The sequence below is a fragment of the Vipera ursinii genome (genome assembly GCF_947247035.1).
Source record: "Vipera ursinii genome assembly, chromosome: 1".
In the NCBI taxonomy this organism is placed as follows: Eukaryota; Metazoa; Chordata; class Lepidosauria; order Squamata; family Viperidae; genus Vipera; species Vipera ursinii.
The window spans coordinates 300,920,024-300,992,112 of NC_139512.1; the positions used below are offsets into that span (position 1 = coordinate 300,920,024).

At 39.7% G+C, this 72,089-nt stretch overlaps 1 protein-coding gene across 4 annotated transcripts; it reads left to right on the forward strand.

Moving 5' to 3' along the window:
• The first annotated feature begins 11,933 nt into the window (after positions 1-11,933).
• On the forward strand, positions 11,934-38,130 carry FOSL2 (FOS like 2, AP-1 transcription factor subunit). 4 transcript variants are annotated; one of them, XM_083352044.1, is made up of 4 exons: positions 11,934-12,441; positions 28,033-28,287; positions 31,616-31,723; positions 33,314-38,130. In XM_083352044.1, exons 1-4 carry the CDS (start codon positions 12,343-12,345, stop codon positions 33,821-33,823), a joined length of 972 nt encoding a protein of 323 aa, XP_083208170.1. In that variant the 5' UTR covers positions 11,934-12,342; the 3' UTR covers positions 33,824-38,130. The 4 variants fall into 4 exon arrangements, with proteins under 4 accessions (XP_083208170.1, XP_083208171.1, XP_083208173.1 ...); XM_083352047.1 differs by lacking the exon at positions 11,934-12,441 and adding an exon at positions 12,876-13,008; XM_083352046.1 differs by lacking the exon at positions 11,934-12,441 and adding an exon at positions 12,901-13,158.
• The last annotated feature ends 33,959 nt before the right edge of the window (positions 38,131-72,089 follow it).

The window sequence follows — 72,089 nt, forward strand, 5'->3', positions numbered from 1 at the left end:
AGAAGGAACAGGATGGATTAGGCTACCAAAGCAATTTCTTCCACAGGGCATTTTTTTTCTAAATGCTGATACATCCTCCACAGAAAAAATAAGGAGCTTATTTATGCACTGCCCAAAAGGAACCCAAAAGAAAGCATCTATAATGATGAACATCCTGTTGCCTGAGTTTTTATGTATCAAAGTTATTACAGCACCTTGTGCGCCTTGTACCCCTGGTGCTAAGAGTTGATAGGCAACTCCAAAGTGATGCTCTTCTTCCTTGCAAATCTTTTCCTTTAAACTGTCCCAGCAGAGGGCAACACTTCATTGACCATGGCTAATCCTTCTTCCAAAAACAGTTAAGCAATGCATTTATTTTAAAATTGACGAGGCATGCTGTAGTATCCAGATAGTCCCAGCCACCATTTTCATAATTATATTTTGAACCAGCTATACTAATTCTCTGGGACGCGGTGGCTCAGTGGGTTAGGACGCTGAGCTTGTCGATCAGAAGGTCGGCAGTTTGGCAGGTCAAATCCTGAGTGCTGCGTAACAGAGTGAGCACCTGTTACTCGTCCCAGCTTCTGCCAACCTAGCAGTTCAAAAGCACGTAAAAATGCAAGTAGAAAAATAGGGACCACTATGGTGGGAAGGTAACAGCGTTCTGTGCGCCTTTGGCATCTAGTCATGCCGGCCACATGACCACGGAGACGTCCTCGGACAAGCGCTGGCTCTTCGGCTTTGAAACGGACATGAGCACCGGCCCCTAGAGTCGGAAATGACTAGCACACATGTGCGGGGGAACCTTTACCTTTACTATAGTAATTCTCTAATAGGGGTGTCAGTAGGATAGGACCAAAAAAAGTCAAGATGGTGACTGCAATGGTGCATTTGAAGACCTGCTTTTGTTTTATGTGCATTGCATATAGAATCCATATAAAATGCAGGTGGACCATCAATCCCACCATTGCAGCTGCCATCTTGACTTTGTTGTCCCCATCTAGTAATGTGGATACTTAACTTTGCAAGTTTGCTTATGTATTTAAACAAAATAATGTTGCAAATTTTTAGCATTTGGAGATGCTGCAAAAACAGTCCTGGGTTGCATATGGCTCACAGGATATAAGATTGCCCTTACGGGATATAAGATTGCCCTTTCTCGTCTAAAGCAAGGGTAGTCAATATAAACTCTTTCATTTGGTTTGGATCTTAACTCCACAGCCCACTGCTATTACCTATGCTTATCAGACAGAAACTGGGATTGCAAAAACAGAAAATCCAGTACCCAAGCCACATATTACTTTTTAAAAATATAAAATGCCGAAGGTAGTTTTCTAAGCCTTCTTTAAAATGCCTATTAGATTCTGCATAGACTTTTAAAGCACTGTGGTATCAGCCTTTGTCAATGAGTAATTCAGAATTATTTCAACCATGGCAGTTTTTAAAATCTTGCTGATGCGTTGGCAGAGATGCTTTTGCACCAGGAATATTTCTGATGTATCCCCCAAGTGTGTGTCTACTCATTTTACATCTTAGACAATTTTTTCTTTTCGCTAGTACAAATCAACAGACACGGTTGAGTGCACGATATACTATATAAGCCAAAAGAAAAGCACAATGGTCTTATTGTGGTTCTTGCACCTTGCTGCCTAAATATAATGCAAAAAGACTGCAGCAAATAGTCTTATTTTTATAGAACTAAGCACACCTCCTCTAAAAATAGGCACCACATGAAACAAAACAGCTAATTTGGGACCAGATCGTTTTTAGACGCCAGAAAACAAAACATCTGCCAAGCAATGCACATCAAGAGGAATTTGGTTCATAAAGAGGTGCTTAATCATATGCTAAAAGGTTTCAGCCCAAAGTAGTTGCTGTTTCAAATCAACACTTCAAAGCAAAATGGAATATTTTCTTCAGCAATCTCCCCCAAAATAGAAAATAACAGGAAAATCACCTTTCTCTCAGTGCAAATTTATTGAAAATATATTATTCCATCTGGTGGGATCAGAGCCTAATGAGATCTGATTATGGAAATGTAGGTTTCTTTCAGTCAATAAAGGAATAGTCTAAGTACTCGGTGATCCTCTATTCTTCCTATTATTTTAATAGCCTTCAGAGAAGCAAAGCTACTGTATTTTTATTTCTATGTTCCAAATTATTTTCCCTCATAGTTTATTTGCATTTTATATCGTAAGTCTTCTTAAACATCATAGGAAATGGCTTTAACTCCTCTTGTCTGTTAAAAAAAAGTGAACTGTTTCCAACACATATATTAAATTAGACAACATCCCAATCCAAAGTTGACCTCCATATCCTTAGTTGAAAAAAACCTAGAAAAGTATATTCTCTCAGCCAGAGAATTTTTGAGCCTGGAAGCTGATACGTACATATCTTACATTATTTTCCATATGAACTGCCTTCAGTATGTTGATACCATCTCTATTCTTTATAGAAATGATGTCATCCTAGTTTTTCTAGTTATTTAGAGTCAGTCAACAAATATACATGATTGATGTTTAAGAAGAGGAATTGGTTTTCTTGGCTTATATCCCAGAGATTCCAAGGACAGCCCAAACAATTAACTGATACATTTAAAAATAACTTTAGATTAACAGAGGCCACACAGCCATTATGATAGAAAAATCCATTAAAATAGAAAAAACCACTTCATGGTCATATGATCGCAATTTGGAGACTTGGTAACTGGTGCACATTTATGATGACTGTAGCATTCCAGTCATATAATCACCATCTGGAAACTTCACAGCTGGCTTTTGATCAAGTCAAATCAATGGTAAAGCTGGTAGGAAGTTGTGAGTTGCACTGATGAGATATGCTTAATGACCCACAGTGAAGAACTGTGGGTCATTAACCAGCCAGAATTGACAAAACTGATGTCATAAAACAGTCACATGATGTTTCACTTTGTAACCACATCACTTAGCGATGTAGTTGCTGATCGCAATTATGATTGGTAAGTGAAGATGACCTGTATATCTATAATCCAGCCCAGTGATGCAGAACCTTTTAGAGACCGAGTGCCCAAACTGCAACCCAAAACCCACTTATCTATCACCAGGTGCCAGGTGGGACATGGCCCACTGGGTGGGTGTGGCTGTGGTGGTCATGGCAGACTGGGTGGGTGAGGCCAAAGTGGGCGTGGTCACCTCGATGTTGCTCGTGGGGAGAGACGCCTGTAAGGGCCGTACAGGGTTGGGGGAAATCATGGGGTCTCTGGCAAGTGGGGTGGTGGGCAGGAGGCTTGTCCTGCGGGGTGAGGCGAAGCAGGATGGGGGTGCCATTGCCAAGGGGCAAGGCAAGGCAAGGCAGGGGCCAGGGCAGCTGCTGCCTGACACCATTGGCCTCCGCACACAGAGGCCATGGGTCTGACGGTCTCTGTCAGCAGCCAGAGCCTGCCGGCTCCTTGACCGGTGCACTCTGGAGCTCTGCAGCCCACCGCCAGCAGTTCAGAGAAGCGGCCTCTGAGCTGGACAGCTGGCTGACAGCTGAGGAGGCAATGCAGTGGGTTGTGCCCAAGAAAAGGAGAGCATGCGAGGCCAGGAGGGACAGGATGGGAAGGAGGGAAACCAATCGTGCCGGGATGCATCTGGCCACGTGGGACCTCAGGCGGCTGATTGAAGAGGGATGGCTGCCATCTCCGGGGCATGTCATGTGTGCCCACAAAGAGGGCTCTGAGTGCCGCCTCTGGCACGTGTGTCATAGGTTCGCCACCATTGATCTAGCCAGAGAGAAGATATATATTGACAGTATTTGTTTTCACTATGCTTGTAGTTCATTCAATAGCCGAAGAAACAAGGGAATGTCTGTTCCTGTTCCAAGTTTTCTAAGACTGTTGCGTTTGGATGGCTAAACTGACTATTTTAGAAAACTGTGTATTTTTACAGAAACCTATGGACCCAATATTCATATGCAGGAAACTGTGGGATGCTGTTACATCTGGTGTTAATAGAGTCCCAACAGGTAATCTTATATTCACTATCTCAGCTGTGAAGGGAAATGCTGATTTCTTTCATATTCCTATTTGGGGAGAGCACATGCTGAAGAATGACCTGCACTTACAGTGCTGACAAATCATTGGTTTCTCTCTCTCAAAAGGAACCTACCAATTCTTGCAGCCAAAGAGAGTTGATTAAAATACTTAAGAGAGAGATGTGTAATTAACAACCAGCTTTGTGCTCTAATAGGCCCCTTTGCTCCAAGCCCTTTGAAAAATTAATTAAGTGGCACTCTACCTCTTTGTGGTAGAGACATTAATCTTCCAGAAGGGGAACCTCAGGCATAGAAGAGTGTGGGATTTGCCCAAGACAAGTTACATCTTTGAGTGAGTTCCCAACTCCTCTCTCTAATTTGCTCCTTGTAAATTTTGAACTAATTGGATTCAACAGACGCAAAACTTACAGAAATCCAGAAAAAGCAGTCTTTATTCTCTTGGTATGTAGATTGACATCCACGCTGGATGAGAAGACTTGCAGACTTTGAAAACAGTATACAAAACTGCAAGAAAACTGTTTATTCCTCTCTTTGAATAATACTGGCCAGATTAAAAAGAATTTGCACTGGCATCAGAAAGAGCTTCAGAAATTTCTGGGAGAAAAAGGAAATTCTGCAGCAGAGAAGTAATAAATAAAAACAATATTCTCTATCCCTGTTTTTATTAGACAGCTACTTTAAGAACATAGCAATGTGGCTTCCAGAATTGACTGTAATGCTTCCAATGTGATTGATTTTGAGCTCTATATTTTGCATGCTTCCTCCTTTTAAATGTCTACTTTGACAACTGTGGACGTTCTATTTTGATCCAATAGCTGGTTATCCAATTTTTGGAATTCTCTCTCAAGAGGTGTCTATGGACTCTAAGAACCATTTACCTATTTGTTCAATGGAATGGTTTTCAGCATCAAGTAATTTATTTATGTTTGGGTTTATATTTTTAAATTATCTTCTGTTGTTTTAACTGCTGTCATATTTATGTTTGTTTTGATTTTTTTTAGAATAACAGAATAACAGAGTTGGAAGGGACCTTGGTGGTCTTCTAGTCCAACCCCCCCCCTCCCGCTCAAGTAGGAAACCCTGTATCATTTCAGACAAATGGTTGTCCAATCTCTTCTTTAAAACTTTCCTTGTTGGAGCACCCACAACCTCTGGAAGCAAGTCATTTCACTGATTGTTGTCAGGAAATTTCTCCTTACTTTTAGATTGGTTCTTTCCTTGATTAGTTTAAATCTATTGCTTCTTGTTCTGCCTTCAAGTATTTTGGAGAATAGGTTGTCCCCCCCCCCCCCTTTGTGGCAGCCCCTGATATTGGAACACTGCTATCATGTCATCCTTGCTCCTTTTTTTCAATAAATCAGACGTACCCAATTCCTGCAACCATTTTTTGCATGTTTTAGCCTTCAGTCCCCAAATCATCTTTGTTGCTCTTTGCACTCTTTTTTCTAGAGTCTCAACATCTTTTTTATATTGTGGCAACCAAACTGGATGCGATATTCCAAGTGTAGGGTTACCAAGGCATTATAAAGTGGTATTAACACTTCACATGATCTTGATTCTATCCCTCTGTTAATGTAGCCTGGGATTGCATTAACCCACATTTTTCTATCTTATCAAGTAGTAGGTTGTGGTCTATTTTATCAAATGCCTTACTAAGTATTTCGCTGGTCCATAATTTTGTTACTTTGTGAAAGAATACAGTAAGATTTGTTTGGCATGATCTGTTTTTGATAAACACGTTGGCTTCTGGTTATGATTTTGTTTGCGTCTAGGTGTTCACAGATTCATTGTTTTATCTTTTCCAGAATCTTCCCAGATATCGATGTCAGACTGATGGATCAGTAGTTTCCTGGATTCATTTTTTCCCCTTTTAGAAGCTATTTAAATCAGCTATGTTAGGTAACTTGATCAAACAGGAGAAAGGGATAATACAAGCACTTTAAAAACCAAATGATTTATTTAACCAATTCAGCCTACAGCTGCCTCGCTCTAGGTGGCTTACAATATAAGAAAAATACAAACAGCAATAGCTTATAACAGACAGAAAATTAGCGAGGACCCACACTAGAAAGCAAGAAAACCAACAGAGAGACATAAAGGACATTACAAGCACTGTGACTTCATCTACGTTAGTCTTCCCCAGTTGAAGCCTTCTAGATACATGGGGACTACAACTCCCAAAATGCACAAGCAGAGAACTACCCATTCTTGTAAAGTCCTTAGTTCCGTGGTGGCGAACCTATGGCAGCCGTGCCACAGGTGGCACGTAGAGCCCTCTCTGTGGGCACATGCACCATCGTCCTAGGCCTTCAGCTGAGTTTTATAAAACCTTTTCGCTTTAGGCCTCCACCACCATGTGCAAAAAAAAAAAGTTCAATCAATTTCAACTTCTCGCAGGAAAAAAAAGATCTCGCAAAGTTGGAATTGATTGAACTTTTTAGTCCCACCCAGTCTGCTGTTAACACTGCAGTCATGCCCACCCAATGGGCCACGCCCATCTGGCACCCAACGATACATAAGTGGATTTTGGGTTGCAGTTTGGGCACTTGGTCTCTAAAAGGTTCGCCATCACTGCCTTAGTTTGAGAGACTCCCACTAACTTCTATCCAGTCACAAGTGCATTTATGAATGGCATCTATATTGTTCTCCTCGAAAAGTTCATAGTTTGAAGGTATCAAGTAATTCCTAATTCCATAACTGAACTGCACCCAAAACTATGGTGACTGAGCATAGTTCCTGTCCCTAAGCTTGTGCTTCTTGATCCTAGAGTTACTATTTTTGGAAGACCAAGTGACCTCTATGTCCAAGAGCAGTCTAGGTAAGTGCAGGTGAGAATTTTCTCTTCCTGGAGGTTAAGTAACCCTAACCCTATTTTAAATAAACCATTGTAAGGCTGGGCTAACCACAATGAACACATTTGAGACACGAGAAACCTGCAAATGATTGTAAGGCCCAAGAGATTCATGGGTAGCTGCTTTATTCTGAATCTAATTCAGAATTTAATGTGTTTTAATAATGAAAACACATTAAATATAATTCACAAGCCCCAGCTCTGCTTCACCTTACTATTCAGTGTCTAGTAACAGTTCTCTTGGGGTTTAACCAGGAGCTAATCATTAGAATGATACATCTCTGAGCAACTTAAGGTTTTTGTACTCCTAACTGTTTAAGAATAAAGTATCTCACCTGACCCCTATCAATGAAATGAAGAAAGCCAAGGTTACAAAATGAGGTCTACTGGATCAGACCAAATTCTATCTACCAGTAGTTCTGCATTCTGACTGCACATGGGCCAAAGCTCATTAGTTGGATATTTGCCAACCAACCCAACAATTTCTCTCCAGAGGCATTTTATTCCCCAAAATTGAAGTCAATCTTGATTAGTAGCCACTGAGCAAAATACGCCTTGTTTTCTGTGCAAAGTTTCTGGTAATCAGGAATGGACTTTTATGCTCAGTTATGGCAATTGAGACAAATCCTCAGGTTCATAAATCCAAAGGATACTGGATGATGTAAGGGTTTGGATTTTTAACAATGAAAACATATTATATTTAAGGTCAGCTCTGCTTGACCTTACTATTCAGTGTCTGGCAACAGTTCTCCTGGGGTTTAACCAGGAGCCTTTTCTAGATCTACAGGAATAAATCTTGGGAACTTCAGTATGTAAACAATGAATCATGGCCATATCAGGATCTACGGTAATTGATATGGCTTACAGATTTCTACACATTGCTTCGTTGAGTGGTGTTACCTTAACTGTTTTATCTCAGCTTTTTATACTGCAAAACACTGAGATGATTGATAAAACCTATCAGCCAAAAGCACAATGAAATGTAATTACAGTAAATTAGTCATGTAGATTTCACATTCTCTTGACTATAGTTTCCATAGTCTTGTTTTTAGGCCCCTCTTGCAATTGTATCACACAATAGTAAACATATACCAAGCTGTGCTTTATGATGCTGTCAGTGTAACCTCTCACCTACACTGGCCATACAACAGTATCCAGGAAATAGCTACTCGTGGAATCAAGATAAATTAACTACTATGAATATAACAGCCATAGTGTGTGCTTATAAATCTGCAATAGAACAGCTATTATTAGCCTTTGAATAATTGTTCCTTAGGGACGCGGTGGCTCAGTGGGTTAGGATGCTGAACTTGTCGATCGGAAGGTCGGCAGTTTGGCGGGTCGAATCCCGAGTGCCGCGTAGCAGAGTGAGCGCCTGTTACTCGTCCCAGCTTCTGCCAACCTAGCAGTTCGAAAACACGTAAAAATGCAAGTAGAAAAATAGGGACCACTACGGTGGGAAGGTAACAGCGTTCCGTGCGCCTTTGGCGTCTAGTCATGCCGGCCACATGACCACGGAGACGTCCTCGGACAAGCGCTGGCTCTTCGGCTTTGAAACGGAGATGAGCACCAGCCCCTAGAGTCGGAAACGACTAGCACGCATGTGCGGGGGAACCTTTACCTTTACCTTTACCTAATTGTTCCTTAGGTAAATTAGATCTTAATCCTAGATGTCAATGATTTGAGCAGGACTTGCAGGACTTAGGACTGAACATCAACCTTGAACGTCTACTCAGTAGTATAGCAAATTTGGAGGAAATCACCTAGATATTCTGGGAATTGTAGTCCCAACATCTCAAAAAGACACAAGTTTAGTGAATGATATTTTACACTGATTGCAGTAATGTTAACCACTGCAGCTTCATGTACTGATGTCATCATGTTCCTGACTCAAGAAGGAAGCTATTGACAATTTGGCACTGTAAAGCAAAAATGAAAGGAAGCGCTTGTCCCTTTGAAAACTCCAACATAGAACCCCATTTTGTGGAATTCATACTCACTTAAATCAAGAGTTCTTTACAAACAGTATTTTTTCTGGATATTTCCTGCTCTTTATGCAGTTTCCAAGATGTCCAGCTTTTGTTTTGAATCACGCAGCGACCTATCTAGCGTTAAGGGGCAGGGGGCCGAAATGCAGTTTAATGTGACTTATCAGCAGGAGCCACTCGTTTCCAAGCATATCATTTGCAGGGGTCTTCAAACTTGGCCCTTTTATGACTTGTGGACTTCAACTCCCAGAATTCCTCAGCCAGCTTTGCTGGCTGAGGAATTCTGGGAGTTGAAGTCCACAAGTCATAAAAGGGCCAAGTTTGAAGACCCCTGATTTACGGCATCTAAAAACCTAGTGGGGCAAATCAGCCTTCAAACCGAAAGAATAACGATGTATATTTTTTAAGGTGACCCGCGAGCCACTTTGGGGTTCCATTTCAGTTGCCAGTTACTTTGCCAGGATGGCAGCCTTTTTACACATAAAACAGACGGCCAATTGCTTTGCAGGCCCTTCATGGGATCCATCCCCGTCTTGTCCGAGACTCTCTCTTCCTCTCCTTTTTAATGTACTTTGAACCGCTGATGCGGAGGCAGAGGTTTGTTTTTTTTTTGTTTTTTTCCTTATGCAAACCATAGTTTCCATATAGGCAGGGGGGGAGCCGTGCGCACCTAATTTCCTGGAGAGCTGCTTTTTCGAAAAAAGAAAAAAAAAAAAAACAACCAAACGTCCGGGCAGACGTAATTCTCAGCGGGAAATTCCATCTTCCGCCGCCCCCTCCCTCCCTCCTTTCCCGCAACTCCGGTCTGGGTTGGGCCGATCTTTGCCCCCGAATACGTTTCCGTCCTCGCTGCCTCCCGTCCGGGCGGCGTCACCGCTTGGCTTTCTCCTTCGCGGCCTTGCAAGGTTGCATCAAGCAAGGGCCGCCCCAAATTCCACAGAAACTCCTTGATCTCTGGGGCTTAGCCCAGCAGCCACGTCACTTTACTGGAAGGCAACCGAGCCGAGTAACTCCGTCGCTGCGTGCAAAGCAGCACAATCAGCAGCAGCAGAGCCGCTCCGCCTACCACCTTACTGGAAGGGGCGTGGCTTTTGCAGCGAAGAAGGGGAGGCTTTTCTGGTCCGGCTCCAGACGAGGTTGCTCCGGGCCAAGCGTCCGGCCGGAGCCGAAGGGAACATAAAAGTCCCCCTCCCCCCCTCCTCCTCGCAACTTGTTTATAGTTTACGGTAGGCCGTCGGCCAGGATCATAGGAATACGGGTAGCCTTGAAGCTCCGGCCGGGCTTTCCTCCTCTCCTCCTTAAATAGCTTGCGCCGCTTGGCGGTGGCTCTGAAGAAATCCTGTAGTTCCGCGCCGAAGGATTGCAAGGAGGGCGCCGGTCATTTTGCCCGGTTCGGGACAAAGCGTTCCCGGATGCTTTTGTCTTGCTGATGCGAGGTTGTTCCTTTTGTGCAATTCTAAGCCGATCCCGCGCCTCTTTCTTACTTCGAAATAGGAGCAAGTTCGGGGCTTCCTGGAGTCCACGTGCTGCAGCCTAAAGAGTGCAATTCCCAAAGGAGTTGAGTTTTCCCCCCCGAGTTCAACAGGGGGGAAAAAACAAAGGCTTTGCCGTAACAATAACACGCACGAAACTATTCCGTGGAGTTTTTAAATCTGTCAGACGAATAAACGCCAGCGGCCGTCAGCCGTTTTCCCCATAATTTATGAAGAGAGAGAGAGAGAGTAGCAATACGTGTGTAGTACAGAAATGAATCAGGTCTGGACAAGGAGCTGCTCCAGACTGTAGAGTCCATATTCTAGGACTCCGGATTGTAAATAGAGCAGGCGAGCTCAGGAAATTAATTATGAGATCCGATGATGGCACCTCAGAAGCCTCGGATATTAAGATTATATGGCAAGAACAATAATAATGCCTAGGGAGACGGAGGTGTCAATGGGATCCTATGCGGTATGAAGCTCCAGCAACGCTACCTGGGATCTGCCCAGGTTTCTCGACTTCGCCGCCCTTCTCGGATACTCGCGTTGCTACCATGTTTATTGGTAGCACCTTTTAACATTCCATTTAAATTCAAATTTTCTTTTGAGTAAGCCTCGCAGCATCCAGAAGGCAACTTTCCCCTACTCTTCCCTACCCGGTCCTCCTTCCAAGTCGCCCTCGAGTTATGCCTTTCGCTCCCGCGCAAGTCGACCTGCCCTTAAATGAATCCGGGGGCAATCAAGAGACGCTTCTTGAAGCCGCCTTTTCTAACCCAAGATTCGCCCCTTAATTGAGGTTTGATCTGTGGCAGGCGAGCAGGGAATCCCTCTCGGAACGCGTCATTCTAACCAAGGAAACCCGCGCTCACGTAGTACAACGCAAATGACCATCTTTGGCAACCGCGACCTGCGACAATGGAACAGACTAAGCCAAGATGTGGTGGGGGGGGGAGAGAAGAGAGAAAAACCATTCCGGACCAGGCAACGGACCGTCCCGTCGAGCAGCGTGGCGAGTGGGCGTGAGAACGTCTTCCTGGATGGCCTGCCTTACCCGCCTTCTAATCGTCTGCGTTCAGTAAACTGGGTCGGGTTTAACGGGCCGACCGATTTCGCCCTCCTCTCTCTCCTCCTCCCCTTCAAGTGGGAGGCTCCGCGTCGCGAATGGGGCGTGGCCAAGTTGCAAGTTTGACGCTGGAAATCCACATGGTACAGATCTTAAGAAGAGGAGATGCAATGAGGCTCGGGATTTGAACTAATGCCATTGCACTGACTCATCCAGGGAGAGTAAAGGAGCTCAGAGAACAAGGATACTAAGCTAGAGAGGCGCTTGCTGAAGGAGAGAGAAGGGAGGGGGGGTGGTACGTGCAAGCAGGGGGACAGAAGAGCTCGCCTTCATGACCGAGAAGGGGAAAATCAAGAGCTAAGATCGATCATTCAGTTGATTTTTTTTTTCCAACGATAAGTAAATAAAAGAGCCTCAAATCCCGGGCTGAGTCATCTAGTCCAGTTCGAGCAGGAAGACGGCACTTTTCTGAAGGGCTTAATTATACAGGAGGCAACGATCCTCCTTAAAACTACAGAGAGATCAAGACTTTGATCACCAGTAGGCAGGCAAAGTGGAAGGAAGGGAAACAAGACACGTCTTAATTTTCTTTAGAAATAAAGACGCATTTGGAAAGAGAACTCTTTTTTTTTTAAAGCTTGTTCATAGTTATGCTGACCTTAAGAGACTCAATGATTTGGCTCTACAAGGAGTGAATTTTGCATTCTTATACGCGGGAGGTTTGGGGTGGTTTTTTTTTTTAATTCCACGGTTCTGTTTTGAGAGGCAAAAAAAAAAATCAGGACTTGCTTAAAATAGAATCAAAATCCAAACTGCCAGCTGCATCCGTCTCCACCTGGGCGCGCTTGAAATCTAAGGCATCAATTATACGATTGGAAACAAGACAGGAAGGGACTGAACAAGAGGGAACAACAGCTAAAAAGATTATATATATTTTTCATTATTATTTCTCTCCTGCTTGTACCTCGGACAATGTACCAGGACTTTCCGGCCAATTTTGATACCTCCTCTCGGGGCAGCAGCACTTCTCCAGGGCATCCGGAAACTTACTCGAGCATCACAACTCAACAGGTAGGGGCCAAGCCAAGCACCTTGGTCGCCAAGTTGCTAAAATCCGGTTCTGACATCGAGGCTCTCTCCCTTTACCAGGACGTGCACTTTTCTCCTCTCCTAAATTCATCCTCTCTCCCGTTCGTGATCGCGTAACAGCAATTTGTCTTGTGTGTGTGGGGGGGGGAAGGGAGGCGCTTTCTTTCATTTTATTATACTGTGGCTTTGCACGATTCGGGTCGCTGTTATCATGCTGATTATTATTTATTTGCTTTTCCTCCCCCTCCTCAGCGCCTCTCCGTCGCACGCTTCTTTCCCCCCCCCCGCCCCCCCGCGGCAGGCGATTTATGCCCCTTCCCACCTCCGCGGCTCGCAGCAACTCCTTAACCAAATAGTAAAGTTCGCTAACCACACCCAAGTCCACCTCCCGCGTGCGCGCCTGGAGCTCTCCCTCAGTCGGAGATTAGAGGGGAGCAGCGGGCGACGCGTCTCCTTTGGCCTCCAGTCCAATAGCCGCCTCTCGGCGCGCTCACACCTTAAAAGGAGGCGGAAACGGCCGCGGCTTTTCAAGAGTTGGGGCGGTTGCGGGTGAGCGCGAACGAGGCCTTGGAAGTGCAAGTCAGGAGAGAGAGAGAGAGATTGAGAGCCCTTGGAAGTTGGTAGGCAGGAGACACAGCCCGATCGGAGTGACAAGCCCAATGCGACCCCGAGCCACCGATTAGGCGGCGCGCCGGCTAAGTAAGCAGGTTTGGGGGGGGGGGGGCGGCGGGCGGTCCTCTTCCTTGCCTTGTTTTCCTTTTTCTTCCTAGGAAAGAGAGCTTCACGGTTCGTCCGTCAGTCCGCTCGCGATCCTCTCGCCGGGACTCTTGGGAGTTCAGCCCAACCGGAGCCCCTGTGCCCCTTGGGCGGTTTTGCTTTCCGCAGTTTGTCCTGGCCCTTCAGGTGGAGCCAAAGGCGCAGAGGCAGAGGCGGGCGGTGGTGTGTGTGTGTGTGTGTGGGGGGGTGTTGCTTTGCTTCTCTTGGCTTCAGGGTCTCTTCAGGGAAATGTATCTTGGGTCCATTTTCCTCAGAGGAGATCGGTGTCTCTTGAGGTCCTCCAAAGAGGGGTGTCGGAGGGAAGAGGAGCCTTTCTGGGCGAGAGTCTTAAAAATGCAGGGCGAAGAGAAAGTCCGAGCGGCCATCTCGATGTACATGGCCATATGCGCCCGAGCGAAGGGTTGGGTGGGTACGACGGTCGGCGGCATGTTTTTTTTTTCTCGGAATGAAATGTCTAATTGGGAGCAAAAGAGAGGAAATCAGGAGTAGCCTTCTGGAACTCTTAACACAGGTTTCCACTGGTGTGTAAACAGTATAAAAGGGGATGTGTGGGCCTCGCTCTTCAATCGTTGCCATTGGGAAAGAGTGCCAAAATGCCTGGTACCTCAGCTGAAGTAGGGCCGGAGAAAGAACTTGGGTTTTTTTTTTTTGTAGACTTTTTAGAGTGCAGAGGAGGAGATGAACCAAGTCCGTCTTCAGGTTTACTCAGTAGAACCGTCCCCCTCCCCATGAGCAGTTTGCAAACAGCAAGCCAAGTGTAGGCCTGGTCATCATGTATAATGTTTCCTTGGCTTGATTCTTATAGTGTTTCCAAAAGTTCAGATTTTGTGGTTATGGGGTGAGATTACAGAGTAGAAAATAATTGGCTCTGGGGATGGACCATAAGCCAGGAATCCCGGATCCTTTTAAGCATTGGGCATATTTTAAGAGTAATTTATATATGTTCTTAACAATTTGGAGAGGGCAGTAGGACTTGCACATTTATAACTGCCCACCAAGATAGTTAGGGCAAGTCACAAAACTCCTATTTTACAAAACAGAAAATGTAGGTTACCTATGAACTTTACCTATGAAGGCAAGAATGAATTCTGGACCTCTAAACACAAAATTTCTGCTTTGAGCTCATAGTCTTTTACTCCAGTGCCCATTTCACACAGGGCAAATTGAGGAGACTTAGGCTGAGAGATAAATAACTTTGCCAAATGAATACAATGCAGAGGTGTGGTCTGAATGTCAAGTGCCAAAACACGTATCTGCCTGCACAAAGCACAACAAAATACTTTTTTTTCCACATAATGCAAACAGGTTATGTTTAAAGAAACACAGAGATCATTATACTCCCACATAGAAGAAAATCTCAGACAAAAAGCACACCACACCAAAACATACAAATGAGCTAACATGCTTATACTGCATCACATGATTATTGTTGGAAACTGGTGCTTTGCTTTGCAGCAAACTATTTTCCAGCAGAAAACATTTGAATAAAAAAAGTAATAATGATTTTAAAATTAGGAGAAGCAGTGAGCCTTAATGTTTCTTACCTGTGAGCTCAGTGTTACCCACATTAAAGGCCAAATAATCCCAAGGTAGTGTGAGATTAACTCAATCAGGGTAAAAGGTCACTTAAATGACAGAAACGGAATGAAGTCACTTTAAATGCATGTGACTTTATGGACAGATATATTTTCTTTATATATCATTCCTCTATTTCTTATCGCTAAGTTTCTTATTTAATAAATACAAGTTTAAGGAGAGAAAGGAAATTATGAAAGGCACCATTTCTTGGAAACAGTCCAGGTCTTACATGTCTGTTCCCAGGAGAAGCCACAATGGGAATCTCTTTTGAACTGCTTCAGTTCCTAAATTCCTTCAAATGAAGTAATTGTTTTTAGGGTTTGGAAAAAATAAAACAAAAAAGAGAGATGTTTTCAGGGAATATATGGTGCCAGCTCACATAACTGTTAGGACAGAATTAAGGATTTGGAATGAGATGGTAATGTATTTGTAATACCATCATGCAAATCTAGAAAAATGGAATCTACAATGTCCTCTAGAAAATTATTTAAAAGTTCCAAAGAAAGATAGGTTATTTTCATTATAGTTGGCCTGAGCCCTGGCAAATTGCATGTGGGCAAAATTAGGCTATACTTTTTAATGTGCTGGTTTTAGTTTTCAAAATAGGGAATAATGCGTCTGAATTATTTTTGTTTTTTCAGTGTCTGAACTGATTTTGTAAATTAGGATGAAAAATATGAATCAAAAGTTGTCAAAAGGGGTGAAAGATTGGTTATTTAGTGGTGGTGGGTTTACAGAGATAATACTTCTACCTTGCTCTTTGGAAATGAGAAGTTTTCCCCTCCCTTTTCAAATACTAGTTTTCAATTTTCCAAGATAATCTTTCTAAAATGCAAAATGTTTCCTTAATATGTAATTTGTAATGGCTAGCATTTTTTACTATGACACCAGCCCCCATTTATCTGTGCTTTATTTGGTAAAAGTAGATTTGCAATGGACAGAATTTGTAGGGTTATGAAATATTTTCAGTCAAATTTCCAAAGAACCACATGTCTCTGAATCTGAAATCAAATTGGTTTCTGATTCTAGATTTCCTTTTTCTCCCATTGTACAACCAGAATGTCCATGTCATTTTAGCATTCTAAAGAGGCTGCAATACTTGGTATTTGAATAGGTAGAAATTACAACTCTTACCAAAATAATCTTGATTGAAATAATTACATTTACTTTCCAAAATGGGTTTAATGTTAGTATTATTAACTTGATTTATAATTTACCTTAACTCAGGTTGTCTAGATATTATATACACAAAGCAAAATGGCTTTTTCCATTCAAAATCCAATGTAGATTACATATTTGGGTTTTTTTAATTTCAGTATGTTAATGATGGCAGAGGTTTTGTATGTTTTTGTAAATGCAGTTCAGCACTTAATCCCATCTGATAAATAGACAACTACAAACCCAATTTACTGAAAAAAGGATTTTTGCAATGGATTGTAAATAATTTGTTATATTGAAAAAAGTAAAGCAAGAAGAAAGTGTTTTTTCTAGATTAGGCACAGCATATTACTGTCTTGCTGTATCTACTTTTTAAAATATGGATTTTCTTTCTCTCTTGTTTGCAGCTCTTCTCTTTTATTCTAGCTGGGATCATTTTTCCTTCCATAAATTCTAATGCTGTTTCGTGAAGCGTTTCAATCCACTGAAATGCTGTTTGAATGATACAGTCGTTTCCATAGGCAAAATACAACATACACCCCGAATATCTCTTATCCTTTCAAAGGAATCAATTCAGTTTGGTTTCTACATTTTTTAAAAGAGTTTTTCCCCAGAAAGAATTGGAATGTACTTTTTTTTATCTGCTTTATCTTCAGGCAAACAAGAAAGGGCAATTACTGTTTTCCTTTGGTATTCAGACATTCCTTGGCTTGTTGGTATTTATTGTTGATTGGATTTTGACTTTCAGAATGCAAGTTCTTACAGGGCCTGAGCAATCTGGCGACATTTTTGGGATATTTTTTTTTTGGTCAGTGTCTGGTCTTGAATGATGTCGGAACTTAAAGAATGAGGAATATTTCCTGTTGGGACTGAAGTCTGATGGCCAGTTTGTTCCCCGCCTTTTTTCTCTCAATTTGCATTTCTCTCTTTATTCCCCCCTCCTACCCCAGCTGCCTTTTCATTATAGGCAAAAATTATGGCTTCTGTGAAAGGCATTGCACAATCTCCTCAGTTACACAAACTTACGATATTTCATAACATGTTTACATCAGTTGTCTTTCTCTCTCCCCCCCCCATGGCTTTCTTATTACTTGTGCAGTAAAGCGGCGGCATGAAGAATAAAGCATTATTTTTACAATAAGCTACAGGCACTTTTTTTGCATAATTGCCCTGTGTTAAACTTTGCTAGTAATTCCTCAGGATTCCATACATCAAAGGGTTTTTTTTTCTTTTTTACCAGAAATGACTCTCTCTGTTCCTAGCTCCATAGCAAAGACACCTCTTTGGTGCCCTCTTTTGGCTAATCCAAATAGATTTCCAAAGATTATAGATAATGGAAAGGAGTAATTTACACTAAGTGTGTGGAACGGGTGAGTTACTTGCTTCAAATATACAGCATATTAAAAACACCCATGTGATTCAAATTATTGCTTTCTCAGTAGGTATGTACATTTTTGTTTCAAAGTTTTATCTCTTCTGAATTTTTCCCCCCATCTAGACCTATACCTAAACTCATCCTTACACACTGTTGTAAAATGTGGTCTCTGGGACTGGAACTCTTTCAGGTGCCTTTAGCTTGCTGATTTGTGAAGATTAGGATTGTGCTCTTCAGATGACTGATCAAGTAGCCATCCAATTCTGGCCTTCTCATTTGCCCACTATCTTTTAGTAATCTTTTCAATTTACTTGATGTGATGTAAGAAGCCCAATCTGCTTCATCCTTTTGTATCAGGTATATATGGCCATACTTCTACCAGTATTTCTTATAAAATTTCAGTTGCAGAGTCAACAGCTTTATTCACTACAACAGTACATGCTGCCCTTAATCTTAGCCAAAAGGCCAAAAAGTGATCCATTTGCTAAATCCTTCACACACAGTTAGAGGTCCTGAATCAACCTTGTTTTGTGCCTTCAGTGTTTGTTAACAGTTTGTGATAATTGTAGCTCCATTCTAAGAGTATTTTTTTTAAAGTGAGATGGAAATTTTATAAAGAAATAAAGAAGAGCTTGGTCCGAAAAGGGTGTGGTGTACACACCTGTTATGTTCCAGATTAAATAAAGACATGGCAGTCATGTCGGAATAGATGCATGTATGGTTTACGTCTGATAGTTCAAAGAGAATATGAGTTTCTGCAGCGTCTTTTGCTTTGATTCTTACTGATATTACAGATTAAGCATAAATCTGATTTCAACTCAGGAATTAATTTTTCATAAAGTTCTTTATGTCAGGTGACTGACAAGAGAAAAAAATGTATAGAATTCACTCTCATCATAATATGTATGTACATCTACATAGAGAGGTGCACATAACCAGTTTTAGATTAGCTAAGCAAAAAGAAAAACTTATAACAAGCAAACTCTGAATCAATCCTGTCTCAAAATCCTTCTGCTTGATTGAAGGCTCTCGTGTCACTACGGGTATTTCTGTTTGCAAGGGAATGATGTCTATAACTGAAAGGTCAATATACAAGGCCATAACCGTAGTTGCAAAGAATATTGTATCTAAGCCACTTTGCTGATTTTTTATCCCACAGTCATTTGGGAGATGTTTATTTCTGAGTCCTCATATAAGTAATTTAGACGACCTGTATGATAGATAGGAACTCCTCCCTTAACATTTGACATATAATAGTGTTTCTTTGATGGCTTTTAATCCCTCTTTTATTCTTGTCCAATTCAGTGCCATTAAGATGGGTTGAAATTAAGTAGGGTAAAAACACTCAAGTTCAGCTCTATCTCTGTTGACTTGGCATACCTATCCATGCTGTTTTCTTGACAATGGTATGGAGATGATTTGTTACTGATCTCTTCTAGGATATTGATAATTTCCAGCGATATTCTGTGGATGTAGTATACTTGGACTTCAGTAAGACATTTGATAAGGTAGATCACAACCTACTTCTTGGTAAGCTAGAAAAAGGTGGAATAGACAACATTACCACCAGATGGATCTGTAGCTGGCTGGCAAACTGTACTCAACGAGTAGTCCTCAATGACACTACATCCTCATGGAAAGAAATAAGCAGTGGGGTACCACAAGGTTCCGTCTTCGACCTAGTACTCTTCAATATCTTCATAAATGACTTAGATGAGGGAATTGAAGGGGAATGACACCAAACTGGCAGGAGTAGCCAACACCCCAGAAGACAAACTCAGGATTCAAAAAGATCTTGACAAACTTGAACAATGGGCCCTGTCCAACAAAATGAGTTTCAATGTGGAGAAAAGCAAAGTCTTACATTTAGGCAGGAAAACTCAAAGGAACAAGTACAGACTGGGTGAGACTAGCTTAAAAACTGAGAGGGACCTTGGTGTCCTAGTGGACAATCAGTTGACCATGAGCCAGCAGTGTGCAGCAGCAGCCAAAAAAGCTAATATAATCTTGGGTTATATAAACAGAGACATAGAATCAAGATCACGTGAAGTATTAATACTGCTTTATAAAACCCTAGTAAGACAACACCTGGAACACTGCAGCCAATTTTGGTCACCATGTCACAAAAAAGATGTTGAAAGTTTGGAAAAACAATTCAGAGAAGAGCAACTAAGATGATCAAAGGCCTGGAGACTCAAACATACGAAGAACGGCTGAGGACTTGGGTTTGGCTAGTCTAAAGAAAAGAAGAAATAGGGGAGACATGATAGCAGTATTCCAGTACTTGAGGGGCTGCCAGAAGGAAGAGGGGGTCACGTTATTCACCAAAGCACCAGATAGCAGGACAAGAAACAATGGTTGGAAACTGACCAAAGAGAGAAGCAACCTAGAATTAAGGAGAAACTTCCTGACAGTGAGGACAATTAACCGGTGGAACAGTTTACCTCCAAAAATCGTGGGCGCTCCATCAGTGGAGATTTTTAAGAAGAAGCTAGACAGTCACTTGTCTGAGAAGGTATAGGTTCTCCTGCTTAAGCGGGGGGCTGGACTGGAAGACCTCCAAGGTCTCTTCCAGCTCTATTCTACAATAATTATTTTGATTTCGCCAATTGAGCCTACATCCTTGGCTTTATTTAACCTCCAGGTCTTGGCAAAGTCCGCTGGAATCTTAAAATTCTCAATCTGCTGGATTTGATTATGTACCAGCAAGTTGGTGTCAACTCTTAGCGACCACATATTATTTTGTCTGTGACAATCTTTCCTAACTTGTTCTTTTAGGTCTTTAAATTGTGTACCATCAATATTGCAGCTGAGCCCATTCACCTTGTTACTGATTGTCCTCTTCTTATCTTTCCTTCTACCTTTCCCAGCATTACAGCCTTCTGTAGAGAGCCATATTCTCATATAATAGGGTAGATTGAGCCTGGTTATTTGTGCCTTGGGTGAAAAAAATTATGGTTTTATTTGTTTTTCTTGACTGTCCATGGTATTCTCATCAGTCTCGAGTCCCAATCCACTGGAGTCTCGGTATATATGGACATCATGTTTTTATAATATAACATTTAACAGCAGCATTTAACTCCTAAATATGCTCATTAGGAGGTTCTGGGGAGTATCTTTCTTGTTGATTACAGAGGGATGTTGGTTCTGAGGATAGCAAGACTGAGTATTTCAAGCTGAAATCCATTGTTAATGCAGACTTCTGCTTTACAGTGGGGCTTTTCCCTTCCTTTGTAAATCCTACCCCCGCCCCGCTTTTAACTACTAAGATTCTAAGATGTTAACCTTCCCAAGCAAGTTGTGAGGATGAGGACATGCAATTGCTGTCTGTTTTCTATCTCCATTGCCTTCTCTCCTTGTTCCCCCTGCTCTCTTCTTGTTTATGTTGCATCATTCTGGAAAATAAATGCTTGTTTTTCTCCTTTGATCAGATACCTTCACACTTAAGACTATTACCATCTTCGCAGATTATCCTCAAGGCACAAATTCTGAAGCAGTAGGAGACCTTAGTTTGGATTCTGCTTTTTGTTTAGTTAACTAGTTTATTTTAATGTCATTATATCAATCAAAACAGTGGGGATAATTTTCATATACTGCAAATACTTTTAGTTAATGGGTTTAAAAACCCCATGCTGGGGCATGATGGGCCTGTAAACCTAATCCAACAATTGTTGTCTCCTTGTTGCAGAAAAGCATTCCTTTTCTTCTACTTTTTTTTTTTTTGTCTCCTTCAGGGGCTGCCAGTTGTTTTCTTTTTCCTCCATTGCCTCACCTTTTGGTGCCAGCAAAAGTTCCAGATTTACTATGAAAACAAAAGAAGGTGGACTAGTATGCCTTTAATTTTTTTATACATATGCGCACAAATGCACATATATTTTTGAAATAAATTATTACATAGTGTCTTTTTATAAGATCCTTCTTTGTTTTGTCTAGACCAAGGGTAGGCAACCTCGGCTCTTTTATGACTCATGGACTTCAACTCCCAGAATTCCTGAGTCAGCTGACTCAGGAATTCTGGGAGTTGAAGTCCATGAGTCATAAAAGAGCCGAGGTTGCCTACCCTTGGTCTAGACCAGGCATGTCAAACTTGTGACGTCGCACGACGTATCGGAACTTTTTCCCATTGTCGAAAATGGGATGGGCACGGTTTCTCTGTGATGCTCTGGCCCGTGGGCCGGCAGTTTGACACCCCTGGTCTTAGAGAGTGAAAAACCTTCAAGGATTTTCTTCTGATCTGAATACCAAAACACTTTTATGGAATATTATTAAAGTATAAGGCACACAAATCTGCTTCAAATGGAGGCATCTTTATATTCTGCTTTTAAACCCGTATTATTTGAGACTCCAGATCAGACCTGTAGACCAGCAGTACTTTAACTGGTATCAGAGCTTAAAATTCCTTGCCATGTTGGTGGAACAGGCTCTTGTAAAACAACTTTTTTGTTTTTACATTTATTTGCCATATTTCCACATACAGTATATCTTCTTTTTTTGATTTTCCATCAGCTTGGAACATACCAGAAAAATAAATATTTATCAGTTATTGACTGATAAATACTTATTTATCATTAACTGATAAAGCAATAAGTAGGACAAGTTAGGTATATATTGGAATAATCTAAAACTGTCTTAGGGTTTCTTTTTTTAAATGCTAACAAGTGCTATACTACAAATATTGTTATTGGTATTGTTAAGCTTTTTTTTTTTTTTTAGAAGAAAAGAAAGATGCCCTGAAATTGAGCCGGACTCTTGGCGACTGTATGAAATGCAGCCATTCAGCTTTCTTGGGAATAGTATGGAAGTTTTTGCTGTAGTTTTTTTTTAGGATGTTTTTGGATTTCCCAGTCCAGCCTACAAACCTGTGATTCTCTAGTAGTTTCCTCCCTCAGCAGGTTTAGTCCTACTTAATTTACAAGCTCAATGGCATTCAGATTCTTCCAGCAACATAAAACTTTTCAGTTTTAAATATGAAATGGCTTGCTTAACATCAGCCTACTTTTTGCCTTCTAAAAAGCCAGGGATATTCCTTACTTCATGCCAGTGTTTCCATAAAGACTACTAGAACTTTGTCATTCTTGTCTTTTGAGTTACTGTTTGGTGTTCTGGGAACATAAAGAATTGAGTAGAATACGAGTTACATGTTGGAATTCTCTAGGATGATTGATTAGAAAACACAACTATTTCCTCTTCTCCTCCTCCGTATATCATAGCTGATCAACATCCATGAAACAGTACATTTCAACAGTAAAGTTGTAATGAAGAAGGGAAAAGCACTCCCTGGGATTTAGATAAGAGACGAGTTAATAAAGCAGCCAATCTAGTATAGCGTTTCTTAACCTTGGCAAGTTTAGGATGGGTGAACTTCAATCTCAGAATTCTGAGAGTTGAAGCCTCTCCAAACTTGACAAGGTTGAGAAGCATTGACCTAGACTGTGGTCAGAATCCATCAAAACCCAGGAAATCCAAACTCTAAGCAATCAACCAAGAGCAAGCCCATTCCTCCCCCCACCCACTCAGATTAGCTTCTGAAAAGGCAGGAGCCCATATATCCCTACTTTTTTCATCTGTCATGCACAAGCCCCATTTGTCGGTCACAACAAGATCGTACAGTATAACTGCCCTGGCATATGAAAGCAACATCTTTCTTCTTTAAATATTTAAAAAGTTAGACCCAAAGAATGATGTGATGATATTATTCTTTGGATGACAACAAAACCTTGCCTTTTAATAATAACAGCGGTCTCAGTTTGTTTATTTAAAGTATCTGCTACTAATAACACAGGTGACAAACTGCTACAATAATATACAAAATATACTTGAGTAATCCACTAGTCAGAAGTAATTGAATCTACAGAGAGCATCTCTTTGATTTATTTTACTCGTTTTCTCCAATACTTAATAGTTCCTGTTTGTGTAATCACTCTTCTACTACATGTTATCAGTAGATTCACAAAATTCTGATTTGTTTGTTTGGTACAACATTTTAGTGCATTTTCAATATTTCTAATGCTGCTTGTTTTCAGAAAGCTACAGTTAGTTCTCTGACTAGTTGTAGATCTTTCCTATTGCTGTGGTAAAACACATTGTCACTAGTATGCCCACTGGAGGACTTTTGCACTTTCCCATTACTTGGCCACATTTTCAGAAATCATTTTCTTTTAACTCCCAAATGTGTTAATGTATTTGCTTTCCTACAATATTTTGGTTTGTCTCTTCTTCTCAATTTTTCGATACATTTCTTTTTCCAGTTATACAGAGGATGTAGCAAAACCTCTATCTCAAGTAGTTTTGACTTTAAATGTCTTGGGCTGTGAAAGATTTGCCAAAAGACTAATTGATTTAACTTTTACTTTTTAAACATCCTTTTAACAACATTACCATTTTTAATATGCCACTTGGGTATAATAAGATTTGAAGTAGTAAGTAAAATACCCCCTTTTTTGGATATTATTAAAGTTATTTTTTATTAAACTTAAATAAACACTACTTCCAATCCAGCAGCAATAACATCAGTCAAAATAGAAATCGTTTTATCAACATTATAATATCTCAGAATTAGCAATTTAGTTAAATATTTAAGCTCTGCAAATGCCTTATCTTGTATATCTAACCACTGAAACTCCACTTCTTGCAATAACAGTTATAAAACTGGTCATATTTGCTATGAATTTGAATAAATGTGTAGTCATCTAAAAATGTCTTTGTTCTGTGGATGATGCATTCCAACAATAGCTTCACTTTTACTTTTACTTTTACAAATTTTATATTATGGGCAGTAAAAATATAGTCCAGATTTATTCAGTTGATCTTTTTAAATTTGTTACATTGAGTTTCAGATTTATTTCTGTAAACTTGTTCTGAACTGGTTTCATTTTTTTTATCATGTTCTATAATGATCTCAGTTTCTTTAAAATTTTGCTGAAAAACAGATGTCAATATGTAAAAGGTACACTTTAGAAAGTAGGTAAAGAAAAGTGTTTTCTCAAAATATCCTTATTTGTATTCTTTGAACTGAAACAAATTCTACTTTGTTCGCTACTTGATTTTTCCACATTTACTGCAAGATTGCTCGTTTGGTTCTGCAACTTGGGCTATTGCACCCAGCTTTTTCATCTGTTTGAGTTCTCCTTATATCTTGGCTCTTAACATAAAAACATGTCTTCCTACAAGCACAAATAATTGGATGAACTGTGGGTTTCATTTAGTAGACTAGTAACCTGTAAACAACCCAGTACTTGAAATGCAGTTCATTTCTAATATCATCTTCATACCTAAAATGTCTTTTGCAACCCCCACAGCTGAAAATCCCAGTGAGAAACCTTTATCTCTTTACTTGCAAATAATGTCACATCTCCCCACATACTTAATTTCTGCCCAAAGTAAATAAGCAATCTTGCATTTGATTTTCTCCCAAAGATTTACTTTACAATTTAATTTACAAGGTTACATAAACATTTATAAACAAGACATTGTGTATCTAAATAGTATCTATTTTAAAACTTATCACTTTTACAATGATTCACGTTCAATGAAACTAATAATCTTTTTTTAGTCCACAACATACAAATTTCTTTTATCTGCAACTTCTTACTCTTTATTATTATTTTTTACTACTTTGCAACTTCTTACTCCTAGTTTTGCACTGAATGCTGTGTAGTGTATGGGGTATTGGATAAGGAGCAGAGAGGCGAAGATTCTGCTGTGCCCTTAGCTACAAGAAGGATAGATTACTGTTTATACTAACTTGAGTTCCTGATTTAAAAAGCAGGATAGATACCTGATAAATAAATAAAAATGATTACCAGTAAGCTCCCACATTTTCTACAAGCAAGCCTGAATACTGCAATAAATATCGCAGTGCTGCAAATATTCTTAGATCCTATCCTTTAACAGTAGCATTTGAAGTTATTTAGCTTTTAGTTTGTTTCACTAACTTGATTATCTATAGTGTTATCTATAGTGTTGTTTTTGCATAGTCCAGAGTATACTTAATACATTTACTGCTTTTTTTTTGTGCAGAAATATCTACTGTTTGTTTTCTTGTTTTTCTTTCCAGAGTTAAGTCTCAGTCTCTGGGTAATTTGCTTATACTTTACTATCCTGTTTCCACAAACAAAATTGTATTAATAACTTTTGAAACAAACACTCCAGGATTGATTTTTTTCTTCCTCCTGATGAAACCACATGAAATATGTATGCATTCCATAAATAACCTCCTTTTTTGGTCCATCATGCTTCAAATGTAAGAATCAAAATTTGCAACTTTTGTTTACCCAATTCCTTGTCAAACTGGAAACGCTCGGTGGGGTTTTCCCCAGCAATACATAGAAATGTTTGAACTTTTCAATCTTCTTATCTCTATTAACTACATCACACAAATCTTTCCTTTCGTGTTTTTCAGTTTTCTGCAACATTTATTCAAGGTCTAAATGTAATTATTTTAACTGTTCTTAATTTTTGTAATTGTTGTATTGTTATTTTTAAAAACCTTGTGAACCGCCCTGAGTCCTACGGGAGAAGGGCGGTATATAAGTCTAATAAAGATAAAGATAAAGATTATCTTCAAATACCAATTTATCTGGAGCCTTCAGCCAATTCAACCAGTGCCGTCAATCCCATCCATTTCTGTCTTCATATTATGTTTGTTCTTTAGACAAGTATTTAAAAAGCCAGGTCTGGGTAATATGAGAAGATTTCTTTAAATTGGCAGCAACAACTTATTTAATAACATAGCCATCTTTATTCATGCTATGAGAATTCTGCTGTTAGTGACACAAGTGCCATCAATTTGCTAAAATAATTTACACATTATGCTTAGTATTATTCAAAAGTAAACCAGTCATTATGGGGGGGGAGTGTTTGCTTCATGTAAGCACTTTGAAGAGGTTGGTCAAGGCAAGGCATCCCTAATATGTAGGTTTCAGCTTTGAGTGAATTGGTTTAATAAAATTCAAGTGTATAAGGCACTTCTGTCTATTTAATTGGTTTTTACGATAGTACTGTACATTTAAGCTGTAATCCAAGGAGATCAATTAGTGCATTTATTTCACATAAATTGTTGGCTAGTCATCTGCAGATTACAATGTATTATGCCCAATGCTAAAGAGGAAACAAAGGTGTTTTTCAGTTTAACTGTCTGCTGTCACTTTTGGATTCTTTTAAACAAATCATTGGCTGCTTCAATATGTAGAATGGAAAATACAAGTGTCTAGAGATTTATGCTATATTGTTTCCCTTGCAAATATTTAAGGATTGTATATTTAAAAACATTCATGCAAAAAAAACCTACCTAGTATTTAAATCAAGGCTAACAGCTAGGACCATAAAACGCTTGCTCCTGTAAACGGGTCGTGGCAGAATAGGTAGATAATAGGTGTTCTTCCTAACACTTTAAGACTAATTCAAACAATGAACCACAGCAATATTTAGAATGATGAATATCATCTTCTCAAATCATTAAAATATTACTCCTATATGAGAATTGGAAATACTGTCTCAATATTTTAAATAATTTACATATTTGTATATGTAATATGATTATATATCTTGATCACATCTGAAGCTATAAAATTAGGGTATTAACGTTACAAGATCAACTTTCAAAGAATAATTCCTCTTTGAACATCTTTTAGCTTAACTGTTGAAGCATCAGAAGTATGTCATATGAGTTAGAGTTGAAGATGGAGAAAGATACAATTGTACTGTATTTAAAAATGGGAAACATTTACAGGTAGTCCTTGAATTTACAACCATAATTGAAACAGGTATTTCAGTCATTAAGTGATATAGTTTTTAAAGAGGTCAACACGTGACCAGAGTTGCTTTGATTACCATTTTTACCACGGTTATTAAGTGAATGACCTGGTTAAGTGAATCCAGGCTTAAGATAATACAATTGACTTTGCTTGTCTGAGGCTGGGAAGATTACAAATTGCAATCATGTGATCGCTTGAGATTGCACCCATTGTAAATGCAAACCAACTGCCAAATGTCCAACTTGCAATCACATGACCAAGGGGATGGTACAACGGTTCTAAGCTTGAGAATGGGTCATAAATCACTTTTCCAGGATCATTGTAACTTTAAGCAAAAGATATTACACGAAATATCATTAGTCTTTTCCAGATAATATTCTGGTTCTCATAGTCTAGAAACGGTGTTTGTCCGGATAAGAATGTGCTGGGGGAAAAAATAGGTCTACTTATATGGGAAAAGTATTGCTTAAATTAACAACTGCTAAGCTGAAAACAAAGCTCAGAAAAAGAAAGCATGCAATCATCACTTCAATTAAAATAATATAAAACAAAATCTCACAAATATACTGAAATCATGCAGCAATATGGAAGTGTCTGTTGTCTGATGGAAATCGTACAAGATTTCTTGTAATATTGTTGACCCTCAAGAATGAAGTATTTGCTAATTCTTTATTATTTTAGTAGTAGAAAGCATTTTCTTTGGATATTAAGGCCCTGAATTAATCCCTGGCATCTCCAGTTAAAAGTACTTTTCAGCTTCCTCTATTCCAGTTCATGTATGTATAACTGCTTTCAGCAAGGATGCTCAGATGAATTAGATGCACATCATTTTCATTTGGTGGAAAAGCAGTGCATGTAATTGTGCCAGAGTTCTTTGACATCCTGTGTTTTCATTTAAATAAGTTGCTGACTTCTCTCTGTGTCTTCTAGAAATTCCGGGTCGATATGCCAGGATCGAGCAACACATTTATTCCTACTCTCAACGCGATAACCACCAGCCAAGATCTACAGTGGATGGTTCAGCCCACTGTGATAACCTCCATGCCAAGTGCCTACTCTCGCTCGCATCCCTACAGCCATGCGTTGCCCAATCTGTCTTCAGTTACTGGACACACAGCCCTACAAAGGCCTGGTGTTATTAAAACCATTGGGACCACCGTGGGCAGGAGGAGAAGAGATGAGCAGGTAGCTCCACTATTTAAAATAACTAGCGGAATGGACTTGATATTGAATGCAACGTTTCTAAGTCTGTGCTTCAAATGTTTGTGGCAACTGACAATAGATTTATGGATTACCTGAATCTATCTTGAAGGAATACTGACTTCAGTATAAGAAAGTCTCTGCAAACCATAGCCTACTAGCTTACATTTTGGTGCGAGATCTTCAGTTGGTCCCAGGATTTTCCAGTGAAGGAATCTTGAATAACAAAGCTGGGAAGATTTGTAGAGTTAAGGTAGAACGTTGACACCAATCAGGACTGACAGCTTTCAGCAAGCTAAATTATTAGCCCAATCTGATGTGATACCTCTGCTTAAGTTTTCATTTGTGTTAATATTTTAATAGTGTCTCCTTCAATGATAGTTTTACTGGAATGTGTGGACTCTAAAAGCATTGGAAAGGTTCACTATCTGGTTTTCATTGCAACTAAATTGTTGGCTGTAACTCTCGTGTAAGAGGCTTAAGATAATACAAAATGCCATTCTTTGTTGTCTGGTGGACATCTATGCAGTAAATTCTCAAGTAAAGGGAATTCAAGAACCTTGCATTGCTGAATAATTGTCAGGAATTCTGAACAAAATGTAAGCTTGAAAATCACTAAATGGATTACTGAAACCAGACTTACTGGTGCATGACAACATTCACCGAACATTGTTAAATGTTATTGGACTAATATTTAACTCTTTGAAAACTTTCTGTATTTGTAGATTTGCGTAACTAAGAACTAAAAATCTAGGAACATGGAAATATAATATGAGGCTACTAGTTAAGGCAGTAGCCCTAATGGGTAGTTCCATCCTAAGAACATAAGGACTGTTTCCCTGGAAATGCTCAAAGCATGCCAAGCAGTCCTTCCCAAAGTAGCCAACTGTATTACTCTGGATAATCCATAAGTAGGCAAGAGGTAATAGCAATCTCCTGCTCTTCCTGAGCAACTAATTTAGAGATAAATATATATCTGAACTTGAAGGTAACACATTACTCATTATACTGTGGCATAATGTGGTTTCTATGCCTCTGGTTTAGTGTGTTGTGCAAACCCACCCATTATGGCATAAAGATATGTACAAAAACCAGGCCACAATGGCAAATTAAAACAATGTTTAAAATAAGGCCAGGCTTAGCATGATGGCTGAGTGCTGTCCTAACTGTTACAGCTAGTCATTATTGAGAGACAATGTGCAGCGATGAAGTTGTTGGACTAGACGCAAGGCAATCTATGTTATAGTCAACCCTTAGTCACAGAAACTTATATCCTATATCAGACATGTCAAACAAGGCCCGGGGGCCGGATTCGGCCCGCAAAGTGGTTTCATGCGGCCCGCGAAGCCATCCTGGAAACAGTGAGGGAACAGCCCCCACTGCCTTGGCCCTGGCCCAGAGACCCCCCTTCTGCCAGATACCCTCAGATCTGTCCCACTCCTGCCCAGGCCCCCATAGGCACCCTTGATGCGAATGATGTAGAGCTGGCCATGCCCACCCAGTAGGCCATACACACTCTAGCCACACCCACCCAGTAGGCCACGCCCACCCTGGCCATACCCACCCGGCCCCTTGAGGGCAACCGCAATGCTGATGCGGCCCTCAATGAAATTGAGTTTGACACCCCTGTCCTATATCATAGTCTGTTGTTGGGAAAATAGAAGAAAACACTGTATCACCTTCAGTTCTTGAATGAAAAGTAAGGTAGACATCAAATAAATAAAACTGGCATTCTCCATTATTGATCTAGTCCCATTTTAAAGCCATTAAGGCTCAGAATTCGTGCGATTTTGATTTTTCAATTTACATAATTCTCAATATAGTTGACGACTATGAATGCTGTGATTCAAAGAATCTGGAACCTGAGTAGATGGGTGCAGTGTCACAAAGCTCTGCCTCTTTGATTGCAACACTGCATCCACCTTCACATTTTGATTTCCCCTCTCACCCCTGCTAATCTGCGGTGGATCTGGCTGGACCTTGGCTATTCAGGCATAAGGAGAAGGATCAGAGAGTGAACAATGTAGCTGAAAGTAGGATAAGACCCAGTCCTTGGGCATGGGTGCCATTCAAGTATTTTGTACTGGAGTCGTGTTTCTTATTTCCAGTCTGCTGTTAAAACTCAGCCAAGACGTTTATAGAATTAAACGCTTGACTAGAATAAGAAAACTTTTGAGTGGCTAATTCCTTTTTCATTGTAACAGATGGTTAACTATAGTTAGGAAACTGAAGTGTTTTTGAGATAGCTGTTATCTCTGCCATATATGCAGTTGGGAGGAGAGGGTAGAGAAGTTACTAGAAATCTTGAGTTTATCTACAGTCCCCCCAAAAGCATTAATTCCCCTCTCTAGGCTGTGTGTGGGCATAATGAAACACACTATACCCTCCATGACATTTATCTCCTGTTAAAGGCTGCCTGATGATGTAGGGTCTTATCTCTAAAAGTCAGAGGTAGGAGAGGATAGGACTGGATGGCAGCTCTTTTGATTTGATTTGATTAGGGTCATTCCAGTTTGTCCAGCTCCCTGGACCTTGGCTTCTGACCTTCCAGTTAATGACTGTTGTCCTAGGAGAAGAAGCACATAGACTTTTTCCGAAGAAAAACTTGCAACATCTTCCTATGCTCTTACCTCACAAACCACCCACATTGTGAAACCACAGAGAGACTTCTATCTTTGCATTCAGCCTTAATTGCAGATTCATTGTTTTCTTGCCCAATCTTCCTGTGGTTTCTCCGTTCTTGTGCTCTCCCCCACCTTGCTATCGCTTTTTCTTTCTCCTCTGTGGCTCCAGTGCCATGTTATATCAAAGCCCTGAGAGTATCTTGATGTGAGAAAGAATGTTTTCTCAGAGCCCCTGGATCCATGTGAGGGAGCCTCAGCCCTGACACCCAAAATTGCATTATTCAGCTAATAAAATGGTAGCTTTTGAAGCAACTGCCTTCTTTTCACCAGTCTTCAGGCCTTAATTGCTACCACCTTCCAGGTTAGTATAGTGTTTTTAGGTTAAGTTGGACAAGAACTGGGGAGACACAGGTTCACGTTCGTCTTGAGTCATGCAAGTTCACTGGGTGACTTTGGGCCAGTCACACACACTCAACTCACCTTACAAAGTGGTTGTTGTGGGGGGGGGGGAATGGAGGGAGGGTTATGGACACACTGCCTTGAAGGAAAAGGAGGATATAAATCAGTTGGAACAATAAATGAAAGGTGAAAATTAAACCATGGCTTCATCAGTTGAATCATATTTCTCATTGATTCATCCCTGAAACTACCAGCTTGAATTAATGTTTTGTTCATTTGCTTATCTACAGTTATCACCTGAAGAAGAAGAGAAGCGAAGAATTAGGAGAGAAAGGAACAAACTAGCAGCAGCTAAATGCCGTAACAGGCGCCGAGAGCTGACTGAGAAACTCCAGGCAGTATGTATTTTTTTTTAAATTCCATTTATATCCCGCCCTTCTCCGAAGACTCAGGGCGGCTTACAAGCTTAGCAGTAGCCTTCATTCTATGTATATGCCTGCTTATTAGGGCTTTTCACACACACCCCCAAGCGGCATTATTACAAAGTCAGCTTAATTGCCCCCAACAATCTGGGTCCTCATTTTACCTACCTCGGAAGGATGGAAGGCTGAGTCAACCTTGAGCCTGGTGGGATGCGAACCTGCACTAATTGCAGGCAGCTGGTGTTACTTAAGGAGGCATTAGCCCACTGCTCCACCAAGGCTCAAATCTGCTCTTTCCTTGTTATGTGCCTTGTTTTTTGTAAGATAAAATGAAGTCTTGTTGAATTGAGCTCAACAGACAGTGACTTCACGGACAAACTGTAATCATTTTCTTGAAAACGACATTGACGTAGTTTCCCATTGATGTCTTTTGTTTTTGACTTTCTTGGGATTTCTCAATAGCCTCCTGCCCAAGTGCTAAAATAGGCCTTCCTCTGCCCATGAAGCCGGATAACTTTGTAAATAGGGCATATAATCTGATTTTGTGGCTACATGATACAACATGATCTAACATTTTATTGATTTTTGTTGGGTATCATGACATTTCTAAAACTCTTAAAGGCTTGCTGAACTGCTGCTGATATTGAGAGCTGCTCCTGGAGATTCTTGCCATAGTTGGGTGATTTTTGGTACATGGTGGAAATTTCGGGGGAAAAGAAAAATTTATTCTAGATCTAAACGGTTCTTCAAAAATTACATATCCAGTGCCTTTATTAGGGAATAGGGAAAGTGCTGGGAATTGGCTAACAAAAGGAGAAGAGCAAAGTAATATAGCTGAATATGTATGAATAGTGATCTACCCACTTTTCCTCATTTTGCTTATACCAGATAATCGTACAAGTACGGTGGAGTAAACACTTGTAGGTGTTAAAAAAATCACCTAAGATACAAAAAAAAAGCAAATGCCTATACAGTATTTCCTTCTGCTTTTCTTCATGGCCAGCAAAAGAACTACAATTATCTCAAACCTGTTTTGCATACGTATCTTTTTGGATATCATAATTTTGCTGAAAGAATGCATCTGTGCTCAGTTACAGGTAAATTGTGGTTGCACCTTTACTTGTAAGGTTAACGAGAGCATTAATCTTGCAGTCATTCCAATTTTTACCTATTAAACTGATACAAATTTATCAAAGCAGTCAGTAGGGGTACGTGTGGACAACATCCAGTCCTCGATAAGAGTCTTATGGTGACAAGTACTTTATTGTAAATAAAGCAAATTTTGGGAAGGAGGTTACATTTTGAATATGAATATCAATGTAGTGAATTTTTGTGTTTCAAACCTGCTTTTAGATCTCTTATCTAGCCTTTCAATGGCCAGCCGTCAGTCCATAGGCAGTTAACAAAATCACTCAGAGGACCTAGTCTACCCCCCTTAACTGCTGCCAGTACGTATTCTGTGACAGTTGCTAAAAGTGAAGCCTATTTCTCTTGAAACCCCTTTTTGGAATGCTTGTTGCTGTTGCTCTTTTTCTTGCTGACCACCTCTTTATCTTGGATCTACAGGAAACCGAGGAACTGGAGGAGGAGAAATCAGTGCTGCAAAAGGAGATTGCTGAACTAGAGAAAGAGAAGGAGAAGCTGAAATTCATGTTAATGGCTCACAGCCCCATGTGCAAGATCAGTCCTGAGGGCCACCGAACCCCTCCACCTCATAACCTCCAGGCCCTGCGGACTGGAATGGGTGGTCCTGTGGTGGTGAAGCAAGAGCCTGTGGAGGAAGAGATCCCTTCTTCCTCTTCAGATCCTGAAAAAGGGCAGAGATCTGTCATTAAGCCCATCAGCATTGTTGGGGGGTTTTATGGAGAAGAACCACTCAACACACCCATCGTGGTGACTTCAACTCCTGCTGTCACCCCTGGAACATCCAACTTGGTCTTCACCTATCCCAGCGTGCTGGACCAGGAGTCACCCCTCTCCCCATCAGAATCCTGTTCCAAAGCTCACCGGAGGAGCAGCAGCAGTGGGGATCAGTCATCTGATTCCTTGAACTCTCCAACTCTCCTGGCGCTGTAACCCTTTAGCCACCACTCCACCCAGTTACTCTTGGGGGGGAAAGCCCCACCTCAAGATCAGAGACAGCACAATGGCATTCAAGCACAAGGCCAACAAGAGCCAGGAAAGGAAATGATGTTGCTCCAGATATTTCCTTAGACAGGAAGACTAGAACAAATGAAAACTATATCAGTCTGGAGTTGGTAAGCGGCAGTCACAATCCCAGGACTCAATGGTGAGGGGTTTCCCCTCATTCACCAATTACTGCAGTGGATGTAACCATCCATAAATTGCTAGATGTTTTCCTGTTAGGCTGATGAATGGACTGTCTGACCTGGCTCCTTCTCCTGCGCTAAGTAGTACATTCCAGTTAGTTGATCTCATTTGGGCCTTAACATTTTCTTGATTTTTGTTGGTGGATACCATGACATTTCGAAAACTCTAAAGGCTTACTGAACCACTGCTGATATTGAGAGCTGCCTCCTAGGAATTTTTGCCATATTGGGTGGCTTTTGGTACATGGTGGAAGTTTGGGGGGGAATAGGGAAATTTATTACAGGTCCAAATGGTTCTTCAAAAGTTACACACACATTCTGTGTCTTCATTAGGGAATGGGGAAAGTGACGGGAAACTGGTTAACAAAAAGAGAAGAGTCTCCTTGAAGATGATAGAGAACAGTGCGCTGTTTGTGGCTACAAAGGCTGCATTTGCAACATACCTTCGTCAGTGGGCCAGGAGTGGTGCCAAGAGGGCTGGGGAAATGCCAGAGTGGGTTTCCACTAAGCCTTTGTCTCTGGCATGATGTCTTCTGTAATTAGTGTTTGTCAAATCTGTTGCAGGACCCTGTGTTTTCTTTCCTTTTGGCTGCCAGCCACTTTGGGTGTGATGCAGCTTCCTCTGAAGTATGCCTGAATCACATGCTGGTGCTGTTTCTCAAACAAAGCTACCAGCTTCCAGGTTGTGGACTGTTGCCTTTGCCCAGTGCTGCCATTCTTCTTCTGGCTGATCAGGAAAGGGGATTACTTTGAGGAAGAATGTGCAAGATGATCCCTTGGAGAAATTTCCCCCTTTGGTTAAATTTTGCTCATCAGGACCTGGCCAGGGTTATGTGTATTGCTTTCTGATGGTCTCAAGCCAAATTAGTCCTTTTTCTGGTACTGGGGACAATTGAAGAAAAATGGATTCTGCACTTTGCCTCCTACTGCACTTGGTTTCCAATTCTTAACTAAATATGGCTAATAAAAAACCCCCTGTGCTCACTACTGAAATAGGCAGCATGTTTCTACTTAAGTACATCCCCTGTTGTGCCAAGCATTAATGCAACTGTACTCATAGAATATGCAGATTTTAGTAGGGCTATCCCAGATAAATTGGAGAGAGGTTTGTTAGATCTTCATCTGGAAGAAGACAGTTTTACTCTAAAACTTGTTCTTTACAAAACAGCTGATACAGCTCAATGACAAGCTTATTAATGGTTGGTTCTGCTTTGATTTTCTTTTATGTGATCTGTGGGTGAGCTAGGCAAGGAAGCTGATGGATTTTTTTTTACCCCATTGTGCTCTTCAGAGATCAGCATCTTGACTTTGGGCAGGATCTTCTTCAAGCCACGTTAATCCTGCAACAAGCATTTTTGCCTCTCTTCAAGCTTTGCCTTAACAGCTGGGAAACTAGTCTGGATTCAAAGTGTTTCTGTTGACATCAGTGATCCTATTTCTGTTCATTTTTAATGCATCTGGATCGCAGCCATAGTTAAGAATGTAATGCTAGGCTATTTGATCAGAGTTTCTAGCCATTGAAGTTTTTAGAATGATCTAGATCAGGGGTAGGCAACCTTGGCTCTTTTATGACTCGTGGACTTCAACTCCCAGAATTCCTGAGCCCAGCATTCAGTGACCTGAATGAATTCCATGGAATTTTGAGTACTGTAAGGGTAGTGTTTGATTCAAGTGGAGCTCAGTTCTTGGTGATTTCGTGGACATGCTTATGTCATTTTTTTTTTGTGGACAACGATGGTGGCTTGCCTTCTTCAAGGATATTTTTGGACTCTGGTCTAATCTACAACCTGGGATTCACTAACGGTCTCTGAAATACTAACTAGATCCAAAGCAAGCTCCACTTAGCTTCTTATCTTTTTTTGCCTATGCTGGTCATAGGGGAAAATAATCTAGATTATTTCTGGCTATTGGTAGTACATCTAGCTGCTAAATGTACCCTATATATTACTTAACACTATCAAGTTTCTATTTACAGCAATAAAAGCCAAACGTTTGCTTTATAGGAAAAAAGGGTGTGCAAGCTGATTTTTCTAGCTGTTATCTCCTTTAGCAGATTCTGTGTTAATTGAAATAATTTAAACCAGCCTTCCCAAATTATGCTCTATGTCAGGCATGTCAGACTGCCGGCCCATGGACCAGATGCATCATACTAAAACCGCGCCCACCCCATTGCTGGCAATGGGGAAAAAGTCACAATACGTCACGCGACGTCACGTGACATTGCGAGTTTGACATGCCTGCTCTATATGCAACACCACAGTCTGAGCCAGAAGTCATGTTTGGTGAACAAGAGTTTTTCTGTAAACACATTAAGCTGTATCATGTTGAGGAAGGCTGGTATAAAGCCAGAATAAAAAGTTGTCTAGAATTGCTTTTGTATGCATATGATAAGAATGTTGTATTGCTCAAGATTCAGATTCAGAGCTTCTCTTGTTTGGTATTTTAAGGAGGATTCTGATCATAATGGGATGGGAAAACCAGCATCTTGTCACTAGCGTCAAAAAGAACTGCTCAATATATTTATGTGAGAAGTAAAGAGCCAGTGCTTCTCTGCCTTAATGTTTCAGAAATAAAATTATCATAGTTCATTTAGCACAAATTCCATCTTAGAAATTAATGGAAAACTAAAAGGTAAATAAAATTAAATAATTTGACCTGCAATTTCAGAGGTTAAATGATTATTGGCAGAAGAGGACAATATTCTGTGAAAATTCTCATTCCATTAACGTTGTGCCAATAGCAGAGTTAGGCATTCAGTTGCATGTTGAATCTTTGACCTTGCCATCATTCCTCAAATAAACCTGCAGCTAATATGTGCTTTTAAGAAATGTTGCTCCAGAAAACCTTGAGAATTGAAGAAAATACCTGAATAGTGATCCTTTTCTTCTAATTCTATGAAGCAAGAGATGATGGTGCTGAGATTAGCCAGATAGAAAGTCGGTGGACTTTAGGGAAGAGTTCCCTTAAAAATATTTCAAGCTTGGCTGAAGGAAACAGCAATCTTACAGGATGCTTCTAGGTATCTAGACTTCTACAATTGGTTCTGATTGTGATCTCAGATCTCTCCAGATAGCTTGCTTCTCGTTTCATTTTTGTGTGTTCCAGTTGGATGATGGTTCCTGGAACCTAGCAGAAGTAGCTTAATAGTTGGTCCTTCCAATCTTGTTACTTCAAGAAGGTTGAAGTAAATGAGGCCATTATGCCCTTCCAGTAAGTAGTGTCTTTGTGGCTAGTACTTTTTGTCAACCTTGTACAATTGCTTCATTATTGTGTTCAGATTGAGCATTGCCGTATTTTGGGTAGTTGAATCCAGCTTCCATTCCAATTTTGGCCTTTTTTGGCATCTTTTTAAATGTGCACATTTATACATTTGAAATGGCATATTTTCATCTTTCCTTCTGCCTCACAGGTGTAAATGCTGTACAGTGTTTGCATGGCACATACTCTTGTGTTTTGGTTTTTTCTTCCACAAGCTTGTAGTCTATGGACCAATTGACAGAGGCCCATGTTTTATAATTGTCCCAACCCCCTGGAGGTGACGTAGTAGTGGGAATTATTTAGCCTCTTGAGAGCAATATAGGATGGCATCTTGCACATGGCTGGTGGTGATAAGTAACATCTCAGTTCTAGTTTTCTGTGGTATAGTTCTATGAGTAACACGCTTGTGCGTGAAGTCCTAATAATGGCTTTTGTGCAATAAAGCAAACCTGAGAAGTTTTGTAGAATACATTGCATCTAAATCTTTTACAATCTACAGGATTCATACAAAATTTGCAATATTTAAGTCTCTGATCTGGCAATGTTTTGCCCAGCTACGTTAAGACTTATATGCATGCCTTGATAGCAGTTCCTATTCTTGCAGTATTTTGGAGAAAACTGCATTTTTTCCCTAGAGAAAAAGTCTATTTGTCTCCCAACACTAATGCAATTTTCTCTCTTTGAATTCTTGCTTCTTACCCATTCCAGTTCTAATGTTTATACTTGACTTTTTCTTTCCATTAGAACACAATCCAGCAAACTCTTTGCTTTGCAGCTTCTTTTAATTTCAACCTGTTTTGAATACATATGATATAACAGGACCTGAGGTCATCATATCAGTATCAAATGATTTTTTTAAAAAAGATCCTATCCTTATTGTTTTATTTAATTGATTCACTAAGTTCATGCTGCTTCTGTATTCCACCCAATCAAAAACACTCATTATTTCTTATTTATTGGCAAGCAAACATTTTTTGTGTTGGCTACAATGAATCTGCCCACCATTAATTAAACAACTTGTTCCTATTTTTTATGCCAAAATGAAATTAATTAGAGAGGGTCAAATACTGTAAAAGAGGATGAAAGTGATAGCATGTCTTTGTCTTTTTATATAGATATATAACGTTTACATCTTTTTCTTTGCCGCAAGTCTGGATTTGAAAAAGAATGTTTTCCTACTGATTTTTAAAATCCTGATTTTTTCTTTTTTAAATAAAAATAATTACACATGGTAATGGTAAGGGTTAATAATTTCTCCCCTTCCCTTTGTATAATTTTTCCATGAAATGCCTTGGTGCTTCATTTTGGTTCTCGTTGTTCTGTTCAAATCTGCATGAATGTCTATTCTGTTTAGAAATGGCTTACTAATCTCAGTTTCATGATCTTTTCATTCATGAGAATGGTTGTTTTCTTGCGCGGTGGGGTCATTAAGCCATAAGTATCTATTTGTGCAATAAACACTAGGCAAGTGCTTTCAAAGATGATTGGTATCTCAGTCCTAATGCGCTTTGTTTGTAGGCAAAAGTTTGGCTGCCTCAATTGTTGAATGAATCAGACTTATCATAACTCACTTTCTGTTTCTTCCAAAAATCAGTGGTTCCGATGATCATGTTCAACATTCCATGTAGGTCACATTTTCACATATCAGTATAATCCTAGTGCGTATTTTATTCCAATTCATTAAAAAATCCATTCTGTAGGCAAAAAGATCTAAAATGGGCAAGCAGAATATGATTTAATTCTCACAGCAAGAGTAAAAAAATATGCCCTTCCATTACATCCATTGGTTTGTGTGAATTGGGTTTTTTTTTAAAATTAATAGCAAAGAATGTTGATGTGATTCCATATTCAGGCTGATGGAATAGATTGTCTAAACCAGGGGTCGGCAACCTCGGCTCTTTTATGACTCGTGGACTTCAACTCCCAGAATTCCTGAGCCAGCATAGCTGGCTCAGGAATTCTGGGAGTTGAAGTCCACGAGTCATAAAAGAGCCGAGGTTGCCGACCCCTGGTCTAAACGCTGCTCTTGGCGTATACAAATGGAAAGGATATCATGGCAAAAAAACCGGGAAATCTGCAAGAACACCAAATTGTACATGTATTTACATATTTTCTAATTATAGAAAACAAAACCAGAAGAACTGAAGGAAGGAAGTGTTTTTACGTTTTTCTCTGCAAATCTCATGAGATTAATAAGAATCATAAGGATTAGGAGAAAAATTTTTTGGGGGGGTGGGGGTGGGGCGAGAAGCTCCAAAACTTACCTAAGAGGGAGGGGATTCTCTTATATAAAATATACAGAGAAATGGTTTCTAAAAATGAATTTTCAATCTTCTTCAAATTATAAGATAGAGCAAGAAAATTCTCTCTCGGTGAAAGACTTATTTTTCTGTCCTAAACTTGGTTTTGCTTCCTTCCCGCTCCTGAATTTTAATACTGTTCTGATTCTTTTGTGGCTGTTTTGATGTACAAAAAACAGAATTATGTGTTGAAAATAGACATTTGGTCTGTCTCAGTGAGCACATAAATGTTGTGCATGTGTATAGATTCTACTGTGTAGTCCCAATAAATATTGGTAAGAAAAAGTGCATCTTCATTAGCACAGTAAATTGATGATATAAAATGAAAGAATGCTTTAGGATCAAAGGGCCCGATTCTCTCTTTGTTTCTATGACTGTGATCTTAAATGCATTCACCTTAGATATATGTACACCAGTGTTAAAATCAGTAGAGAAGATTGTTTCAGTGATTTGATTTTTCCCATCATATATACAAATCCATAGAGAGCTTTATTTTTTTCCCCCACGCATCCAAAATTTTGCTTTTCTTTTTCCCCAAGATGGGGTGAAATAAGTTTGGATAGGAGTGATTTAAATTGGGAGCCCTTTTCTGACTGACTGTGTAAGATCTCTCATTGGCAGAGATGCTTGCCGGGGAGGTCATCTTATTCTTTTTTCTTGCAATGCAGGCCTACAATATTTGCACTAAAATTACAAAAATAATGGTATGGAGGTGGTTTAAAGAAAGGTTGCTGCTATGAAAGAAAAAAACTTAAAATAATGGCCATGCTTTTACAGATTTAATGTAGTACCATTTCGTAAAATGAAATCAGTCTATAGATGGAAAAGAATGAAGGTTTTATATGTATGTGTGTGTATAAAATTATAATTATTATTTTCTACGTTCTCTTGCTGTTCATTTCCACATCCCACTTGATTCTATTCTGTGTTCTTTCATTGCTACTTTTGTGATTATGTTCATTAACCACATCCCCAAGTTTAAACACATGTAAATGATGCTTTCATGGCACTGCGGACACCTTTTTTTGTTTGTATAGTGAGATCTAACTGGAGTTCTTCTCTCTCTTCAGTTGAATTCATTAAAAAAATTCTTTGTTATGACCAACTGAATGTTTATATTTTCCTTCTCTCAAGAATGGCTGATGTTCCCAGTTGCTTCTTGGTGTGGTGATTCAGAGGGCAATTTTCGTCAAATGAAGGAGAAGTCCCTGAAATTCAGAACCTGGGATGATTTGGGAGATGCTAGGTGCCCACACCTCATCAATATTTCTGCCTTTCTGTGCAGAACAGACAGAGTATAAAAAAGGTATTGGCCTCATAATGGTTATGTGCACAAAGAAGGCATCCCTGCAATCATAAAAGTTTTTAAAATATGATACATGGTGAAAAAATTGAGTGCTCTTTACAAATCTGTTTGCATATCCAACATTCTCTCCTAAATAGACAACCTTGCATTTGGAATGGCTGCACAGGAATGAGACAATCAACAAGTGTCCATTGTCTTGCCACTTAGACTTTTTTCTGCTGCACAGCTTTTACAGGCACTAGAATCTAGAATAGTTTTTCTCAATTCCAGGATTGAACACTTATGTTCATGCGCACTCATACACACACACATCCATGACAATTGGAAGGATGCAGATTATTTTTTCTTGGGGGGAAAAAAAGCTTGGACAACTGGGAATAAAGTTGCCATCTTACACAAATCATTTCTGTGACTCGGTATCTGGAGAATAGTTTTGCAGAAATATGGTTTATTTCTAGAATGTAGAGACAGTGCTTATCCTTCTAGATGAAGCACATTCACTGAAATTCTTTCTCTGCAGTTTTTAAAGATTGAATGGATGGATGCCATATGAGACTCAAAAAAAAGTCAGTGGATGACTTGTAGCATCCGGTGTGTACATTTACACATTCCTTCAGAGATTACTGCTGTGCCTAATGGCTGGAAGCTGAAAGATTGTCGGTAAACAGTACTGTATGTGGAAAATCAGTAATAATACGGCAATAACATTTCTTACTCTGAAAAGTTCTTTTTATCTTTCCCTTTCATCCCCTCACGCCCTCCCCTACAGTGAGCTGAATGTCATTTGGGGAAGGAAAATGAAGGCTAGCCATAGCCCAATTTGCAGCATTGCAGTAATTATTTCCGTCCATTAGAATTCTTCCATGACAATTTAGCAAAGCAAGTAGCATAGCCAGGTACCCAACCCAATTTCCTTTGTGGCTTTAAGAAAGTGTTTAGATGCTATGGCCTTTTCCCCACTTTTCCTCTCAACGATTGTGAATAAATAGAGGGGCTAACTAGCTCAATTTAGCTTAATTTTGTTGGGACCTGAATTGATATGTTGGTGATAGTGGGTACCAGCAGATGATTGGAAAGCTTGTCAGCATTACCATGTTTATCAAAGGAAAGCTTGGAGCCTGTGTCTCAAAACAGGTGCCTTGTTACATGCTGTATTCTGTTCTGGCCTTGTTCCAGATGAAGCAGAAATTGATGCCATTTCTAGTCCGATTGTTTTTGACCATTTTGGTAATACAGGGGGGGGAAAAACTTTCCATATACTTAGCAGGTTGCTTGATGCTGAATCAAGCAAGCTATGTCACAAGTGCAACCCTTGAATATATCCATTCTAGGCAAACTAGGATTTCTAATCTAGAGATTACTTTGCAAGACAACACTTTATTGCTTATATATACCAAGCATATGCAATGTATACACCTTTGGAATAAATGCTGTCAAGTATTTCTGGATTCACTGATGCCATGTGCTGCACTTAGAAACCTTATTTGTCCACAATATTCTTTTCAAGTAGTGTCAAAATTATTTTTCTTTCAAGATTATAAATTTTTATCTGCACAAACCCTACCTAAGTTTGTCCTTCAGCTTCAATATACAGCCTCACAATCTCTGGCATCTCAGTGTTGCTGCTATAATTTGAATCTGAAGAATGAAATTATTTGGCAGTGCAAACCTCATGACGAGTTCAACCTCTTTGTGTGGGAAACTGTGTTCATCTACCACACTTTTCCTTCTCACAGGAGTTTTGCTATTTTGGTGCCTTCTTTTCTTCCTCTTTTTAATACCCCAAATAAATATGAGAAAAGCTTTCTCTTTAGCAGTTCATTGTTGGAAACTGCTTGTATTTATACTATTAACATGGGATGTCCACAAGAAAGAAAACGATTCTGTGGTTCCTTTTTGGATGTTGGTTTCTCCCAAAATTGACTAAGAGTTGGGGGGGGGGGGAACACATCTGGATGTCTTTTAAAATATTCACACAAAACTTAATTTTTTTGAAGGAGAATTGTAGCTTAAAACCTGCTATAAAAGATAAAAGTAGGGCCAAAGTATATCATATCATGCACCCTACAACATTTCAAGATGTTTTGAATTTTAGTGTTTAGATTTTATTATTATTATTATTATTATTATTATTATTATTATTATTATTATTATTATTATTATTATTATTATTATTATTATTATTTCGGTTTATATACCGCCCTATTCCCGAAGGACTCAGGGTGGTTTACAGGGCAGAATTTAAAAACGATACAATATAAAATAAAAATTAAATTAAGTATAGCCCCAAAAAGTCAAAATCACAATTTAAAATCATTAAAACCCCTCAGTCCAGGCCAGATAGCTCAAAGAGCCAGGTTTTTGTCTTAAAGATTCAGTGAACAATTTTAAAAGTTGTTAAAAAATTAAGACACTGGACCAATATTTTTATGAAGATCTTATTACTTTATTTGTACAATATGAATGTTTGTCTGATGGAGCTTTTCAATTATCTAACAGATGTTACTGTAATTAATTGTCCCAATTAGAAAGGCTTGATACAATTCTAATATATATATATATATATATATATATATATATATATATATATATATATATATATATATATATATATATATATATATATATATATATATATATATATATATATATATAGTAAAAATAGTCTTCATTTTGGGGAGATGGAATAATTGTGGGCCATTTCCCAATCATTTTACTGAATATTAAAAATTCAGTAAACTGTTATGAAAACTATCTCAAAACTTTCTTTTGAGACCTGTATAATTTATCACACCAACTAGTTACTAGTGAATCAAATATTTGAGATCATTTTGAACACTGCTTGGCAATGTTCACCAGCAGTTCACTATGTCAGCTGCTCCCTCAATTAACTAGTTCACCCCTTACAAAGGATAATGGATGATGAGGCAGATAACAAGGATTAGCTGATTTCTTAGTCTGACTTTAAAGGACACCGGGAAGTTGATCAAGGTGCTCACTATTGCAGTTGGAGTCAGAAACCCAATTTCCATTTCCTTTCTGCCCATTTTCCATAATTCAAACAAAAAGCTTGCTTTTTTTAAAGATAAAGATGGAATGCATTCAAAAGCAAACAATTTTGCACAGCTTTTCCAGCATGGCGTTTCTCTTTTGGGAATAAGAGGAGAGAGCTAATAACCCATCCAATCCTGTTCAGACAACACAGTTGATCAACAAATTAGGCAAGAATTTCAGGTCAGGACTATTTAGGCCCCGATATATCGAATAAGTATTGTGGGAAAATGCAGATAAGGCATGCTGAAATCTCAATCTCTGATTCTTTAGCTGTTGGTGACTAAAACTGAGCTGTTCTATGTCAAATTAGTGGCATTAACTGGTTGGTTTATGGTGCTTAAGCACTAATGCCCTGCTCCACTTAAGAGTGTCCTGTAAACAGGTCACTGTCAACATCAGTAATAGCTACAAAATATACATAGGGACAACATTCTAGAGCACCGACTTAAAAAAAGAAAAACAAAGGAGGTGTTTGTCATCAGGATCACGCCAGCTATAGTTTCCACTCTGGAAAATAGGGCAACAGCCATGGAAGCTCCACACCCATTTGGCCTGATTTCCTGTTTTGAAAGGTACCCAAGTCTCCTCCCTCAAAGTGGAGATATTAAAAAAAAACCCTATAATAGAAGCCTTCTCTCTTTCTTGCAATCCTTTCATAACAAGTCAGAGAAAATTAATGGGGAAACAAAATAGAGTCTGATCATTTCTTTGCTCAGCTGTGAGCAAAATATATGAGTTTTATGTCTTTTTACTCTCTGCTGATACTCGGTAGATGCAGTAGCTCAACCTGAACTTCAGGTAGTCCTTCACGTACGACCACAAGTGAGCCGAAAATTTCTGTTGCTAAGCAAGGCACTTGTTAGGTGAATTTTACAATCTTGCTTGCCACAGTGTTAAGTGAATCTGATTTTCCCACTGACTTTGCTTGTCAGATGGTCGGAAAAGGTGATCACATTCATAAATATACGCCAGTTGCCAAGCGTCCAAATTTTGATCATGTGACCACAGAGGTGCTGCAGTGATTGTAAGTATGAAAAAATGGTGATAACTCACCTTTTTCAGGGCTATTGTAACTTTGAATGGTCACTAAATGAACAGTTGTAAGTCAAGGACTACCTCTACGTTATCTGGGTGAAATCACCAGGCTGCACTCAAGAGTGGCTACTGTCTGGCTTTATCTCTCTGTAGGACTGGCAGAAATACCGTGATTAAATTAAAGCCAAAACACAATTTAAATTAAGGTGTTATTCAGCAGCCTCAATGCTTCTGAATGAATGATGTCAGGAATTGGAAAACATATATTGAAAATTGCAGACTCTCATCAGGAAATCAAACAATACTTCTATTATGACTACATCTTCCATAATTCAAAGAATAAATCGGAGAACAACCATGTTGATGATGTAAAGTTTGAATTTGTTACTTACTCAGTGGAGACATATCTGAATAACAGATAATGATACCGTGATGTTAACATTCTTGCTAAAATTAAAATTACATTAAAATTTTGCTTTTATTCCAATAACTAGATAATATACAATTTAATCAAAATTCTTAAACCTATTTAGAATGAGAGGGACTTAGTTGCTCTATGAACTTCCAAGTGATTAGACGCTTGAATTTTGATCTCAGCAAACTCACTGTGAACATGCTATTTAGTAAGTACTATTCTCATTATCAAACATTAACATCACATATAAAGCATATATTGAAAGAGGAGAAGATCTAAGAGCATAAGGCAGACCCAGAAAAAGATGGAAAGACAATATCAAAGACATGCAATAGTAGCAGCAAATAACAATAGTTGAGGCTATGAGATGTTCCAAGAACCAAAACTCTGTATCTCCCTTGATACCTAAAGTGGTAAAAGAGGAAACAAGGAAAGAGGGAGGAGGAGGAGGATGAGAAGGAAGGAGAAGGAAAAGAACACACATCTTATTCAACAAAGATTTAATTTACCCACATTTGTGAAACAGTTAAGTCCTAACCTCTGATTTGTGACTGGCTAGGGTCACATATGAAGTTAGGCAAAATTCAGACTAACAGCATTGGGCCACAGCAGGGTGTTTAAACATCTGGACTATAGAAGAACAAATAGCACTCCAAAATGTCAGTGATGGGATTCAACCAGTTCACACCATTTCGGCAGAACCGGTAGCTAATTTTTTGTTGCCCAGGCCCAGAATGGACTTCTGGAAGCAGCATCCACACACAGAACTGGCTGTTCACTTATTTGAATCCCACCACTTCAAAATGTAACAAAGCAATCAATACTGAGGTAAATGAATACTGCCCTCAAACAACCAGCTTTTGGAGTCAATTCTATGATATTTCTTTTGGTTGACCTCCAAAGAGATGTCCTCCAGGTATGTAGGACTACAACTCCAAGAATTTCCAGCTACACACCATGGTTGTTGGGAGTGTGGAGGAATGTAGTGAGGGTCACTGAAGGAATGGTCAAAAAAGTCAAAATGGCAATCTCAACTTTATGTATATGAAGTTCTGCATTAAAAAGGGGTAGGGCTTCAAACACAGGGTGATGACCGCCATCTTGACTTTTTTTGAACCTTCTTAGACAATCCTGAATGTGGGCCAATACCAGGTTAGGACAGGCTGTTTTATATGTTTCCTTCCTGGACTGGAATGTTCCTCCATATCTGGACATACTGTACCTACCAATAGTTCAGAATCAAAAACAGTAATATAGAAAAACAGAAACAGGGATGTGACTGCCTCAGTAACTTACAAACCACAGTATATAAAACTTTGTCTTCATATTCCCCTCCCTTTCTACATGTTTTGTCTCTCAAGCTTAAAAGGAATAGTTTTCATACAATTCCAATCAAACAAGAAATCCAAATTTTGTGTGTGTGTGTGTGTGTGTATTTTATTATATGTATATTCAGGATTGTTTCTTTGGTGAAAAAAACATTTATATAGCCATCCATCTTATAATCGGCTCTAGACAGCTCCCAGTCACAAGTTAAAACAACATACAAAGCCACATTAAAACCATAAAACTAAACACACTAAAAACAACAAGGTTGAACTTGCTACAGCTGACATGGTAAAGGTTTTGGGGGGCAAATTTCAATTTCAATGAGAAAACCAAAGAGACAATCCAAAAATAATTAAGGCTATCAGTTCTTGAATGCCTATTCAGTTGCAAGAGCATCTGCTGAGAAAATATGGTTCTATATACACCTATTAGGAAATGATTTTCCCTAGATTCAGGGAATACATTCTCATGTTTGTATTTACAATACTGTAGCTTCTTAAAAGGAAATACACAAAAAACATGCTGCAGAAATTACACAACAGCTCTGTCCCTTTTTTCATGACCAATATGGAACCATGTCTGGAGCACTTGTTCCTCTATAGAATAATCTGATAAATCGTTCTTTGCTCAATTGTATGTATGTATATTCAGATGTCAGTTCATCTACGCCCAATCTATCTACAATACGCTAGTAAAACTCTCGTGTTTGTAACCTTCAGTTAGCCAAAATGGTGTATCATAGGACAGGATTTTTTGAATCAAGGTACCTCTAATGCACTTACTTAAAGAATGCATACAAAAACCAGGACTCATTAGTCTCATAGAACTGAAATTCCAAGTAGCTTTGGACCAGTTGTATTCACAAACTTGTGGCCTCTGCAGTGCCTCCACAGTCAGCCATGGCCATGTGGTTGTGATTTTCAGCACTCACTGCCAATGGGGAAACCAGCAGAAAGTCAGAAGTCACTCCCACTTCCATTGCTTTTTTGCTACCTATCGTCATTCTGTTTCTTTGTTGAGGTAAGGCTATATCTCAAATGTTGAACCAATGAACTATGGATCATTTAGTGAGACTTAGTGCCAGGTAAATGTTTCAAAAGCAAAATATGTGCATGTTCCTGAAAACAGCAAGAAACATTTCTGAGATTATTGGTCTTAGACTTTTAGAGGGTTTTCCAGAACATTATTCTCTTATGGGATTGCAATTTAAAAAAACTTAATGGTCCTTCAGGAATATCCCCAAATATGAGGATTGACCATCTTGATATGATCAAAGCCACACCCACCTCTCACACCTGAAGCAGTCCTAAGTCAGCTTTCCATAGGCTCTGCTATGAAGCAACCTGATGCTGTTTATCAACCATTCTGCCAATGGGAAAGCTGGGTGACCCTAGAGGCCCTATTTGGCACCTATGGATACTATAGGGTAGTGTGGGCACCTTCCTCTCTGTCTGTGCCCTAAACCCGTCTTTCAAGGCCATTCAGCTTTGGGCCCAGTTCCAACCAGGTTAACACCCCCTCAATATTCATTAGATCCTTAAGCAATTCTCCAGCGAACGGACCAGAGTCAACAATAAACAGATAATAAAAAATAAAAGAACAGAAGTGTGGGGGAAAAGGGAATGAGGATAAGGCAGAAGACTGCAGAATGGGATAGAAGAGAGACACCTAGACAGGAAGACATTTATTCTCTGTATTGCAATTTGATGTGTTCCTGTGTTTCTCAATTTGGTTTTCAGGCTAGTCTTGAACAGGGCTGAACCCATGTCCAAAAGGAAGCTGATGATCAGTTCTTAAAAGATCAGGTTTTGGATACCAATGTAGCACTCTTTCAGAAGTGATTGTTGTGAAAAACCATAGTGAATTTTGATAGCTGGCTAATCCTGCCAGATTAGGCATCTGACAAAACTCGCACCCTGCCAAGGCCAGCCCCATCTCACTTGAAAGAAAATAATTCATAGATATTTCCCCACCAGCTGATGACATATGGTAGCAGCAGTGGTGGGATTCAAATATGTGAACAACCGGTTCTCTATGTGAATGCCACTTCCAGAAGTCCAATCTGGGCTTGGGCAACAAAAAATTAGCTACCGGTTCTGCCAAAGTGGTGCGAACCAGATGAATCCCACCACTGGGTAGCAGGCGAAGGAAACAGACTCCCTCTTCTAGAGCTTAGTCCCTCTTCTTTAGAGTCCAATTTCCCTCCTAAAATGATGCAATTAACCATTAAATGTTACACTGTAAGAAGAATCACACGTTAAACATTTCCCTGTAATAAAATCTCCTTTATATGACACATAATTGTAAAAAGTAGATTCAGAACAAAAAAATAATAATCTTCTTCCATAGGGTGCTAAGTTAGGAGGAGAACATCTGCAGTCTGCTGAAGATTAGAAAAGGCTTGTGAAAGTGAGTGTATGTAAGGCCATAAACCAGGGGTCTCTAAACAGGACAACTTTAAGACTTGAGGACTTCATCTCCCAGAATTTCTCAACCAGCCGTATTATTCCCCATGCTGGTTGGGGAATTCTGAGAGTTGAGGTCCCCAAGTCTTAAAGCCAGTTGCCAAACAATCCTTAAATAATCCTTCATGTTCTGTGACTGGGTAGAATTTGGGATTAGTCCAATCGAAATGAAAAACCTAACTACTACTGTAGTAATTAAGAACAGGAAAAGAAAGTCAGTGACCAAAGGATACTTAATTCTGCTACGGAAACATGTTTTTTCCTCTTTTCACTGAATTTTTCCACTCATTCTCACAGTGCAAAAGGCGCGTACAGATGAATAAAACTTTCTCTCTGGGGAAAACAATCCCCACCATTTAGGTATTGTCTTGTTCTATGGTGCTGGATTTTCAGTTGGTTTTTTATTGTAACTTTTGTTTACACATCCGACAGATAGTGCCCCTATATTGCAAATAATAATAATAATAATAATAATAATAACAAGAAGAAGAAGAAGAAGAAGAAGAAGAAGAAGAAGAAGAAGAAGAAGAAGAAGAAGAAGAAGAAGAAGAAGAAGAAGAAGAAGAAGAAGAAAAAGAAGAAGAAGTTGGAAGGGACCTTGGAGGTCATCTAGTCCAACCCCCTGCTAAGGCAGGAAACCCTATACCATTTCAGACAAGTGGCTGTCCAGTCTCTTCTTAAAAACTTCCAGTGTTGGAGCATTCACCACTTCTGGAGGCAGGTTGTTCCACTGATTAGTTGTTCTAACTGTCAGGAAGTTTCTCCTTAGTTCTAGGTTGCTTCTCTCCTTGACTAGTTTCCATCCATTGCTTTTTGTCCTGCCTTCAGGTGCTTTGGAGAATAGCTTGGCTCCCTCTTCTTTGTGGCAGCCCCTGAGATATTGGAACACTGCTATCATGTCACCCCTCACCCTTCTCTTCATTAAACTACACATACCCAATTCCAGCAACCGTTCCCTATATGTTTTAGCCTCCAGTCCCCCAATCATCTTTGTTGCTCTTCTCTGTACTGTTTCTAGAGTCTTGACATCTTTTTTACATCGTGGTGACCAAAACTGGATGCAGTATTCCAGGTGTGGCCTTACCAAAGCATTGTAAAGTGGTATTAGTACTTCACGTGATTTTGATTCTATTCCTCTGTTAATGCAGCCTAGCACTGTGTTGGCTTTTTTGGCAGCTGCAGCACACTGCTGGCTCATATTTAAATGATTGTCCACTAGGACTCCGAGATCCCTCTCACAGTTACTACTATTGAGCAAGGTACCACCTATACTATACCTGTGCATTTGATTTTTCCTGCCTAAATGCAGAACCTTACTTTTTTCACAATTGAGTTTCATTTTGTTAGATAGTGCCCAGTGTTTAGTCTGTCCAGATCCTCCTGTATCTTAAGCCTATCTTCTGGAGTATTGGCTATTCCTGCCAGCTTGGTGTCATCTGCAAATTTGATGAGTTCCCCATCTATCCCCTCATCCAAATCGTTGATGAAGATATTGAAGGGCACTGGGCCCAGAACAGAGCCCTGGGGCACCCCACTACACACTTCCTTCCATGTAGATGCAGTTCCATTGACGACCACACGCTGAGTACGGCCTGTCAGCCAGCTACGAATCCATCTGGTGGTGATGCTATCTAACCCACATTTTTCTATCTTATCAAGTAGTAGGTTGTGATCTACTTTATCAAATGCCTTACTGAAATCCAAGTAAATTAAATCTACAGCATTCCTCTGGTCCACTAGTTTTGTCACTTGGTCAAAGAATGCAATAAGGTTTGTCTGGCACGATCTGTTTTTGACAAACCCATGTTGACTTTTAGTGATAACTTTGTTCACATCAAGGTGTTCGCTGATTTGTTGTTTGATTATCTTTTCCAGAATCTTCCCAGGTATTGAGGTCAGGCTGATAGGTCTGTAGTTTCCTGGATCTGTTTTTTCCCCTTTTTTGAAGATGGGAACGACATCTGCTCTATTCCAGTCCTCTAGTAGTTCCCCAGTGCTCCAGGATCTTTGAAAAATATAGCTCAGTGGTTCTGAGATCACGTCTGCCAGTTCCTTGAGAACCTTGGGGTGTAATCCATCTGGTCCTGGTGATTTGAACTCGTCTAGGCTGGACAGGTGCTCACTTACCATTTTCTTGCCTATCTTAACTTGCGTTTCTATTCTGTTTTTTATGGCACTGGTTTTGGTAGGTTGCACTGTTTTTCCCCTTTGTGTAAAGACAGATGCAAAAAACGAATTAAATAGTTCTGCTTTCTCCCTGCTGCTTGTCACCTTCTTCCCACTTTCCCCCACTAATGGACCAATCATTTCCTTAACTTTTTTCTTGTTTCTTATATGTTGAAAGAAGCTTTTTTTGTTATTTTTGACTTTGGTCGCAAGCCTTAGTTCATTTTGAGCCTTAGCTTTCCTCACTTCGTCTTTGCAGGCACGGGCTGTTTGCTGATATTTTGCCTTAGTTATGTGCCCCTCTTTCCACTTCCTATACTTGTCCCTTTTATCTTTCAGTTTGTCAGAGAGTTCTTTATGCAGCCATGCTGGTTTCCTTTGAAAGCTGTTATTTTTCTTCTTTGTTGGTATTGTGCTAGACTGGGCCTTTATTATCTCACTTTTCAAAATTTCCCAAGCTTCTTGAGTTGTTTTCCCCTTTAGGATTCTCATCCATGGAATTCTTCCCAAGGTCTCTCTAAGTTTATTTAATCCATTTTTGTCTCATCACACAATCAATATGGAAATGAAAAAAAGAATTAATTCAGAGGAAACTTCTTGTCACCACCTGGAGGAGGAAGGGAATCTTTTGTAACCCAGAATGTCATTGCAACAGCTTTTCCTGCCTGGTAGGATCTTCTGGAAAGCCACTTTGGTGTAATGGTTAAGGCATCAGATTAGAAACCAGAAGACTGTAGGTCCTAACCCTGCCTTAGACACAAAGCCAATGCGGTGACTTGGGCTTTTCACTCCCTCAGCCCTAGGAAGGAACCAGTGGCAAACTTCTGAAAAATATTGCCAAGAAAACTGCAGGGACTTGTCAGGCAGCAGTCAGGAGTAAGAAACAACCACAAAGGAATAATTAAAAAAAAAAGGATCTTCTGTGTATATTCAGCTTCTCCTATCATGATGGAACTCTGGAGATTAAAAAATGCCGTCAGCAAGGAAATGATATTGGCTCATCTGTAAAAATTGATCTGAAAAGACCTATAAAAACAAACTCTCGTGCCACTTAATATAAGTTGTGTTCTGAGCTTTTGTGTTTGTAATGATTAAATTGTAGTTTTTATGGCTGTGACATTTTAATTTAGATTCATTTGATGTCTCTTTTAGCACAACAAATATAATTATCTCCATCTAAAAACCTGAGATAATCAACCTGTGAATGCTCCATTGTGTGTGGAAGGGGGACAAGGAAATCATACAGTATGTCCCAGAGAAGAATTGACCCCAGATATTATTTCTGATATGTATCTTATATGGGCAAGGATTTTATTTCTGTATCAAGCTAGGATGGAACAACATTTATTTATGAAAAATGCTTGCATTAAGGAAAGGGTGGGGAAAAGTGAAGAGGGGCTTTGCATTTGCTTGTTTTGAGAACAGGGTTTTGAACAGACCTGAACTGATAATACTAGGAAATTATCACTAACTCTTCTTAATGCCTACATTGTAACACCTGCGGAGCTTGTATATTCACAAATAAAGAGATTATTGGTATTGAAGCTGATTTTATTGCTCTTGTCTCTATGGTGTGAATTCATTTAAGCCTTGATCCATCAAAATTCTAATATAAACTGCACAATGAAAAGACTTCATAAATCTTCAGTGTTTTGTTCTTCAAAGGAAACTGGTCTTTAAAGACAGTCCTGAATTGTCTGCTACTCAGGAAGAGGAAAACAATATTCTTTGGAAAATAAGTGCCTATAAAAATAGGCACTGTGGTGTTAAATCTGACTCCAGTCTGAACTAAGAAATCTTACAATCTTCCTTATTTATTTTGTATGCTCAAAGAACTTTAAAAACAAAGTCCAAATCTAACCCTGGTGGAAAACCTTGGGTCACAGCAGCAAAGAATCTCACAATACGTTAGAGACCCAGAGCCTCTTATTTGCTATTCACAATGCTGTGTGAATAGCTCCAGTTTTAATCTCTGTTCTCTTGAGGCTGGTCTGGTCTTGTTCCCAGGCCATGAATTACGCCAACTCATCCTGCTTTTTTTGGTTCCACAGCAAAACACGAGATAGAAAAGGGCAGTCAGGACAAACCATCAGCTCTTTCATCTGACACAACACGGCTGGATTGCGCTAAGGATTGCTGGTGAGGAACAGCTCCTATGGGGTTGTTGTGGAATAAACTTTCTTACCACAACAAATCTGCCAGTCTCTGCAATGGCAAAAGATCCTTTTGTAACCACCTTTTCTCCAAAGTTTTTCCGTGTTGTGCTATCATAATCTTAAGGCAGAGTTGCAGACTCTGTCACCCACACTTTTCTAAAATTAAATAGGAAGGAGCCAGAGCATTTTGCAATTGCTATAAGCTCTTTTAACACTGGAAAAAAATAATTTGTAGAGTGACTAGGATTGGCACAGTATGTAATAGGGGAACCCTGTACTGTCAGTCTAAACACGTTAAGCATGTACTTCCTCATTTTTGAAATTTAACAATGAAATTCATTTTCCTCCAGATCTCGCTTCATTCCCAGCTTACATTAGTTCCTAGACTTGCCAAAGGGCAGTGAATTTCCAGCTCTACAAGGAAATCCTTAAATTTAAACACAGTCAAAAATATTATTCCCATAATGGCCAGTACAATGTGCTCAGCAGTCTGATTTTTTTTTTTAAAAAAAGGATGTCCCTCCTCTCTGCAACTTCTCCTCCACTAAAACCTGCATTGCACAAACAACAGGGTGTGTTTAAACTCACACAGAACAAAGCTGGCGATGAGGATGTAATAAGCACAGCACCGGAACAACAGGAAGTGTTGCAATTTGGGACGAAATAGGATAAATGGGCTGCTTAGTGCAATGCAAAGGGAAGGTGAGGCTGCTGTAGCCGCTGGTGTTGCAATTCAGGAGTGAGGCTTCTTGTTCAAGTATTGCAGGCTTTGAAAACAAGAACTGTGCGTTTGTTCTTGACAAAGAGCAAGAGCTGATTTACTTGCATCTGCACCTGAATGCATAGAAACCCTCAAAGGTAGCCCTTGGAAGTGAGGGGTGCAATTAAAGTGGCCCAATGGCCAAACGTTGCCCTCTCAGAAATGAGATGCAGAACTATAAGATTCAGAAGTAGAGGACTTTCCAGCTGATCTGGTTCCTCTTGTCAGTGCACATGCACAGGGCTGACTTGTCATAGGCCAGGCACGTACTTAAAGATGCCATAAGGGAAAAGGAGAGGCAACATGTTTGTTACATTGCATATGCTTGTTTACTATTTCCCAGACAGGTCATCTAAGCTTCCTCCTCTGTGGTAGGAAAATATTTTTGGATAGTCTTCCCCAAATGGAGCTGACCAAGTATTTTAGATTATAACCCCCAGAAGTGGCCAGTTTGGTGAGGTGATGGCAAATAAAGCACAGTGCTATACATCTGTGGGTGCCACATGTCTAGCTTGTTCTGTGTAGTCCCACAGGATTTATCAATGTTGACAAGGCATGACTTCTGGTCTCTGGTTACTTCCCACTTCCACAGCTCTCTCAGGCAGAGGATTCCTGGTACTTCCTGGTCAGAAGATCCTGGACACATATTCCCTCATATTTTTGTGTGTGTGGGGGGGTGAGCATTCTGTGTATATGCATGAGAAAGAAAGAAAGAAAGAAAGAAAGAAAGAAAGAAAGAAAGAAAGAAAGAAAGAAAGAGAAAGAAAGAAAGAAGAAAGAAAGAAAGAAAGAAAGAAAGAGAAAGAAAGAAAGAAAGAAAGAAAGAAAGAAAGAAAGAAAGAAAGAAAGAAAGAAAGAAAGAAAGAAAGAAAGAAACCATGGTAAAGCACAGGAGAATTACAACTGGATGTCTCAGCCCCAGGCAAAAAACAGTGAATTAAGGCAGGGTTATTACCCAATAAAAAATATTGTCCTGAAGTACATGAAGACAGAAGAAAAACATTGCCCTGTTTCTGGTTTGATCACCACAGCTATCATTAATGCTAGTGACTTGACTGTACCTTCACTATCTTAACTAAAAAGCATTATATGAAAATCCTTGATTATCTAAAGTTGTGATGGGTGGTGCAGATCTGTATCTATAATCTTGTGAAACTAGTTTTAGATGTATTTCCTTTCCTTTTTCCTCATCTCATACCTTACATGTCTTTAGTTTATTATGTCCTTTTCTGCCCTGTGCAAAAACACTAGCTATCCCCAAAGGGAACAGAATGGTTGGGTAGCTTTGCACCTATCATAATTCTCACAATCTCTTATCAGAGTGAGGCCAGAGTGAGCAAAGCAGCGTGTGGCAGGGATTCCCTCTCTCAAGTATATGGGCCCAATCAAAGTAGAGAAGGGGGCTGGGGCAAAAACTAAATTTGATTTGATTTCTTTCTTATATATTAACATTTATACCATGCTGTAATAGAAGGTAGTATATTCTCTTACGGTCTACATAGCTTTAATATAAATATCAATTATAATTTTACTTATAGTATTTAGTGATGAAAATTTTATAACTTTGTATTAGTAATTCTCATTTTCAGTTTTTTTTAGCTTTTATATATTAATATTTATATCACACTATATAACATTATAATGCACTGTGGTTTCTATAACAAGATAACCTCTTACTCTAAGTTTAAAGATAAATATAAAAGAATGTATAGTATATACAGTGGTGGGATTCAAATATGTGGACAACGGATTGTCTGTTTGGTTGCCACTTCTAGAAGTCCATTCAGGGCCTAGGCAACAAAAAATTAGCTACCGGTTCTGTTGAACTGGTGTGAACCAGCTGAATTCCACCACTGAGTATACATGTCTAATAATCACAGTCAAAATATACAATATTCCTATAGATATAACAGATCTAATAATCAAATCAAAACCATTTTAAAAAACATATTAGGATAACAAAAATATCACAATTTATTAAGATATATGCTGATAGCTAAGAGGATAAACTGAGCACAAATTTGGAAAAAAAGATACATTACAGAAAATATCAAATTGGGAATTTAAACTTGGAGAATATGCAGTAATGGAAAAAATTAGCAGCATATATTCACAATAGAAGGTTGACCAAATCCAAGCAACAATGGGTCCCATAAATATATATTATGCAGCAAGGCAACTTTAGAGTTTAGGTATGATTTTTTTAAAGGGAAAAATAATTTCTTAAAAAAACTGAAGCTAGAAATATACGAAAAATTTAAACATTTATAAATATTGTATATCAGTCAGAGTACAACAAAGTGGGAGTTAAAAAATTAAATGTTTACTCTGTTTTTAGCAGGTTTCCCATTCTTTTTTCTGTTAAGTGATTTATCTTTAAATAACAAAACTGTGGAGATATTGGCTTAACTTTCATTTCAGAGATTTTAACAAACCTTTAAAATCTTTACCTTTTTTTTAAAAAAATGCATTCTTCTTTTATAGGGTTAATGGTCTACAATATACTGATCACAAACTACAACTTTGGCAATTTTTCTGTCCACTTACAGGTATTATATTTTTACATTATTTTTTTATTTTTTGCTTGTCTGTTTTGATTTTTTTGAAAAAGATTTATTCCAACAATATTAAATTAATTGGGGTTTTGGTGATTGTGCCCACTAGTTCTCCTTTCAAATGTGTGTTCCTGGGGGGAGATGCCATTATACATGCTTAGCAACCATCCATAAATATGTGCAGAACATTCTAGGGATGCTAAAATTTATTTTGGTCCTGTGATGAAGTAAAATAAATATTCATTTTAGCTATTTGTGTATCAGCTTTCAAGATCCAATAGCTGAAATTCAATAGCCTTTCTTCTGAATTACAAGCCAGATTTGAAAAGAAAACAAAGACAGCATGCCATCATCTTAACGTGCCATAATTTTTTGTATCAATTTACAGTAAGTACATCTTCCTGTTTCTGAGTTCTCCCGCAGTAATTTTCTTCCACTTGGTGAATTGTGTGTTGCTTGTTTTCTAAGCCTGCATTGGCCACCTGTTTGTGGTGAACGGGTATCATGACTCATCTACCAGAAGCAGAAGCTAAATTTTGCATCCCACCACAAGATTCTTCAATGTGGGTTGGTTGATGGCTTGCAAAATATCAGTTTCTTCACAAAGCAAATGGATTAAACAATGACTGGGACAGAACCAGGAACTAAAAGCTGGCCAATCTGGAGGTACAATCACAATCTAAGGCAGCGTTTCCCAACCTTAGGAACTTGAAGATGCGTGGACTTCAACTGGGGAATTCTGGGAGTTGAAGTCCACGCATCTTCAAGTTCCTAAGGTTGGGAAACGCTGATCTAAGGGAATGTCTGGAGATGCAGCTCAAAGTTTTTTTTTTTTCTTATGGGACTTATCACCTCACTTCATCTACTTCACTTTGCTTCCCAAAGATGAAATGTAAAATACCTGCAGAAGTGAACTGTAGGTAGAAAAATGGGAGTACAAAGCAGACCCATTGCTCTGAAGATGAAATCGAGGAAGGAGGTAGAGTCAGGTATGAATTTAAATTTGATGTAGTCACCGGTGTCAATATGCTAATCACAAACAAGTAAACCACATGTTCACTGAATGTATTGTGTCACTCCAGCCTGCCCAGAGCAACTTTTAGAAACTCTCCATATTCAAAAAATATTTAAACTTTTGCAGCTGCTGTACTGGTTAAAGTGTTAGGCCAGGGTTGGAGGAAATCCGGTCAACTCCTTTATAATCCAAATTTTTAGGGGAGGGTGATAAATGATGGTTCTGAGAAAGTGCCTTTATGTGCTCATAAGAGGATATAGGGTTGTAATCTGAAGTAGTTTTTGCAAGGTATAGATATTTGTCTTTAATTATTAAATCAATATTTTTAACATTTTCATTTAAAAGAGGCCTCTCAAGCAATACCAGGTATCCAACATTAAAGCAGAGATCACAAGATCCAGGTTAAAAGTCATTAGACAATGCCAATCCTGTGCCTTTCTTTAAACTGAAAAATTAATCTTTTAAACTGTGTAGAGGCTTACATCAACTATGTTGTTGTTAGTTGTGAAGTCGTGTCCGACCCATCGCGACCCTATGGACAACGTTCCTCCAGGCCTTCCTGTCCTCTACCATCTTTTGGAGTCCATTTAAGCTCACGCCTACTGCTTCACTGACTCCATCCAGCCACCTCATTCTCTGTCGTCCCCTTCTTCTATTGCCCTCAATCTTACCCAGCATTAGGCTCTTCTCCAGTGAGTCCTTCCTTCTCATTAGGTGGCCAAAGTATTTGAGTTTTAGCTTCAGGATCTGGCCTTCTAGAGAGCAGTCAGGGTTGATCTCCTCTAGGACTGACCGGTTTGATCGCCTTGCAGTCCAAGGGATTCGCAGGAGTCTTCTCTAGCACCATAGTTCAAAGGCTTCAATTCTTTGGCGCTCAGCCTTTCTTATGGTCCAACTTTCACAGTCATACATTGCAACTGGGAAGACCATAGCCTTGACTATATGCACTTTTGTTGGCAGGGTGATGTCTCTGCTTTTTAGTGTGCTGTCTAGGTTTGCCATGGCTTTCCTCCCCAGGAGCAAGCGTCTTTTAATTTCTTGGCTACAGTCCCCATCTGCGGTGATCTTGGAGCTCAGGAAAATAAAATCTGTCACTACCTCCATTTCTTCCCCATATATTTGCCAGGAATTGAGAGGGCCGGATGCCATGATCTTGGTTTTCTTAATGTTTAGTTTCAACCCAAGTTTTGCACTCTCCTTCTTCACTCGCAACAAGAGGCTCTTTAGTTCCTCTTCACTTTCTGCCATTAGAGTAGTATCATCTGCATATCTTAGGTTGTTGATATTTCTTTCGGCAATCTTAATTCCAACTTTTGATTCATCTAGCCCTGCCTTTCTCATGATGTGCTCTGCATATAAGTTAAATAGGCAAGGCGACAGTATACAGCCTTGCCGGACTCCTTTCCCAATTTTGAACCAATCAGTGGTTCCTTGTCCAGTTCTCACTGTTGCTTCTTGGCCCGCATATAGGTTTCTCAAGAGACAAATAAGATGGTCTGGTACGCCCATCTCTTTAAGGACTTGCCACAGTTTGTTATGATCACCACAATCAAAGGCTTTAGCATAGTCAATGAAGCAGAAGTAGATGTTTTTCTGGAACTCTCTAGCTTTCTCCATGATCCAGCTTATGTTGGCAATTTGATCTTTAGTTCCTTCACGTTAACTATACTTAATGTTCATTTACTCAGATGAGTACTCAAGAAGGCTAAAAACATGAAAAGTTCAGTTAATACTGAGATGAATCAAAATTAAAAGACTGACAAGAGTTACATCTTGATTGTTCTAAAGGCAGTTGTAATGATGTCCTTAAAACATTGGTCTACATGAAACAGTATAGTAGCTGCACACAGCAGGAGAGAATGGGAACAGAACTAGCAAGAATATTTTATGGAGTTAATTCCTCCATCATAATAAAGAAGACCATTCTTTAGCCTTCATATATTGTAGAAATGCCAGTGGTCTCTATTCTCCAGTGGCCTGGTTCTAAGGAAACCCATCATGGTTAAAGAATGCCTTGGAATATTTGGCAAATTGGGATGAAAAATATTGTAATGATATACTGCAATAACACTGTCAAATCTCTGATTGTTGGCTGCGAGACCTTAACTCAGGGGTCTTCAAACTTGGCCCTTTTATGACTTGTGGACTTCAACTCCCAGAATTCCTCAGCCAGGCACACTGGCTGAAGAATTCTGGGAGTTGAAGTCCACAAGTCATAAAAGGGCCAAGTTTGAAGACCTCTGCCTTAACTGCACCATTCCCATCTTGTTGTTGTTGTTAGCTGCGAAGTCGTGTCCGACCCATCGCGACCCTATGGACAACGTTCCTCCAGGCCTTCCTGTCCTCTACCATCTTCTGGAGTCCATTTAAGCTCATGCCTACTGCTTCAGTGACTGCATCCAGCCACCTCATTCTCTGTCGTCCCCTTCTTCTATTGCCCTCGATCTTTCCCAGCATTAGGCTCTTCTCCAGTGAGTCCTTCCTTCTCATTAGGTGGCCAAAGTATTTGAGGGAAGGAGGAATTGGTCGAACCCAAACGTCTGTATGGGAACAAATAATCTTAGTAGAGGGAGGCAGAGAGAACTTTTTAGTGAGGTGTTTACATGCTCAGTGGATTCAAAAGTTTCATTGCAAAAATAAAACGGAAAAAATGTGATGTGAAGGAGAGGATGGAGAGGTGAAAGAAGGTAAGATTGATGAAATTGAGTGGAATAGTGAACCAAACTCCATAGAATAATAGCTTATTCCAAATGCTACATATGTATGTGCCATTAGCCCAAGAAAAGTTTCCATGTTGCCGAGGAAGAGAAAGTGGCAAGTTTTGGAATGAATCAATCCATAGATTCTCCAAGTGCCATGGAAACAAAACAAAAGGAAAGAAAACAAAAGTTCCATAAACTAAAGGAATTCAATGTCTGTTTTGTATTTTGTTATACGAATCAGCTTTGCTTGGCCAATTTGTATCTTACATCAAGCAATATTCATACAATAAAATTTCCCTTGGAATTACAAGATATGCCATTTACTTGAGAATTAAAATCAGATTAATCTTATGTTTGTTAGATGGCAACCTCTCATGTGCTTCATTAATTGTCCAGCTGTTCTAAAATGCACGGAAACACATACCTTGCCTCCGTACTCCATGTTCCTGTTTAGCAAGGATATAATTCAGGGTGTGTGTCCCCAATAGAATGCCACACCTAGGGCGTAGTTATGAAGATAGTGTATAATTATTAACCACACAGACTGACCCAAGCATTGCACAATAAACTCAGGCCTGATTTCAGAAGTGCATTTTTCTTGTACACTTTGAAATGCAAGGACCAAATAAAGCATACATCAAATACATTGTCTCACTGAAATAGGTGTCCTTATGACCTTATGACCTTCTAATACTCACATACCCACGTTATGATAGATAATGTGGAAGTTTATTTTATCTCCACTGATTTCATTACCATTATTGTTGCAGTCACTATTGCAGTCACAGTCAACTGCAGTCCTCCAGCGACTGTTGTCCTTCCCCTGCTTCATAGGAGCTGCCATACAGCTCAGGATCTTTGCTCTGGACAAGGATGAACAACTGTTAGAGTGCCTAATAAAAGGTCCAATTAAGAATTTAAAAGTAGTCTTTTACTGAATGTACTTGCATTATTGTATAGAGGCAGCTGGAAAAATTAACAACAGTATTAACAATAGTATTGCAGAACCACAGAACTCTTCTATTCTCCTTGTTCATAAATCAGAGGTAAGTTGGTTGGTTGGTTGGCTGGTTGGTGGGTGGGTGGGTGGATAGATGGAAGGGTGGGTGGATGGGTAGGTAGATTATCCCAAAATAATTTCAAATATGGGTGTGCACAACTGGAAGATGTTGAAAAAAAAGGATGAAACGTGCTTAATGATGTCTAATCTCTTTAAGAAGAGATTGGACATCATTAAGATGTCCCATCATCATTAAGAAGTTATTGGACATTGAGATTCTGCTTGAGCAGGGGATTGGACAAGAAGACCTCCAAGGTCCCTTCCAACTCTGTTATTCTGATGTTGCAAAGTAAGCTCTTCCTTTTATGTACTTGTATGCAACATCACAACTTGCAGCAGGTTCAGATTTTTCATCATCCATGTTTAATCATTTGCCCCCCTTGCTGTACCAATCTCAAAATCAGAGTGGCCTTAGATGGGCCAGTAACCTAGAACAAAGTTCTGAGAATTGGGCACAGTAAGAAAAAAAAAGCACTCTACCAACTGAGCACAATAGGAGATATCATTGCACTATTTTTAAAAAATCTTTTAGAAATCTCCAATTGCCTTTCTTACTGGAGGTATGTAAGATGTCTACTAGGGGCTTTAGTACATTCACTGTATCCTGACTCTCAAAGTGACTGGCACTTTTACAATCTGTAAATTCTGGTACCAGGGTTATAACTATTCTATTTGCCCTGGCACTGGAAGAGATATGTCAACACAGCCTGCTGGATAATTTTACAGTCTTTTTTGTCTTTTAATCTGCAGTTCTTATAAAGGATATTATTCATTTCTCTGGATTGCACCAAATGAAGGGTTATTTGGAAATATTGTACAGAGAATATAGGTTTTCGTGAGCACAATTAATAGATGACATTACTTCCGTGTTATTCAGCATGACATAATATGTATTAATTTTATTAATCATAATGTTGGATCAAAGTAGAAATTGGTTGTGATTCATCACTCTTTGCCGCAGCTGTATCTTCTACAATCTTTGATATTTTTTTTCAAATACGCAAGGAGTATTAAGCAAACTTTTCAAAAAGAAATGCAGAATTGAATCCCAAATGTGTTTTGTAAAAGGCAACTGGACTTTGTTTTTCCTTGAAGATGTTTAGCTTCTCATATAAAAAGCTTCTTCAGTCCAAACTGAAGTTTCTTGGATGAGAAGCAAAATGTCTTCAAGGAAAAAAAAAAACTCTAGCTGCCTTTTTGAAAAAAAGCACCTTTGGGACAACCATGACCTGGATGATTGAGACACTCCATAAATATGTAGTCCTGAGGTACTCAATGCACCATCAGCCTTAAAAGTTTGAAGACACAGAAGTACATCAAAGCCATACCCAGATCAGCTTCCAGTAATGTTGAATAATGTTCATCAGATGTTATATTTTATAGAAATTAAGTAACTTATTGCCCTGACAGTTTGACACTTTTCTGCAGGATTACTTGTAGGAGTTACACAATGTTCAAATTGTAAATGGGCTGCTTTTTCATCATCAAAATGGGAGTGATGTCAGCATGCTCATCAGTATCTCAGAATTGATAAATTTAATTATCATAAGGACCTACGGTTAGAGTAATATATTTCTTCCAAGTAGCATGAGAAATGAAATTCACACATATATGTTGCATCATCTTGTATCACAATCTCATATAAATCTCTTACTCTACTGCATGCACTTGGGCCAGGCTCTTACTAGCAGACAGAATGCTGCTTCCTGGCACTGTACTGATAGCTGGAGGGAATCCTTAGCATTAAAATAGGGACATTACCCACCACTGTGATGAGGTGATCCCATAATGTAATTGGTCCATCAGAAAGCATTTTATAAATAGCCTCTCATTTCTAGAGCTGGAATTTTTCCTATTTCCCTGGGACTCATGGAGAATTCGATCCCATGACTAATGGTGAATGACCCATCTGCCAATTAATCCACTTTTGTACAGAGAATGGGAGGCAAAACTTTCTTATATTTTGCTCATAATGCATTGAGTTGAAGGCATAATACATGTGTGCAAAGTAATTCAGTCATCTCACTGAGTTGATTTAGTGACTTCTATATATGGCTAAACTGGCTGTCTTACTGCCCCTGAGGAGTGTTGAGGTTCTTGAGTGATGGTGGCTAGTGTGGAGATGCTTTGGGAGTAATTATTTGTGTTCCTAAAATAGTAAATTGTTTCTGCATTGATTGCTTGATATTACTAGGGACACCTAAGATACAGTAGCTATCAATGTCATACTGGCTGCCTTGGATATTAACAGTCTTCCTGAGAACTCCTTTATCTGTCAAAACCTAAAGAACCCTCTTTTTACTTCTCAATTGATAATGATTGTTGGTAGGGCAAAATATTAATCTATAGGCTAGGTCATAAGAATTGCAAGGGCTTTTGGAGTTTTGAGAAGCATGGAGGTAAACACTATTGTTCACCCGTGTCCTGTTCAACTTTTAAGCAGCAGTGTCTGTCTTTTTTGTGAACCCTGATCTGAGTGCAAGTGAACTTATTCACCCTCCTTAGAGCAGACTGCCAATGACGTAAACAGAAGACATTAGTCACTCCTTTGCATCACTCAGCTTTCCAGAAGTATGAGCAAGAAGGGTATCAGGACTCTGCCAAGAAAGGGAAGTATCCAGAGGCATGGTTAGAGGTGTAGATCTCTTTATTAATGCTATTTCTGCTGCAGATATTGCAATCTGGTGCTTTCTGCATATTCAGACATAGGGAAGTTGTTTAACAACTCTCCTTAAAGGTCTGTGCCCAGGGGGCAAGGAGGAGCTCCCGAGTTCTCAAGAAGGGAAGAAGAGGACTGATGTACAAAAGGTTCACAGCTAAGGGTCAGTGTCCCATTTTGCAGGATATGAATATTTTAGACAAGCCTGTGATAAGTAAGAGGCAAGTCTCATCTCTCTCCTCCCTCCCCCCCTCCCACACATACACACACATTGACACAGACACAAAACACCACTGTGTGTAGGCTTATTACTAACCTCTCTCTTGCTCAGATCAAAGAGGCAGATAAGATGTGGTATGAAAAATCTGTGGGAAAATATGAAGCGGTTTTGGTGGGGAGGGAAGTGGGGAATTTCTGATCCACAAATTGCAACTTCCTGCAGCCACCTTCAGTAAAACAACCAAGAAAATACCCTTGGGAAAACACGCACTACAGCACCATATCTTATCTGACCTTGGAAACAGGCCTTAGATAGTATCTCTGCTTAGTGTGCATTGCTAAAGGTTGGCCTTGTCAAGCACTGATTATTTCTTTTACAGGCTGTGACAGATTGTACTCCAGGCATTGATCTCAGCCCTAACGAGATACTAGAGTGATACTAGGGATATGTGTATGTGAAGGGGAATGGGACAACTTCACAGTTGCTCTTCAGCAAATCTCAGTGATTCCTATCAGTAGCAGAAATTCAATCATGTCCTTTTTGAGACTCAAAACATTCCCTTTTATGGTGTTCCTCTGATAATGGTTGCTTAAGGTTGAGTAGAAATATTCATAGAATCATAAGAATTCGAATGAAGCATTTAACCATTAGATGCAATACCCTGCTCAGTGAAATAATCTAAATATACCTGATAGAGCACTGTCTGACTTTTACATAGACACAAATAATGATCTTTTACATGGATAATTGATTCCACTTTCCAGTAGCTCTTACTGTTGAAATGATTTTCCTAACATTCCATTAGAATCTATACTTTTATTCATTATTCTAAGTCCCATATTCTTAAGTAGTTTTAAAAAAACACCCTATTGTTTTATCTTTAAATGTGTAACTTCCTTTCATATATTTGAAGGTTTTGTTGTGCTTCCACCCCAACTTCCTTGATGTTAAAATAAAATCATTGTCAATTTCTTCAACTTTTCATCATAGGAATATTTCAAGAACTTTTTCACAAGTACTTCTACCAAACATCATTTGTCTGCCATCCTATACCTGTTTGTTTTGTTTCTGTTTCCTAAATGAAGAACTTTGCATTTGTCTATGTTAAGTTTCCTTGTCTTGTTTTCAATCTTGTCTTGTTTCTTTACAGTGTCAAGGTAGGTGAAAATTAGATTCTGTCTTTTAGGAAATTAGCTATAATTTTGAATTTTATTTCAAGGATATTAATATGTTATCCCATCCAATTTTGTATCATCTGCAAACCAAATAAGCATTGGCCCCAGTTCTTCATTCTGAGAATCAATAAATGTATTAAAGAATATAAGTCTCACAACTGTGCTTTGTAACACACTACTTTACTTGATTCCGGTAACAGACCTCTGTTCTTTGGTATGGCATAAAAGTGCCCACAAAGCTTCTCATAAAATTGTTTTCATGGTGAGAAGCCTGACTAAACAGAATTCTGTTTGCGTTCTGTTTTCCAGGAAGAAAATCTTCTGCTATGCAATCCTATTTATTCAATGACAGAACTGATGGTGGCATGAGACTGAATATCTATCATTTTATTATGGATCCTTAGGAAAAGAAGTGTAAATAATAAAGCATCATGTTGTAAAAAAAGAAGAGGAAAATGAGTAAAGACTTGTCCGTTAGGGCAGAGATCTCCAACCCGGTAGTGGGCCATAGCCCACAGGTTGGGGACCCCTGTGTTAGGGGGGGTCTCCAGGATCGCTCTCCAGCTTCACTCTCTGCATGGAACCCTGAACATGGGCTAAAATCCAAAACTTTATTCAAGGAGGTAATAGATCATTAGCTAAAGAGGTTAAGGGCGATGATTTTACTGGAATTCTGCATGTGCTTGTTACCTTACCTCCTTTTTCTATATTTTGTTCTTCTCAATTAACTCCTTAGCTTTAGAGATTTGGTTTAATAAGGGGATTCCTGATTAAAACCTCCCCTAGTGCAAAAGCCATCCTTTTTCAGTCAAACTACTTCACATGGTGGTTGTGAAGAGAAATAAATCTTGCACGGTGCTTGTATTTAAGTGCCAAACGAAACAAAACACCCTCTCCAACCCTAAATACTAGATTAGTATCAGATTAGGACAGCTAATTCTCCTGGTCCTTCCTCTAGTTTCTAAAGGAAAAAATTATCAGCAAGGCAAAGCAGGAAGGACAGAATTTGTCTTCTAAAAAAAGGGGATGATTGGATTACCCCAATACTACTTCTTCTTTCCTCTCTGAAAGATCTGCAGTTTGTTTTTCAAAAACATCATCTATATCTCCTTGACTGGAGCAGGCAATAATACATGTCATCAATAGTATTAAATTTATCTGTGTTCACCTTGAAATGTGCATTCCTATTACTACGTTGTTAACTGAATTCCTATTGCAAGTATAGATACTTACAGAGTATTATGATTAGGTATAAATTTTTGTTAGACCAAATGGGTGAGGATCTAAGCATTTCCCCTGGCTGTTGGAAAAAATACATTTGCACTGAGTATAAGTCCATGCTTATGTCCAATTGATTTTAGCAGGTTTAATGCTGAAACGTGTGCTGAAGGGCTTCGCTGTGATGTGCACATATGCCTAATTGCTTTGCTGGATGGCAACCCTAGACAAATGTCAGACAAATTACAATCTTTTCTTCTCCAGGGCATGGTGACTCTCCAGTTTTTAAAACAGATGAAGTAAGAAACAGGAAAATATGCCACCAATCCTCTTCTTGAATGTGGACTGCAGTTTTAATGTGAACAGACACACTTCTCACTAACCCACTGATCTTTTGATTCCATGTGAAAATAAATCATTCTCTGGAATGTAATCCAAATAGTATATTCTGTGTCTACATTCCATCTTGGGTACCATGCGTGAGGTTACATCTGCTTGACCATCCGTGATCTGACAGTATAGTGTCAGGCTGTCATTCTGTGTCATGTCATATTAATAACAGGCTCTCAACAATTATGCATCCATGTGAAGGATTCCCCCCTCCCACTACAGAGATGTGAAAGGTAGATTGAGACCAAAAGATGCTTTTAGCATCCCACACTAAGTGAAACTGGACCAGCATCTTGGGATATCATGAAAGACAATTGCCAGACTGCAAGAGAAAAGGATTCTACTTTACCTGACTCTCTTAGTTAAATTTTCTATATTGTTTCCCATTTCCCACTTACTCTCCATGACCTAGCTTCGCATAGAATTGGAAAGATGATTTTTAAAAAATCATATTGGCATTCCCTTTTTTCAGAGGGGAAGGCATGAAAGACTTTTGCAATAAAGCAATCCTCTAGCACTTTAGCAAATAAGTCACCCAATCAAAATTAATGCAGACTGCATTTATGTCTTTTATGCTCTTTGGAATTTCCCTTCAATTTTAATTCAGATATTCCTATCTTCACATAAAAGTAGCTGAAATGCAAAAGAAGATGGTTAGGAACAGACTTGAGATAATGTTTGTGGGCCAAGCCCACCAAGAAAACTTAAAGCAAATGGTAGGGACAAAGCTATGACATAACTACATTTTCTTCATGACAATCTGACCTCAGCTTGCTTTTTTGAGTTTTCCAACAGTACCATTATTACCACTGTAACTGTGTCCATTCACCTTGCTGCTGGTCATCCTCTTCTTCTCTTTCTTTCTATCTTCCCCAGCATTACAATCTTCTCCAGAGATTTAAGGTCTTTGCATAATGTGCCCAAAGCAGGGTAATTTGAGCCTGGTCATTTATAGCTTGAGTGAGAACTCTGGCTTGTATATGAATATCTAGTCATTCTTTACAATAGCAAAATGAGGAAATTAAACTAAAATAAGGAAACTCACCTCAAAGCAGCCCAAGGAGGAAAGAATGTGTTCAGTAAGTATGGAATGTGGACCAAGAAAACTAGATTTAGCTGAATACTCCACACTGCAATTGTCAAGCCCCGTGGGCTCGACATCACGAGGGGAGCAGGGGAAACGCTGCGCAAACTGCCCGCCTGAACCTTCCTGCTGGAGCCACCCGGGAACAGTACATCCAGCAGTCAAACGGCCGCCAGCTATCACAGGCAGCTGCACAAGTCTCACGGCCATGCCACCGACGGGCAGCTGTTCCAGGGCTTTCCGGTGTGTCTGCATCGACGGAGCTGCCAAAAGGACCCACAGGCAGTCAGACCGGCAGCCGCAACTCGTCCTGGGCTTATCCAGCCGCCTGTTCCTCGGCAGGGGCGTCGGGCGGCTCAGAACAAACTCCGGACAGCGGGGCGTTGTGGGGAACTGTTAGGGGGGCTGTAACACTGACGCGCTGGATGGTGGAGGGGAGCACGGAGGAGGGGTGGGGGAGCACGAAAGGGGGGATAAGGGCATACACTCACCTGGAGTCCGTGTGGGAGCTCAGGCACAAAGGGTGGGGTGACGTGCGGAGAGCTGGGAAGGGGGCGGGTTTTGAGCGGACTCAGCCGGATGCTGGTTTGCATGGGGAGGGGTGGGGCTAATCACCCCCAATGTATAAAAGACGCGTTGGGACGGCTAGCTCCCAATGCTGACTTTGTATCTGCTAGGTTTTTTCTGAAGTAAAGAAAACCTCATCGTCACCCGTACCACGTTGTCGTCATTCTTTCAGCGTGGACGGCTGTGACAGCAATATTTTGCAATGGGAATCAATGGATTTCAAAGTTCCTTCCTTTCTAAAGAAGAAAACCAATAATTCAATCAACAAGAAGGATTCAGAAACCAGCCCAAGTTTTGGGATAGCCATATCTAAATCATTAAATACTTTCACTCCATAAGGGAGTGGAACTAGACGTGACAACTGATTATCTGGACCTGTAGCAATCGGGCTTCAGGCCCGGATACAGCACGGAGACGGCATTGGTCGTACTGGTGAATGATCTCTGGCGGGCTCGGGACTGGGGGTGGTCCTCTGTCCTAGTCCTATTAGATCTCTCAGCGGCTTTTGATACCATCGACCATGGTATCCTACTGCGGCGTCTCAGGGGGTTGGGAGTGGAAGGCACCATTTTATGATGGTTCTCCTCCTATCTCCTGGGCCGCTTGCAGTCGGTGTTGACGGGAGGGCAGAGATCCGCCCCGAGGCCTCTCGTTTGTGGAGTCCCTCAGGGGTTGGTTGTCTCTCCCCTCCTGTTCAACATCTATATGAAGCCACTGGGTGAGATCATTCAGGTTTTTTTTTTCTCCACCCCGAACCAACCCAGTGATGCCCTCACCGTGATGTCCCGTTGCCTGGAGGCGGTCCAGGTCTGGATGGGGAGAAACAGGCTTCATCTCAATCCTGCCAAGACTGAGTGGCTGTGCATATCGGCATCTCGGGTTAACCAGACTATTCCATCTTTAACGATGGGGGGTGAGGTGTTACCCCCCGTTCATAGGGCTCGCAACTTAGGCATCCTCCTGGAATCACGGCTCAATTTTGAAGATCACATAGGAGCCGTGACCAGGGGGGCTTTTGCCCAGGTTCGCCTGGTGTGCCAGTTGCGACCCTACCTGGACCGAAATGCTCTACGCACAGTCACTCATGCGCTCGTGACCTCCTGTTTAGACTACTGCAACGCTCTCTACATGGGGCTGCCCTTGAGGACCACTCGGAGGCTTCAGCTGGTGCAGAATGCAGCCGCGTGAGTTGTGATGGGGGTTTCCCGACACTCCTATGTAACACCTCTACTCCACGAGCTGCATTGGCTTCCAGTTGCCCTCCGGGTGAGATTCAAGGTGCTGGTGATGACCTATAAAGCCCTAAATGGCTTGGGTCTGGGATATCTGAGGGAACACCTGCTGCCGGCATCAAGTTCCCTTCATCCAGTGCCCTCCCACAGGGAGGGCCTTCTCAGGGTGCCGCCGGTTAAAGATTGCCAGCGGGCAACACCCAGGGGGAGGGCCTTCTGTGTGGGTGCACCTGCCCTCTGGAACCAGCTGCCTGCGGAGCTTAGGACAGCCCCCGACCTTCGTTCATTTCACCGGGACCTTAAGACCTGGCTCTTCGAGCTCCCCAGCCCAGGCTGAGAGTTTTTAATTGGGGTTTTTATATTTTTTCAGGAATTGAATTTAATTCTTTTTAATTCTTTTTAATTTTTTGTATCAGTGTTTTAAGTACCTTGTAAACTGCCCTGAATCCTTCGGGAAAGGGCGGTATATAAATCCAATAAAATAAAAAATAAAAATAAATAAAACTACATCTGCTGCTTAGACGGGACTGTGAGTATTTTTTTCTTTAAGAAGCAGGCAGAGCGAAACAGGAGGATTTGAATTTTCAAGTTGGATTTTAACTTTAACTCAGACTCATTATCTTCTTCAAGTTTTAAGCTGATGGAAAAATGGCGCTGGAATGTTGCTTTCTTGTATGAACTGACAGTTTTGGAAAGTTGCTACATTTTGCAACATAGCAAGAGATACAATTTGCAATTGACTCTAACCAGTACCGGAGTTTGTGTATTTAAGAGCTTGCCCTTTTTTTTTACTGAAGGATAAGGAACTTTGGGAGAAAAACTTTTATTTTTTCTCCCTTCTTTTTTTTTTGAACTTTGATTCTGCTGGAAGAAAGAGGAAATCAAAACCTAAGAGATGGCTGCAAGGCATGGGGGAGGCCCTACAATTTCCAAAAGTGCATTTTCTTCACCTGTACCACAAGCTGCAGGGCCAACTACAATGAAACCTACAGCACAACCACCTTCCCCACCACCACCTGCATTCACATTGGCAGATATTCAGCAAGTTGTGATGCAATCAACGCAAGTATTACAGCAAGAAATAAAGGAAACAAAGGAAGAATTTGTTAATCAAAACAAGCAGATGAGGGAGGATGTAGTGCTTGTCCTTCAGGGCTTGGCTGCACATATTGAACGCCTGGATGTTCATGTGGATTCATTTATGGAGTATGTTGAGAATTTGGAAAATAAAATTATCAGTGCTGAACAGAAAGTAGACAGAGCAGAGATTAAAACTGACAGAACAGAAGATGAAGTCACCATTTCACAATATAGAGACATGGAGTTTGCATTGAGTATAAGAGGTTTGAAAGAGAACCCTAAAGAAGATTTGGAATGGGAAGTGGTGCAAGCAGTGGCTCCTGTCTTGAAATGTGAACCTGAAGAATTAGTTAAAGAGATGGATAAGACATTTATGGTTAATTCCTGGATTGCCAGACAGAAAAATTTACCTAGAGATGTAGTGATTTACTTCTCCAGGAGATCAATCAGAAATGCAATTATCCAGGCTTTTTACCGGGAAAGATTCCAAATTGCAGGCCAAGATATTATAATTTTAAAGGAGATACCCCCAAAAATTCTTAGAAAAAGGAAAGATTTCGCCTTTCTGTCTGATGAGCTTAAGAAGCGACAAATTCAGTTTAGATGGGAAATACCCATTGGAATTGTGGTGAATTATGCAGGGACGAGGTATAGGCTGAACACAATTTTAAAAGCAAAAGATTTTTATACTAAGATCTTTAAAGCAGGCTCACCACCGTCCCCTCGAGTTAAAAGAACAGAAGTAAGACAGGAAGATAAACAACTGAGTGAAGGGGCAATGTCACGGCCTCTTGAGGAGATGCCGCAGGCT

Excerpts from the sequence above, each read along its gene's own strand:
- FOSL2 (XM_083352044.1), top strand. The coding sequence starts at position 12,343 with ATGTACCAGGACTTTCCGGCCAATTTTGATACCTCCTCTCGGGGCAGC. Across the intron at positions 28,288-31,615 it reads GGAGGAGAAGAGATGAGCAG|TTATCACCTGAAGAAGAAGA; the intron begins GTAGCTCCACTA and ends GCTTATCTACAG. Across the intron at positions 31,724-33,313 it reads TGACTGAGAAACTCCAGGCA|GAAACCGAGGAACTGGAGGA; the intron begins GTATGTATTTTT and ends TTGGATCTACAG.